The following is a 60,948-nucleotide window of genomic DNA, read 5'->3' on the forward strand; positions in this document are numbered from 1 at the left end:
AGTTACTGGATGCTTCTGCTGGAGGAAAAATTAAGTTGAAGACCCCTGAAGAAAAAGTGGAACTTATTGAAAATATGGCTGCTAGTGATCGTGCTATTTGCGTGATCGGATTCATGTACCCACAAAGAAAAGCCTGCTAGAGCTTTCTTCACAAGATGCACTATTGGCGTAGAACAAGCTGCTAACTAAGCAGCTAGAATCATTGACGGAGACACTTAGTAAGCTGCCAACCCAATTGCAAGCAACTCAACCTTCACATTTAGCAGTTATGTAAGTTGGAGGTTGTAGCATATGTGGAGGAGCACATGAGTCTGGCTGCTGTATAGCTCTTGATGATGTTGCAAAGGAAGTAAATTATATGGGAAATTAGCATAAACTAGGATTTAATCCAGGTGGATTTGCAGGTTACCAGCAAGGTGCTAATTTTAATCAGAATCAAGGGCAGTGGAGGTCTCATCCTGGGAATCAATTCAACAAGGACCAAGGAGGACCATCCAACTTGCCTCAAAATCAAGCGCCTAGCCTTTATGAGAGGACAACCAAGCTGGAGGAGACTTTGGCTCAATTCATGCAAGTTTCAATGTCCAATCACAAGAGCACAGAATCTACTATAAAAAACCTGGAGATTTGAGTAGGACAGCTAGCTAAGCAGATAGCTGAAAATTCTTCTGGAAGTTTTGGGGCGAATACTGAAAAAAAATCCCAAAGAAGAATGCAAGGTTGTCATAACTGGAAGCAAGAGGGAAACTAGAAGATGAAGGGAGGAATAGTGATGAAAAAGAGTTACTAGCTGAAGGAGAAAAAGAAAAAGAAGAAAATCAAATGAGGGAGAAAAAAAATAAATGATGAAGAGAAAGAAGAAAATAATGAAAAAAAGAGAGAAGAAAGGAAGAAAAGAAGACAAAGAGTGAGTTGGCCAGAGAAAAGAAGAAGGAGGTTGTCTCATGTTCAGGGAAGGAAGCACCATATCCTTTGGTGTCGTCCAAGAAAGACAAGGAATGACACTTTACCCGTTTCCTTGATATCTTCAAGAAATTGGAGATAACTATCCCCTTTGTAGAAGCCTTGAAACAAATGCCACTCTACTCCAAGTTTCTGAAAGATCTACTAACTAAAAAGGGCAAATATATCCATAGCGATAATATTATGGTGGAAGGAAATTGCAATGCTATTATTCAGAGAATCCTTCCACCTAAATACAAGGATCCAGGGAGTGTCACAATCCTTTGCTCTATTAGTGCGTTGTCTGTTCGAAAATCCCTTATTAACTTAGGAGCCAACATATATTTGATGCCTCTCTCCATGTGCAAAAGGATTGGAGAGCTGGAAATCATGCCAACAAGAATGACATTACAACTAGCAAATCGGTCTATTACAAGGCCTTATGGCGTGGTAGAAGATGTTTTGGTCAAGGTGCGGCAATTTACCTTTCCTGCAGACTTTGTGATCATGGATATTGAAGAGGATGCTAAAATCCCGCTGATTTTAGGTCGTTCCTTCATGTTAACTGCCAATTGTGTGGTAGATATAGGGAAAGGTAATCTGAAAATGGGAATAGATGATCAGAAGATCACATTTGACTTGTTTGATGCAGAAAAACACTCACTTGACCGAAATGTTTGTTCTAAGATGGATGAAGTTGAGAATGAAATGGTTCTGATGGCTAGAGCCAAGATTACTCCAGACCCTTGAGGTAACATGCATCAAGCTAATGACGTTAAAGAAGCGCTCACTGGGAGGCAACCCATCTCTTTTTCCTTATTTTTCTTTTTCTTTGTTTTCTTAATCATTGCATATAGTTAGATTTCAACTCGCTTGTGATTGTTAGAGTAAGACATCAACATGTTTTGTATGAGAAAAGGGGTTGCTAAAGCTTCTCTGAAGATGTGGATGTGGAAATAACTTAGAAAACGTTTTAGTCATCCACTTGCTCAGCGCGCCATGTGCGCTAAGCGAATCAGTCTTCATGCGTTGAGTGAGTAACCACTCGCACTAAGCGTGCCAACCCCTACCCATTGGCTGAAAGGGTCTCGCTAAGCGAGACAGTTGCGCTAAGCCCAAAAAATTCTTTGGAATTGGGCTAAGCGAGCCAACTCGCTAAGCGCATCACATAGTCTCACTAAGCGCACTTGTGCGCTAAGCGCTAATCACTCTCTGCCATGACCCTCATGTCAATTGGGTTAAGCGGGTCATACCCGCTAAGCCCAATTATCTCTCTGGAATGACATTGTGCTGAGCGAGATCATCTCGCTAAGTGCAATCCGCTACTGCATCTTGAGGCATTTAATTCGCTAAGCTGGCCACGTCCGCTTAGCTCAAGTTGTAGACCAATCAGAGCTGCAGAACTCGCTAAGCGCGTATTTGTTCCCTAAGCCCAAAACCATCTCGGGTTTTCTAATTTTCAAATTGGGCTAAGTGAGTCTGTCTTGCTAAGCGCATGAATTTAAAATATGAAAATTCAAACATCACTGAGTGCTCGCTTAGCGAGTCACTCACGCAAAGCGAGACAGTCGAAACTGCCAAAAATAAGACATAATTGCCCTAGGCAGTTACTTTTGCACAATTTATCCATCATTGGCATTCACCATCTACACTATACTCATATTTTCTTGCTACCCTCTGCTTCTTTTTGCCCTTATCCCTACTCACTTAGTTCATCCTCAGCAATCCAAGTAAGTAATTCTTACTTTACTTTTTTTTATTTTGTTTTTGAACCTAGGGTAGAAGACAATGTTGCTTGCTCTGTGATTTTGATTGTTTGTTGATATTGTTGTCCATTGCTTAATTGTTTGATTATATGTTGTTAGGGCTTTAGTTTTGTAGGTAATGTAGGTTCATTTGATGTGTTTTGATTAGAGTTCTTAGGCCTGAAAGTGGCTGGAAAGTAGGGGCTTCAAAGCCCCATATTTTTTGGAAATTTTGATGTACTCGCTAAGCGAGTTCATCAATTTTGGATGAATTTCTAGGTTTTCTTATGAACTCGCTAAGTCGTCCCTGTCCCGCTAAGCGTGTTCATCATTTATGTTTAAATTTATGCTTATGTGCATGAACTCGCTAAGCCATTGCACTTCGGCTTAGCGTGCATTTAAATTCCTAGTTTTTAATTTTTGAGTTCGTAAGAACTCGCTAAGCCGGCATGTCGTGCTAAGCGATTTAGTTTACTTAGGTTAGAATTTATGAGGCTTTTGGAATTCTGTTGGCAGCTAAGCGAGCCATGCTCACTAAGCACCCATGCCTCTGAAAGTTTGAATAAACCTAGGCTAAGCAAGTCAGTCTCGCTAAGCCCAAGTCAATTTAGTATTCTGAAATTTTGTTCGTGCGCTAAGCGAGTCTGTCTCGCTAAGCGTAACTTCTTCTCTATTTTTGAATAAGGTTTAGTGAGCCTACTCGCTAAGCCAATTATGTTTCAATGGTCAAGTTTGGCTAAGCGCCTACTGGCGCTATGCTTGTTTAGTGTGTCACACTAAGCGAGTCGTTCTCTCTAAGTGCAATTAGCTCTGTGTTGGAGAATAAGGCTTAGCGAGCCATGCTCACTTAGCCATTGTGTTGTGTCAGCTAAGCGAGTGTGTCTCGCTTGGCCAAAGTGTTTATTTTTATGTAATCGCGCTAAGCGCGCCCTGTGTGCTAAGCATACCCTGTTATTTTCTGAAGGCGCACTAAGCGAGCCAGTCTCGCTAAGTGTCTAATCCATTTTTCTGTTTTATTTTTCTGCTTTTAGTTTTGAATAAAACCTGTCTAATTTTATTTCCTATGATTCTTTTGATGTAGATGGCCTCGAGGAAGAGAAAGACAACTGCCTCCCGACCTCAGGAGCCCTACGACATGACGAGATTCATCTCTGAGGTCGCTTGGGAGCGCTATGAGTAGAACATTCACTCCCAGAACATCATTCCGAAGAGGAACGCTAATTTATTTATCACGGAGTATGATGAGTTCCGTTGGGAGCTCAAGAGGCACAGATGGCATAAAGCCTTGACCAGGCAGCCTAATGGTCGCATTGATGTGGCCCCGGTCAAGGAGTTTTATGCAAACTTATTTGATCCGAAAGACAAGTCTCCCAGGCAGGTTCGAGTTCAAGGGAGGTTGATTAAGTTTTATAGGGAGACGGTTAACGCATTTCTGGAGACCCCCGTGGTTTTGGAGCCAGGGGAGTGTTACACTGCTTACTCCAGATTCTGCAGCACACACCCAGATCCTTAGGAGCTTGCTTCCAAGCTCTGTATTCCAGGGTGCGGTTTTATTCTAAATGCTAAGGGAGCGCCCTGAAAGCTCTTGAGGAAGGATCTTACTACATTGGCGCAAACCTGGAGCATCTTGTCTTACTCCAACCTCGCCCCCACCTCTCACACGTCTGATCTTAACATGGATAGGGTGAGGTTAGTTTATGGTCTACTAACGAAGATGGACATGGATGTGGGCTCGTTCATCTCTGGACAAATCTCACAGATGGCCCAGTCCAACTCCTCTCGGCTAGGATTCCCTGCACTTATTACAACACTATGCATCGCTAGAGGAGTGGTCCCTGACTCACTTAATTTTGAGTCCTTGAGCCCTGCCATTAATTTGGCATATATTAGGGAGAACTGTTGGAACCCGGATGATCCCATGATCACATTTCCGAGGACCCACAAGACTCGGGCTAGGGGACCTGACGCTTCTGCTCCTTCTTCTTCTGCTCCCCTTGCTCCAACACCACCACCACCAGCTCTAGTACCAGCACCCTCCAGCTCCTCTACTCAAAGCACAGATATTCTTGTGCCAATGCTGCAAAGCTTTCACCATGGCTTATGCCTGGTGATGTAGAGTATACATGATTTGGCTCAGCATCGACCCATCATCAGCATGGAGGACTTTATGGCCCAGTTGGCCTGGCCAGGAGTCCAGCCTTCTCCTTTGGGGGGGGGGGGAGTGAGGCAACACCAGAGGCCGAGGAAGAGGCTGAGGAGACTCCAGACGTTACTTTTGTTGCCACACCCATCGAGGATATAGATTATGCAGTTGATATGGCGGCGACATAGAGCACCTGGGATCCCTGGCCCACTCCAGCACCAGATACATCTTTGCCGGCCCAAGATGCTCCATCCTCACCTCATGATGAGCCCACTCCAGTACAGGATGATTAAAGACAGGGCTTTATTTATTTTTTTGTTATTTAGATTCAGTTTTTAAATTTTAGTTTTAGTTTCAGTTTATTTAATTATTTAGCACATTTCACAACTTTTTGAACAGTTTACATTTATATGCACGATGGTTTGATTGGGGCATTTCAATAGAAGCTAGGAATAAAAAAGAGTTGATCTAAGGATGAATGCTTTCCTAGAACCTAAGTTTGCATCCTAGAAAAACCATGAATTGTTTGTAGCCCAGCCTCATTACAAGCCAAGAAAGTTCTTCAGATTTAATTTGTGTGTTTGTGATTGTATGGCATGAGATGAAATGCAAAAGTTGAGACTTGTGTTGGTTGTTGATTTGAAGAATTACCTTAAACACTTGTGCTTATAAGAGAAATAGTGACCGTGAGAATTAGGCTTGATGAACCTTCCTTGATACCTGTCTTGCTTGCTAGCTTATTTCACTTGTGCTGCTTAATGATCATGTTCATATCTTTGAAATTCTACATATCTTTATGAAGAGCTATTGGTTGAAGTATTGCTTGCCACTTATGTCATGTGATTGAATGCTTTAGAACAAACACATTTCTTTTGAGTAACCACTGTGAATTCTGCCACTTGAGGACAAGCAAAACTGTAAATTTGGGGGAGTTTGTTAGTCGTTATTTATGACTAACTTTTGTATTGAATAGTGACGTGAAATTAGCATCGTTCCTCCAATTTATGGTTCTTTTTGTAGGAATTGTACATATTTTCATGTTTAGTTTGATGTTATATAGTAGATACTCTCATTTTGTGAATTAATGTTGAAACCACTTCAATTTCAGGCTAAAAGAATAGAAGGTTCAAGTAACTGGTGTCTTGCTAAGCGAGGCTTATGCGCTTAGCGAGTGACATCCGCTAAGCGAGGCATGCAGCTCACTTAGCATGATAGGAAACCCTATAAGAGGATCAGTTAGAGATGTGCTTGCCCAGCACACCGTAAGCTCGCCCAGTGAGTCATTTGTCTCTTCTCGCGCTCAGCTCGCTAAGCCAAAATTCACTTACTCTCGCTTAGCGAGCCAATCTCGCTAAGCGAGCCTTCAGAAGCTGAAATGTCCAAGTAGCCTGTAAAACACTGAAGTTGGCGGAAATCAAGGGAGGATTCGAAAAATAGAGCCAAGGGAGAAGCTAGAGCGACAGAAACAAAGCCACCAAGAAAGTTTAGGTTATAGGAGTGAGATTAGGATTCTAAAGGTTGAAGGAGACATTCTCAACCCTTCTTAGCTATTTTTCTTCACTCAAAATATGCTTTTTTTGTATTGAAAGCTCATTACTTGTAATGGAAGGCTAAACCTCTTGGTTGGGAAGTTATGCTGAACCCTTGATGTAATATTCTTTCACTATCTATTTAATGTTGTTTTTATGTGTTCATTGCTTCCATCTATGCTTAATTTTACATGTTTGTGGCTTGATCACCCATTTGTATGTATAGTTAGGATTTTTAGCATTGGAAAGTGCTTTAAAGCCTTAGAACTTGATAGAGCAAGCTAGAAAACTGTATGTCTAGGAATTGAGTGCAGCGATCTAGTCTATATTATGCTGTAGACTTAATGCAACTCTTTTAGGCTGAGTTTGTTGAGGGATCAAGGACGAGGTTTAAAGAGAGTTAGGCCATTCACTCGAGGGATCTTGGTTTGGGTAATTTCTTAGCATAAGAACACTAGGATAACATTAAATAGAGAAAAACATATAACAACATCAAGGAAAATTCAGTAGAACGGCCCAACGCTTTTCACTTGACTGTTTTTACTTCTCAAATCGTAGATATTTAGTTTATAGTTAACTAGATTTCCACACAAAAACCCAACTTGATATTTACTTGCTTTCGATTTATACAAATGTCTGCTCACTGAATATACATTTTCTGAGTGAAACAAATTCCCTGTGGATACGATACTCAGTCTTACCGTTTTATATATTACTTGTGGACTCGGTACACTTTCCAAATAGTAGAGAGCGTAATAAACACCCAAGTCCATTTGCTAAGTTTATTCATAAATGTGACATTTGTGCGCAATACACAATGCCTGGTACACCACAAAAAAATGGTGCATCAGAAAGGTGTAATAGAACTTTAATGGATACGGTTAGGAGTATGTTAATCAATTCAACTTTACCCGTATCTTTGTGGATGTATGCCTTGAAAACTGCCATGTATTTGTTGAATAGGGTTCCTAGTAAGGCAGTTCCAAAGACAACTTTTGAACTGTGGACAAATAGGACACCTGGTATAAGGCACTAGCATGTTTGGGGTTGTCAGGCAGAAATAAGGATTTATAATCCGCAAGAAAGAAAATTGGATGCAAGAACAATCAGTGGATATTTCATTGGTCATCTAGAAAAGTCAAAGGGGTATATGTTTTATTGTCCTAATCATAGTATGAGAATTTTCAAAACTGGAAATGCAAGGTTCCTTTGAAAATGGTGAAATCGGTAGGAGTACAGTTCCACGAGAAGTGGAAATTAAAGAAGTTAGAGTGCAAGTCCCTTTAGCTTGTGCCTCTAGTAGTTAGGTGATTGCTCCTTTAATTATTGTTACAAACAATAATGAAGAAGCACAACACAATAATGAGCCCATGATACACAATGAACCTATTGGTGAAGAACCGCAAGAAGTAACATTAAGGAGGTCTCAAAGAGAAAGGAGATAAGCTATTTCGAATGACTATGTGGTATACCTACATGAAACAGAAACGGACTTAAGCATTAATGATAATGATCCAGTTTTGTTTTCACAAGCTGTAAGTTGTAATAATTCTGAGAAGTGGTTAAATGCCATGAAAGAAGAGATAAATTCCATGGAACATAATGGTGTTTGGGACCTTGTAGAATTACCAAAGGGTTGTAAAAGAGTTGGTTGTAAGTGGGTCTTCAAGACTAAACGTGACTCTCATGGAAACCTTGAACATTACAAGGCTAGACTTGTTACTAAGGGATTTACTCATAAAGATGACATTGATTATAAAGAGACATTTTCTCCGGTTTGACAAAAGGATTCTTTCAGAATTATCATGGCATTAGTAGCCCATTATGATGTAAGCTCCATTGGAGCTTGTAGGCCTAGGATCTTCTTCATCAATGGATTCCTTTGCTTCTTGGAAGATGAATAAAAACGCAATGGAGAAGGAAGAGAGAGAGGAGACGCCAATTCAAGGAGAAGATGAGTCTAGAAGAAGCTCACCACCATATGAGGCCATGGATAAGAGCTTGGAGGAAGAAGGAGATGAATGAAGGGAGAGGAAGAGAAGAGCACGAAATTTTGTGCTCTAATAGAGCTTTGAAATCTGAAGTTTAATTTTCAAATCATCAAAGTTGAAAAAAATGCACACACATGACCTCTATTTATAGTCTAAGTGTCACACAAAATTGGAGGGAAATTTGAATTTCTATTCAAATTTCACTTGAATTTGAAATTGAATTTGCGGAGCCAAATTTTGGAGCCAAAATTTCACTAATTATGATTAGTGAATTTTAGCTATGGTTCAGCCCACTAATCCAAGATCAAGTCCAAGATCAAGTCCAAGATTCTCCACTAAGTGTGCTTAGGTGTCATGAGGCATGTAAAGCATGAAAGACATGCACAAAATGTGACTATATGATGGGGCAATGGGGTCTAGCAAGCAAATGCTCACCTCCCCCTCTAAAATTTAATTGGATTGGGCTTCTCCCAATTCAATTAAATTTATTTCCAACCACACACATCAAATATTCACTTAATGCATGTGAAATTACAAAACTACCCCTAATACAAAAACTAGTCTAGGTGCCCTAAAATACAAGGGCTGAAAAATCCTACATTTCTAAGGTACCTTACCTATATTATGGAGCCCTAAATAAAAGGCCTAAAAATAATGAAACCTTAATCTAATATGTACAAAGATAAGCGGTCTCATACTTAGCCCATGGGCCTGAAATCTACCCTAAGGCTTATGAGAACCCTAAGGCCTTCTCTTGCATCTCTAGCCCAATCTTCTTGGAGTCTTCTATCCAATGCCCTTGCGGGGTAGGATTGCATCATCCCCCCCCCCCTTGAAAAGGATTTGACCTTAAATCTCGAGATTTTAGAAACTCTAGGCTTTTTTCCTTAACACCTGTAAAAAGAACAAAAACATATGTATTAGTGGTGTTTGGTATGTTGAAGTAAAGTAAGGTCTGAAAACCCATTTCCTGGGCATCTTCCCATGAAGGAACATGGTTCCTAACCAACTCAATGAGTGGTGCTACAAGTATAGAAAAATATGGGACAAACCTTTTGTAAAAGTTTGTTAAGTCATGGAAGCCCCAAATTTTTCTTATACTTGGTGGAGTGGGCCACTCAGGAATGACCTTTATTCTCTTAGGGTTCATGGGAACCCCTTGATCACTATTTAAAAAATTAAGAAAAGTAATGCAATAAAACATACCTTTTTCTGTATTTTCATATTGATTATTCCTACCAAAAAGTATGACAAACCTAAGGTGTCCCATATGAGTACCTAAGTTTGTATTGAAACTAAAAATAAGAACAAACCTATCTAATGAGTCCCTATGTACACAAATCATGAAGATGTTGGGTGCACGAGTGATTTGACAATAGAGGGTTGCACCACTCAAAACATTCATCATACCACCTATTTTAGGGATTTGATGCCTAATAATACCTATTTTGGGCACCAACAAACCCTCATCCAACAACTTCTTTACTTGAGGAATAAACTCAAGCCTAAGAGGTGTGGCAATGCTAACAAGTGTCTTTTTACAAAGGGGAAAATGTGGAGGTTGTCTAAGAGGGTAATTTTCTTTAATAATTGCCTTTATTTCAAAATGACTTTCCTTCTTAGCTAACCTCTTGGAGGAGACACTTACCTCCTTACACTCCTCCTTAACTATTAAAGGTTGTCCTTCTTCTTGGGGGTAGATTTCTTCACTAGATTCTTCCCCTTTTGTTTCTTCACTTTCACTATAAGAAGGTGAAGTAGTAACCTCATCTTGGCTACTATAAATGTCTTGGCCCCTCATAATCATGGTTTTCTTGGTGGGGCATTGAGAAGTAATGTGTTCTATTCCAAGACATTTAAAGCACTTCATGGAGCTAGTCTTCTCTTGCATACTAGCCTTAAGGGGTTGTTTTTCTATTGTCTTGCCCTTATCATCTTTGGGCTTAGAAGGTGTCACCCCTAAGATGCCTTGACCTTGGTCTTTCTTTGGATAAGAGTGAGAGCCATAAAATTTTGAAGTAGACTTCCTTTTAAGTTGTTGCTCTACCCTTATTTCCCAATCTAAGTTAGCCTCTACATTGTCCTTCCCATGGAAGTATGAGAGGTTAATGTTAGCCTCTTGAGGCTTTCTTTCCTTTTCTCTCCCATGGGAGTGAGGTCTAAGATCTGACCTATGCCTTCCTTCATAATAGTCACGAAGTTCTTCACTTAGGCTCTTGCAAGAGTTATGACTACTAGAGGAAGCATGTTTTTCTTTTCATAACTCTTTTAGTATTTTCCCTCTTTCTTCTTCCCTTATTTTCTCTTTTTCATCTTGACTTATTTCTTCCACTCTTTTTTTTCCTTTTTCTTTTCTCTCTTGTTTTTCTTTCCACAACTTAAGGGATCTCAACTCATCTAATATCTTATATAAGGGGTCCTTAGGAGTAGAACCCTCAGCATTAAGACTAGATGAAGCATGAAGACTCGTGTTGGTTCCTAAGTTGTGGTTCTTTCTTGTTGGGGGTTTGAAAACAAAAGGTAAAATAAACTATGGTTGAAACTAGCCAAAATAAACACTAAAAGAGGTGTGAAAGATAAGGTAAAAACTAATTGGTAAAAGGCAAGCTATCTAGGCGGTTTGACAATGGAGGGTAAAGGAAATAAGCTATGAAAGTAAGCAAGAAATTAAAGTGCAAGAAATGCAAACTAGGCAGATCCTAAGAGTGTTTGGATGACCTCATTTAAGGTTCCCAACAAAACACTCACTATCCTAAGGGAAAATTGCCTAAAATTATTACACACAAATGGATGTAGGGTGACCTTTTGGAGGCTCCTAACTTACTTCCAATAAAAGGCCTTTTTGTTACAAAATTTGAAAGCAAAGAAAATTGCCAATTACAAAATTACAAAAAAAAAAAAAGTCCTCAATTGTGGTGGCTATTCTCTCTTTGGTGTTTCACCCAATTTGGAGTGCTTCTTAGTCCAATAACTCTTAAGGTGGTTGGCCCCTTGCTTCTTGACTCAAATTCTTCAAGGTATGACACCAATCCTCCTTTTCAATTCCCTATATGGCAACTCACAAGGAAGGAAACAAAGAGACAAGCAATAACCAAAGACCAAAAAAAAATGAAATGAAAGCTAAACCAATAGAGTTTTAACAAGACAAATTTTTAGGTATTTTTCAACAATTAAAGCAATGAAAAGTACATAAAAGCAAACTAGGACTCAAAGAGAAACTTAGAATGGTTCTAGAGTAGAGTAAAAAAACCAAAATAAAAAGACTCAAGAAACCTCTAGTTTTGGAACTTTTATTTTTCACACTAATTTTCATTTGAAATTTTAGAACAAGGATTGATATAAAATAGGCACCAATTATAGAACAAATTTTGAGCCAAAACAACAAGCACACTTCCCTTTAACTTTTTTTTCCTGGACACTGATTTTTCTGCCAACTTGTGTGATTTTTATTATTTTTTCCTTTAATCCAAATCGTTTGGTTCTTTTTGCATAATTTTTGTCCAGATGTCTAGAAAATTCAGTAAACATTTCAGCTCAAAAACCGTAGTGACCAATTCCCAGTAATTTATACAAGTTCGTATGTTCAAGCTGCCAGCACCAGCGATTTCAACCTAGAAATCAAGAGTAGTGTTTATGTTGCTTAAGGCTTGGATAGTTACAATTTGTGTTTGCTTATTGATGTGTCATCATTTTCTCATATTTCTTAACCCTTTTTGTCACCATTTTAATTACTGATTAGCCTTAATTGTCAAATTAATTATGCAATTTTATCATTTGGGCCTATTGGATTAATTTTGTGTTTTTAATTTATTTCAGGAGAATTATAAGTAATTGGACTTGACTCCGGAATTGGGCTTGGACTTGAAGAGAGCAGACAATTTTATTCTACCAAATCTTATCTTATCTATATTTTATCTCATTTAGATATTATTTCATCTAGATTTTATCTTATCATATCTAGATTTTATCTCATCAAGATATTATTTTATCTAGATCTTATCTTATCTTATCTAGATTTTATCTAGATTTTGTCTTATCTTATCTACATTTTATTTTATTTATGGGCTTGGACTTAAAACAGATTTGTAAGCTTTGGGGTTGAGAAATATATAACAGCACCAAGGTTCTAGTTTTAGTCTTTCTCTCTCTCTTTTGTTTTAGCTTTTTTTTTGTTTTGGAGAATAATTCTAGTTTTCTTCATTTTCTACTACAATTTCGTTTGCTATTGATTAATGGAAGGCTAAGTCTCCAGCGTTGTTTTCACTTGAGGATCAAGCACAACTCTCTTTGAGGTTTTATTATTACTATTGCATTCTGCTCAGTTTTTCCTCTTCACCAATTACTCTGTATTTGTTGCTATTAATCCATGCATGCTTAGTGCTTGATTAATTGTCTCTACGCTTAATTTACGTTCATGTTTAATGATCAGTTTCGTTCATGATTAATTGGTGTATGTGTTGCTTAATCACATAATGAATGTCTTATGTTAAATTTCGCTTAGTAATTTAATTTAGGGTTGGATTAAGTGGTTGAACTGATAAAGGATAAATCCTCGTAACCTAGGATAAGAGACTTGCTTGTGAATCAAGGGCAAACAACGTGTTTTAATTTTGATATTTTCTAATTCAAATTTACTTGTTGTTTAATTTAAAAAAACAAACAACCCCCCCATTCGTTAATGTTTTATTACAATTTATTATGAACGTTTGGTTGACCATTTCTCGTTGGGAGGCGACCTAGGATCACTTCCTAGATACTGTATTTTTAATTTTAATTTGATTCGGGTACGGCCTCGATCAAATTTGGTGTCGTTGCTGGGGAGCAATGGGCCAAAGGTTCATAATAGTGTTTAGTTATCTTATTTTGTGTAGCGTTCTATTTTGCATTTCAGTTGCATTCCCTGTTTAGCGACTGATTCAGCCTTTTGTTTTGCTATGAACAGTGTTGAACAGTGATTAGCAATTGGGAATTAGCGACAGATTTTGCAATTTAATTAACAATTTTTGTTTTGATAGTTAGAGTTGTTATTTTTGGCTAAATTTTTGTGTGGTAGCTTCTTTTGATCCATATTTCGTGTGAAAAATACCAGGAGCACTTAGTGTGGCAGTATTTGACAGAGACAAAAATTTTGGGAACTTGTTTTTAGCAAAACTTCAAACCGCCATAACTTTTGCTCCGGGTATCAGAATAACTATTATTATATATGCATTTGGGGTAGAAAAAACTTTCCCATGTTGTGGCAACCCACTGAAGCCGGTTAGGGTCTTCCAAACTCCAAAATTCAGCCGTTTACTAAGTTTTTTTATTTTTCAAGTATTATTGTCATATTTTTCTAAACTTTGCTTAGGTACTTTTCATAGTTAGACTTTGAATTTTTGTTTGAAAATTTTTGTGCTATCTTTCATGATTTTAGGGTGTTCCTCACAAAATTTCAGCTTATTTTGATATCGTTTGAGTATAGTTGTAGTTTTACCCCCTTGTTAGGTGCTTGTTGAGAAACACATTATTTGCTACATATAGTGCATGACTAGGGGTAATCCAGGTGATTTACAACCCTTTGATCCTAAAATAGATAGAACCTTTCATAGATTAGTTAGGCATAGTGTGCATCCTGGTCATTCTGTGCATTTTGAACATTTTGAGTATTCTGAGTATTCTGTTGCTAGTGATTCTGAATATTCTGATTTTGAGCATTCAATTACTAATTTTCATACTGAGAACATGGCTCAACCTCCACCTCGTGAGAGGACTCTTAGGGAGACGGCTGCACCTGATTTCACTTATGAAAGCTTATGCATTCAATATCCTGATGAGGGTGTTCCATATGTTCTCAAGATTGGACTAATACATTTGTTGCCCAAGTTTCATGGTCTTGCAAGTGAAGATCCTCATAAGCATCTTAAGGAGTTCCATATTGTTTGTTCCACCATGAAGCCCCCTGATGTCCAAGAAGATCATATCTTTCTAAAGGCTTTTCCTCATTCTCTGGAGGGAGTGGCAAAAGATTGGTTCTACTACCTTGCTCCCAGGTCCATTTTCAGCTGGGATGACCTTAAGAGGGTGTTCTTGGAGAAATTCTTCCCTGCATCTAGGACCATTGCCATCAGAAAAGACATTTCAGGCATCAGACAACTTAGTGGAGAGAGCTTGTATGAGTACTGGGAAAGATTCAAGAAATTGTGTGCAAGCTGTCCTCACCACCAGATTTTTGAGAAACTCCTTCTTCAATATTTCTATGAGGGACTTAGCAACATGGAGAGGAGTATGATTGATGCTGCCAATGGTGGAGCTCTTGGTGATATGACCCCTGTTGAGGCTAGGAATTTGATTGAGAAGATGGCTTCCAACTCCCAACAATTTAGTGCAAGAAATGATGTTATTATCCTTAGAGGAGTCCATGAGGTGTCCACGGATTCATCTTCATCTACTGAAAATAAAAAGCTTGAGGGAAAACTTGATGCCTTGGTCAACCTAGTAACTCACCTTGCCTTGAATCAGAAATCTGCACCTGTTGCAAGAGTCTGTGGTCTATGTTCTTCTACAGATCACCATACAGATCTTTGTCCTTCTTTGCAGCAATTTGGAGTCAATGAGCAACCTAAAGCTTATGCTGCAAACATTTATAATAGACCCCCTCAGCAGCAAAATCAACAACAGCAGAATAATTATGATCTTTCAAGCAACATATACAATCCAGGTTGGAGAAATAATCCAAATTTGAGATGGGCAAGTCCTCCACAACAACAACAGTCTGTCCCTCCTTTCCAAAATATTGCTGGTCCAAGCAAGCCATATGTTCCTCCTCCAATACAGCAGCAGTCACAACAAAGACAGCAAGCAACTACGGCTCCTCCTCAACCTTCCTTAGAAGAGTTAGTGAGGCAAATGACCATCCAGAATATGCAATTTCAGCAAGAGACAAGAGCCTCCATTCAGAGTCTGACAAATCAGATGGGACAGATGGCTACTCAGTTGAACCAAGCTCAGTCCCAAAATTCTGACAAATTGCCTTCACAAACTGTGCAGAATCCAAAAAATGTGAGTGCCATCACCTTGAGGTCTGGCAACCAAATTCAAGTGCCTCCACCAGTAGCAGCACCTGCACCTGAACCTGTCAAGCTTCATTCTACACCTGAAAAAGAGGATGAGATAGTTGCACAAAAGAGAAAGCTTCCTAACAAAAAATTTCATGCAGGTGGACCTTCTTCTAGTAGTTCTGACTTGCAACAGCCTCCTATCCCTCTTCCATTCCCACCTAGAGCAATTCCAAACAAAAAAATGGAAGAAGTGGAAAAGGAGATCTTGGAGACCTTCAGGAAAGTAGAGATGAACATACCTCTGCTAGATGCCATTAAGCAGATTCCAAGATATGCCAAGTTTCTAAAGGAGTTGTGCACCCACAAAAGGAAGCTCAAAGGCAACAAAAGGATTAGCATGGGCAGAAATGTGTCAACATTGATAGGTAAATTTGTTCCTCACATTCCTGAGAAATGTAAGGACCGAGGTACTTTCTGTATACCTTACATTATTGGGAACAGTAAATTTGAGAATGCTATGCTAGATCTAGGAGCATCAGTTAGTGTCATGCCTCTGTCCATTTTCAATTCTTTATCTCTTGGACCTTTGCAATCTACAGATGTGGTGATTCATTTGACAAATAGAAGTGTTGCTTACCCCGTAGGTTTCATAGAGGACGTGCAGGTTTGGGTTGGTGAACTTATTTTTCCTGTTGATTTTTATGTTCTTAATATGGAAGAGGGATTTTCCCATGGTTCAGTTCCAATTATTTTAGGCAGACCATTTATGAAAACAGCCCAAACCAAGATAGATGTTTATGCTGACACATTGTCTATGGAATTTGGTGATATTATTGTTCATTTTAACATTCTTGATGCCATGAAACATCCATTTGAGGATCATTCTATTTTTCGTGCTAAGATAATTGATCAGATTGTTGATGATTATATGTTTGATTTTGATTCTGTTCTTCATGGTAGGAAACATCCATTTTTATCTGATTTGCATACTTGTCATTCCTTATGCATTGAATTTGAATCTAAGTTTGAATTTGATCTTGTATCTGATTTTTATGTTGAGAATGAATTTGAATTTGAGTCTGGTTCTAATTTTTTGGGTGTTGTACCTCTTGATGTTGATTTTTTAGAGTCAGAATGCACTAACCATGTTGCAGGAAGTGCATATACTTCTGACTTGCTTTATGAGGTACAGGCTGAGGAACCTTCTTCTTCTCCTTCCCTGGTTCCTCCCATTGTTCAGTCACCACCCACACTAAAGTTGAAGCCCTTACCAGCAACCCTCAAATATGCTTACTTGGAGGACAAGGAAAATTTTCCAGTGATCATCTCTGCCTCCCTTGATGCTGAGCAAGAGGAGAAGTTGTTGCTAGTGCTCAAGAAGCACAAGAAGGCCATTGGATGGACTTTAGCAGACATTCCTGGTATTAGCCCATCTACCTGCATGCATAGGATACTTTTAGAGGATGGAGCTAAGCCAGTAAGGCAGCCACAACGACGACTCAACCCCATCATTCTAGATGTGGTGAAAAAGGAAGTGACCAAGCTCTTACAAGCTGGAATCATCTACCCCATTTCTGACAGCCAGTGGGTGAGTCCAGTCCAAGTGGTTCCTAAGAAGACAGGCCTCATAGTGATTAAGAATGAAAGGGATGAGCTTATCCCCACAGGAGTGCAGAACAGTTGGCGAGTCTGCATTGATTATAGGAGGCTAAACCAGGTAACCAGAAAAGATCATTTTCCCCTGCCTTTCATTGATCAAATGCTTGAGTGCTTGGTAGGTAAGTCCCATTACTGTTTTCTTGATGGTTTTTCTGGTTATTTACAAATTCATATTGCTCCTGAGGATCAAGAAAAGACCACATTCACCTGTCCTTTTGGCACTTTTTGCCTATAGGAGGATGTCATTTGGCCTATGCAACGCCCCTGGTACCTTCCAGCGTTGTATGCTTAGCATTCTCAGTGATTTTTTAGAGAGTTGCATAGAGGTGTTTATGGATGATTTTACTGTTTATTGATCTTCTTTTGATGCATGTTTGGATAGTCTGGATAGAGTTCTTAGTAGATGCATTGAAACTAACCTTGTGCTGAATTTTGAAAAATGTCACTTCATGGTAGAACAAGGTATAGTTTTAGGACATATCATTTCCAGTAGGGGCATAGAGGTAGACCCTGCAAAAATAGTTGTTATTTCACAATTGCCTTACCCCTCTTGCGTGTGAGAGGTTCGTTCTTTTCTTGGTCATGCATGGTTTTATAGGCGCTTTATCAAGGATTTTAGCAAAGTGGCCCTTCCACTATCCAATCTGCTGCAAAAGGAGGTGGAGTTTGATTTTGATGACCGGTGCAAAGAGGCTTTTGATTGCCTCAAGTGTGCGGTGACTACCACCCCTATCATTCAGGCACCTGATTGGACAGCCCCATTTGAGCTAATGTGTGATGCATCCAATTACGCATTGGGGGTTGTCCTTGCTCAAAAGATTGATAAGTTGTCTCGGGTGATCTACTACGCCTCCATAACTTTGGATCCTGCTCAAGCAAATTACACTACCACGGAGAATGAGCTATTAGCGATAGTTTTTGCTCTTGAAAAATTTCGTTCATATTTGCTTGGTACTCGTGTTATTGTTTATACTGACCATGTAGCTCTGAAGTACCTATTGAAGAAGGCTGAATCAAAGCCTAGATTGATCAGGTGGATGATTTGGCTCCAAGAGTTTGATTTGGAGATCCGTGATTGAAGTGGTGCACAAAACCTCGTGGCTGACCATCTGAGTAGGATTGAGTGCGTGTCTAAGGACACACCCATTCGGGATGATTTTCTGAATGACCATTTGTACATTCTGTATAGTATTTCTGATTCCTTCCCCACTCCCTGGTTTGCTAATATTGTGAATTATTTGGTTGTTTCTGTTTTTCCTCCCTTAGCATCTAATGCTCAAAATGATAAAATTAAGAGCGATGCTAAGCATTATATTTGGGATGACCCCTATTTGTGGAAGTTGTGCAGTGACTAGGTTATTAGGAGATGCATTCCAGACCATGAGATTGACTCGATCCTGCAATTCTGTCATTCTTCCGTACCAGGTGGTAATCTTGGCATACAGAGGACATCTCGCAAGGTGCTTGACTGCGGTTTCTATTGGCCCACCATCTTCAAAGATGTGTGGAGAATCTATAGCACTTGTGAGCCTTGTCAAAGAGCAGGCAGCTCACCTGCATGGAGACAGCAAATGCCTCAACAACCCATGTTATTCTGTGAGGTGTTTGATGTCTGGGGTATAGATTTTATAGGGCCTTTCCCTGTCTCTTTTGGTTTTGTTTATATTATGCTTGCTTTTGATTATGTTTCAAAATGGGTGGAAGCCAAACCCACCAGAACTAACGATGCTAAAGTTGTTGTGGATTTTGTTAGATCTAATCTGTTTTGCAGGTTTGGAGTTCCTAGAGCCATCGTTAGTGATCAAGGCACCCATTTTTGTAATAGATCCATGTATGCCTTGCTCAAAAAGTATGGGGTCGTGCACAAAATTTCCACACCTTGCCACCCCAAACTAATGGGCAGGCTGAGATTTCAAATAGGGAGATAAAAAGGATCTTGGAGAAGATTGTGCAGTCGAATAGAAAAGATTGGAGCACCAAGCTAGATGGTGCTCTTTGGGCGCATAGGACTGCCTACAAAGCACCCATAGGAATGTCTCCTCATTGGGTTGTCTTTGGCAAGGCATGTCATCTTCTTGTAGAGATAGAGCACAAAACCTATTGGGTTGTAAAGACCTGCAACTTCTCCATTGATCAAGCTGGAGAGGAAAGGAAGTTGCAACTAAGTGAGCTAGATGAAATCTGTTTAGAAGCCTAAGAGAATTTCAAATTCTTCAAGGAGAAGACCAAGAAGTTCCATGATAGTTTCATAGCTAAGAAGGACTTCGTGGTTGGACAACAAGTTTTATTGTATAACTCTAGGCTCGGACTCATGAGTGGTAAGTTGAGGTCAAAGTGGATTGGTCCTTTTGTGGTGACTAATTTTTTTCCTTATGGTACAGTGGAGATCAAAAGTGAATCCACAGATAAGGGCTTCAAGGTCAATGGACACCGGCTGAAACCATTCCTCACAAATCCCTCCTTAGTGGATGTAGTGGTGGAGGAGACCTCCTTACTTCACCCTACTTCTCTTCCGCCATGACTTAGGGAGTTTTCTTTTTTTGTCTCCTTCTTTACTTTTATTGCACTTGTCCAAATTTATTGATTACTTTGATTGTTCTTGATCTTATGATTGTGCTACATTAAGGATAATGTGTTGCTTAAGTGTGAGGGGGGGGGGGGGAGAAGATTGTTCTTTAATTTTGTTGGGTATTCTAGTTTAATTTTGTTAGGTTTTCTAGGTTAATTTTGTTATTTTGGTTTTATGTTTTGTGTACAACATTGCATGTTCTCTTTGAATTATAGGTTATGTACAGGTAATGGGTAATTGTTTTTGAAATAGGAGTTTCTTGGCATTTTGTGAATTGAATCCTTGTTTTTCTCTACATGTCAAGTTAGTTTTGAAAGCTCGAATTGAAAGTGATAGATTTACCCTTGTGAGAATTTGAGCCATCATTATCTATTTTATTCGGTGTGTTTTGCCCCATTGATTGCTTGCACAATAGCCTTGGCTTTACTCTTGTTGATACTTCTTGCTTCACATGCATGTTGGGAGATGATTTAGGCATTTTGTTCTTATAAGCCTCTAGCCAAATGAGCCTACCTTGAATTAATTCCTTTGATAGCCCCTTTGAGCCTATGTTTCCCTTTCTTTGTTTTGAAGCTCATTACAAGCCTTAAGTGAAAAACCATGATTTCACTCTACCCTTAAGGAATTTTGGAGCTTTGGAATTATTTTGGAAATAAGTGTGAAGGGGGGGGGGGGTATGTTTCATTGGATAATATGTTTTTGTTGGGCATGCTTGATGATGTATTTTGGCCATGCTTGATGTATATACATATATTACCTAATTGTTGCTTTATTTTTCAAATGCTTTCAATTGCTACTGTTCACATTCAAAAAATAAAAATAAAAATAAAAATAAAAAAAATGATGAAATTGAATAAATGAGGTCTTGGTTTGAAGACTTGGTTGATTTTGTTTTGGATTTACTTTTTAATTTTGGTTTTAGGGTTTACTACTTGTTCTTACTTCCCACTTATTCCCCATTGCTCCTCTATTTCTTTGGGTTTTAGCTACCATCCCATACTTTCATCTACCTTGTCCTTGGCCCCATTACAACCTTAAAAGACCTTTTGATCCTCATGTGCATGTGCTTATGATGTGGTTGTCAATTTTAGAGTCTTGCCAAGTCTATGTGGTGTTTGTTTTCATGGATGCTCTGAGAGTAAACAGTAGCCTAGACACTTGAGAGATAGAGTGCATATCTTGTGAGGCTTTATCACTTTTCATTCTTGAGCTGATTTACTATCTTGCCATGTTTGAGATGCTTGGATGATTTTCATGACGGCCTTGACTCTTTAACTCTTTAGGTGTTGCATGTTACCCATTCTTTTCATTCCTTGAGATTCATTGAGAAATATGTAATTGTTGTTATGTCTGTTTGCTTCTCTTTAATGTCTCTGGATTTGTCCCTTGCTTTGTTTTTTGATTTTGCCCAGGAATGCAAAAGGCTAAGTGTGAGGGGATTTGATGTGTCATCATTTTCTCATATTTCTTAACCCTTTTTGTCACCATTTTAATTACTGATTAACCTTAATTGTAAAATTAATTATGCAGTTTTATCATTTGGGCCTATTGGATTAATTTTGTGTTTTAATTTAATTTTAGGAGAATTATAAGTAATTGGATTTGAATCCGGAATTGGGCTTAGACTTGAAGAGAGCAGACAATTTTATTCTACCAAATCTTATCTTATCTAGATTTTATCTCATCTAGATATTATTTCATCTAGATTTTATCTTATCATATTTAGATTTTATCTCATCAAGATATTATTTCATCTAGATCTTATCTTATCTTATCTTATCTAGATTTTGTCTTATCTTATCTTATCTAGATTTTATTTTATTTATGGGCTTGGACTTAAAATAGATTTGTAAACTTTGGGGCTGAGAACTATATAACAGCACCAAGGTTCTAGTTTTAGTCTCTCTCTCTTTCGTTTTAGCTTTTTTTGTTTTGGAGAATAATTCTAGTTTTCTTTATTTTCTACTACAATTTTGTTTGCTATTGATTAATGGAAGGCTAAGTCTCCAGTGTTGTTTTCTCTTGAGGATCAAGCACAACTCTCTTTGAGGTTTTATTATTACTATTGCATTATGCTCAGTTTTTCCTCTTCACCAATTACTCTGTATTTGTTGCTATTAATCCATGCATGCTTAGTGCTTGATTAATTGTCTCTGCGCTTAATTTACGTTCATGTTTAATGATCAGTTTCGTTCATGATTAATTGGTGTATGTGTTGCTTAATCACATAATGAATGCCTTCTGTTAAATTTCGCTTAGTAATTTAATTTAGGGTTGGATTAAGTGGTTGAACTGATAAAGGATAAATCCTCGTAACCTAGGATAAGAGACTTGCTTGTGAATCAAGGGCAAACAACGTGTTTTAATTCTGATATTTTCTAATTCAAATTTACTTGCTGTTTAATTAAAAAAAAACAAACAACCCCCCCATTCGTTACTATTTTATTACAATCTGTTATGAATGTTTGATTGACCATTGCTCGTTGGGAGACGACCTATGATCACTTCCTAGATACTGCATTTTTAATGTTTATCTGATTTGGGTACGGCCTCAATCACTTATGCTCAATTATCTTGAATAACACAATTCAAGAGAGCTTAAGACTTATTTTGATTCACAAATCCAGCCACAACTCAGCACCATAACTCAACTTCATCATAGGCATCATGTAGGAAACTTAGAAAACAAAAAAAAAAAAAAGAGTTCAACAACAAGACTACTTCTAAGAATTGATTTAGAACATGTTATGAACTAAATAACATGCATAAATTAGACTCAAAATTCAAAAGATAGGCTAAGAATGACAAGAATACATGAAAAAATGTATCTAGAATTCAATCAACAAAATAAAAATTCAACACAAACTTAGAACATAATGTGACAATTACTATGACTAAACATGACTCTAAGGCAACATGGATTAAGTGATTTACACTTAGATTTTTGTGTTTTTTTTTCTAATCAATATTTTGGAAGAAAATTTAGATCTAAAGCTTCAGCACAAGAATATTATGAATGAAAAATGATAGAACCTAAAATCAACACAAAAACATGATTCAAGAGTAGATCTATAAAATTAGAACCATAGAAATGCAAGAACAAGTGTAGATCTAAGATTTAATCAGTTTATTTTTTTTGAATCTACTCTAAACAACACCAAACCACAAGACAATGTAGCGTATACATGGAGAATAAGATGAAGAACAAGGAATTAAAGAGAATTCACCGAACAAAAAGATAGAGGAAACAAAAGAACATCACCTAGATGAAGATGCTCTTGATACCACATGATGTAAGCTCCATTGGAGCTTGTAGGCCTAGGATCTTCTTCATCAATGGATTCCTTTGCTTCTTGGAAGATGAATGGTAGTGCAATAGAGAAGGAAGAGAGACAGGAGACGCCACTTCAAGGAGAAGATGAGTCTAGAAGAAGCTCACCACCATAAGAGGCCATGGATAAGAGCTTGGAGGAAGAAGGAGATGAATGAAGGGAGAGGAAGAGAAGAGCACGAAATTTTGTGCTCTAAAAAAGCTTTGAAATCTGAAGTTTAATTTTCAAATCATCAAAGTTGAAAAAAATGCGCACACATGACCTCTATTTATAGCCTAAGTGTCACACAAAATTGGAAGGAAATTTGAATTTCTATTTAAATTTCACTTGAATTTGAAATTGAATTTGTGGAGCCAAAATTTCACTAATTATGATTAGTGAATTTTTGCTATGGTTCAGCCCACTAATCCAAGATCAAGTCCAAGATTTTCCACTAAGTGTGCTTAGGTGTCATGAGGCATGTAAAACATGAAAGACATGCACAAAATGTGACTATATGATGTGGCAATAGGGTGTAGCAAGCAAATGCTCACCCCCCCCCCTCTAAAATTTAATTGGATTGAGCTTCTCCCAATTTAATTAAATTTATTTCCAACCACACACATCAAATATTCACTTAATGCATGTGAAATTATAAAACTACCCATAATACAAAAACTAGTCTAGGTGCCCTAAAATACAAGGGCTGAAAAATCCTACATTTCTAGGGTACCTTACTTATATTATGGAGCCCTAAATACAAGGCCCAAAAATAATGAAACCTTAATCTAATATGTACAAAGATAAGTGGGCTCATACTTAGCTCATGAGCCCAAAATCTACTCTAAGGCTCATGAGAACCTTAAGGCCTTCTCTTGCATCTCTAGCCCAATTTTCTTGGAGTCTTCTATCCAATGCTCTTGCGGGGTAGGATTGCATCACATTATGACTTGGAGCTATATCAGATGGATGTGAAAATTGTCTTTCTTAATGGAGATTTAGAGGAAAATATTTATATAGACCAACCAATGAGGGTCTCAATTGAAGGAAAGGAACACATGGTGTGCAAATTAAAGAAATCAATATACAGTCTTAAGCCAGCTTCCCGCCAATGGTATTTAAAGTTTAATGATACCATTGTTTCCTTTGGATTTAAGGAAAATATTGTTGATCGATGTATATATCTACAGGTCAGTGGGAGTAAGGTTATTTTTCTAATCCTATATGTTGATGATATATTGCTTGCGACTAATGATCTTGGTCTTCTTCATGAGACTAAGAAGTTTCTTTCTAGTAACTTTAAAATAAAGGATATAGGTGAGGCAAGCTATGTGATAGGGATAGAAATATTCTGAAATAGATCACAAGGATTGTTAGGCTTGTTTCAAAAAGCATATATCAATAAATTACTAGAGAGATTTAGGATGGAAAAGTGCTCAGCATCACCCGTTCCAATTCAGAAAGGAGACAAATTTAGTCTCGCACAATGTCCCAGAAATGATCTGGAATGAAACAGATGGAAGCAAATACATATGCAAATCACGTCTCATAAAAATACCTCTAAATCGTTCAAGAGCCCATACAACATTGTCTATACGTTCTCCCTTCAAATAGGCAAATGCAGCTGAAAATGTCATCCCAGTAGATGTAACACCAACAATGTCAAGTAAAGGTAGTTTGTATATGTTTGTTTTGTATGCACTATCTATGAGGAATGCCAAACGACATGCATTGCTTAATTTTACTGCATCCGGATGTGTCCAAAATATATCACGTACAACATCTTCAGCCTTCAGTCTATGTTAATGAATATACTAATCGCGTTCAAGTAGCTTCATTAATTGTTGCATTTCACTATTATTGCCTCTTATATAAGAATGATATGCATATCTTACATTGTAGACTTGCTTCATTGTTGTACAATTGTTGGCATTATGCTCCTTCAAAGTGAGAAGAATATTCTTTGGTTTGATCATTGACTTTATCATATCACCAATAATAATCTTCTCATCCTCAGTTAGTCGACCAACATATGGATGTCCAGTAAATGACTTAGCCAATGCATGATTATGAGTCCAACATATTAAGTTCACCATCCACCCTTCACCTCCCAACACTGGTTTTGCTCCCAGCTTCAAGGGACATCCACATTTTCTACTGACAGTTACCATTCATACTAAATATTTCTTGTATTTCTTTATTTTTCACTCGTCTCAGAACCAATTAAAACAAATGAGGTCCTTCCTCTCTTTCCAGTTGATGTGTCTGACCTTATTATCACAACCACAAAATCAATATCATATGCAATAGTACGAGTCTATTGCAATACGTTCTCATGGATAGCAAACACCTACAAAAGGAATAATGCATGTTTAGTCTTCTTAGGACATTCATTTACTTACTTTAACAAAATACAAAATCATATCAATATCTGAGAAGTATTGAAGGCATCAGAACAATCAATATTTCCAAACACACCAAGTTATTCTCCATTGTCTTCATTCATATTAATTTCTTTAGATATTATACTTTCATATATCCGTTAATCTTCATCCATCTTAATAAAACATTAAAAAAATTTAATGACAAACTAATGAAATTTCATACATATAGCCTATATGGATTGACATATAATTCATACCTCTATATGCATATGATAATAATTTATCTCTTAATAAAATATATGAATTGTTATCATTTTAAATTAATTTTAATCATTTATAAATAAGTATTTATTTTAAAAAACTTCAATGTTGAACTTTATTTTAAAATCTTCTACACTAGACAAAAATATTTATGTAGATATATCAATAAATATGTTTTTTTTAAGATATGCTATGACACAATTTAATTATTTTTTTTACTACATATACTAATATATTACATTGAAATTGATAAGCATATTTATAATAATTTATATCTAAATTTTCATATTTTATACACTTGAATAAACTATTTAATGTAATAATATTTATACAAATATATTAAAATAATATAACTAAATTTATAAAAAAAATACATTACAACCAAATTTTTATTATTTTTTTAATTTATATGGATTGACAATCCGTATGATTCATACAGATTGACAATTCATAAGAACTATACAAATTGACAATCCTTATGAACCAAATCTGTACATTTCTTGCGAATTACTAATCCATATGACACATATGATAGATGTAAAAAACTAAATACAACACGAAACGAGGAACTCAACCAACAAAAAAACAATAGTGAATGTTGTAAGAAGAAAACAAAAAGGAAGGAACAAAGAAAAAAAAGTAAAAAAGGATAAACTTGAAATTTTAAAAAATGTTAGGTGTTGAAGAAATGTAAATGGTGTAGAAAGAATATTGGTTTAGTTAAAACTCCACTAATAGGTTGAGTCAATTGGAAGGAAGTTAGTCTTTCAGAATGTAGTAAACTATATTCATTTTTACAGGAAAAAATATTTATATTTAATGTTTGATCATGTCTCAAAGTCAAGGGGAAGAGAGTTAATCTTTCCATATGTGATAAACCATGTTATAAATCATGTTTATTTTTACTAAAAGAAATGTATATTTAATGCTTGATCATGTCTAAAATAAGATTATCTTAGAAGAAGATGTCCCAAAAAAAAAACTCCAAACCCCTAATCCCTCTTTGAAAGTGCCACGACGGATTTGATAGTGGTTTTAAACCCTAGCTAGGGTTTTAGTGTACTAGAGATACAAAACGAGAACGACGAGTGACTTATACAGATCAAGGATGAGTTTGGTAGCGGGTTCATACGAGAAATTCATCTGGGGCTTCACCCTTCTCTCCAATTCCCAAACCCTAAACCCTCTTTTTTCTTACCCTTCCCATCTCTCCTCCATCAAGTCCGTCGCCGTCTCCGGCCCCGTCGTGGCCTCCGGCGGCGAGGACGACACCATCCAGCTTTATGACCTCGCCGCCGCCGCCTCCCTCGGCTCCCTCCACACCCACTCAGCCACCGTCACCGCCCTCTCCTTCTACGCCCCTCCCCACCTCCCCTTCCCCCGCAACCTCGTCTCCGCCGACGCCAGCGGCAACCTCTCCATCTTCGACGCCGACGGCTTTGTCCACCTCACGACGCTCTCCGTCCACCGCAATTCCGCCATCAATGACCTCGCCCTCCACCCCTCCGGCGAGCGGGCCCTCACTGTCGGCCGCGACGAGTGCCTCGCCGTGGTGAACCTCGTCCGGGGGCGCCGGAACTGCTGCCTGCGCCTAGGCAAGGAGGCGAGTCTGGTCAAGTTTGATGCCTCTGGGGATCAGTTCTTCATGGCGGTGAAGGAGAAGGTCTCCGTCCACCAGACCGAGGATGCGAGGATTCTGTTCGAATTGGAATGCCCAAAGCCTGTTCTCTGTGCTACACCTGCTAAGGTTTGTGCTTCTTCACTGTGTTTTTCGAATTATCAAGTAGAGTTGTGGACTTATCGAACACCAAGTAACCAAACTATTTTTTTTTTGAAAGACCATTATTAGTTGTTAATTTGTTAGTTTTTGTGAGTGGGAGGATTCGAACCCACGATTTCTCTCCTTCTCCCTTTAACCAATAAAACTGACAACTAACAGTTGTCGATAAAAAAACTCCATTGAGGTTTTGAGAAATTTCTCTCAATCCAACTCATTGTTTCTATCCCTACACTAGCCATATTAATTGTTTGAAAAACATTACATTTAGATCGCCTGGTACATTATACTAACCCCTTGATTGTTTGAAAATCGTTGCCTTGTGTACTCCTATAAGAGATGTTGTAAATGTTAAAATGCTGGGTTTGTGTGCAATCTCAGGAAACCTCGAGGGTTGTTAACCTCAAAGGGGTGTCAGTCTTATTATTTTTTTTTATGTTCTCTGTTTCTTTGTTGTGATTTGTGTTAACTGTTAATAATGTATTTGGTTTATGTTGTAGAAAAAAAAGTTAGGCTCATAATTAGTTTCGGATGAGGAATTGATAACCGTTGATTTTGATGAAAAAGGATGATGGAAAAGATTGGTGCTGACATTTCTGATTGATGTTAGTTGTTACGTTATGTAGGTGTGCTTGTTGCATCTTAAACTACAATCAAATGCTTTGTTGTATGGATTAATGATGAGTCAATGACCTGGATATTTATAATATAGACACCACTGGTATTAAGGAAGTTTTGGATTTGAGATAACATGTGTTATATATGCAATGCCTATACAATATTTCCTCACATTGCCATCAAAAAAGGATGATCAGTGTTGTGTTGTTGCTTGCATTTTTTTTTTTTTTTGGAAGGCAAAAATATAATATTATTAATAAAACAGATCAGTACCAGAGGTACTGAAAGATCAAATACAAGACACCTAGGGTGCCACCTTCCAAAAACAGAACCCAACAAAGCATAAACCCAACAGACCCCACCACAAAAGGAAGACACAATAAATTAACCAAAGGACTCCGAAAGATTGGTTGACCAATGGTTAAATTGAGTATTGAATCCTTTCTCTCTAGCTTTTAACCAAGACCAAGCAAGAAATAAAGCATCATCCATCACTTTGTGAGGGTCAAAAGGGGTGCCCTTAAAAAGCAAGGAGTTCCTGTGCTGCCAAATGGTAAGAGTTAAGGCAATCCACCACCCACACCACCTACTGTGCTTTCTCCCTGCACCAAAACCATCACAGAATTGGATAAAGTGACTAGCAGTGTCAGCTGAAAGAGCACCAATAACCTGAATCCATTTCATGGATTCCCACCACAAACCCCTAGTCATATTGCAGTGGAAGAAAAGATGTCCAGCCTCCTCCTGATGACTACCACATAGAGGACATAAAGTATCCTGAATAGGCACATTTCTCCTGAGCAAATTGGCCCTGGTGGGGAGCCTATCCAAAAGCAACCTCCAAGAGAAGACCCTAGCCCTTGGGGGGATTTTCAGCTTCCATAAACTCTGGAAAATCCTCCTATGTGGAACAAGGCTGATGAAGGACATCAAGAGCCTATAAGCTGACTTAGTAGAGTAGAGACCATTAGGTTCAACTTTCCAAAACATGGTGTCCTGCGAATGATGCTGAATAGATATAGCAGAGATGTCATCCATGAAGGCTATTGCTAACTCATTCTCATGGTCAAACAGATTCCTTCTCCACTTAAGATCCCAATTCCATAAATTCTGAGAAAACTTCCCCATTTTAGAAATGGGGAGATTCTGTTGTCTGCTGATTAGGAAGAGAGGATTATACTTTTGCTGAAGGTTACAACCCTCACCCAGCCAAGTATCCTGCCAAAACTTTATTTTATCCCCACAGCCAACCTTCCAAACCATGTTCTGCTGGATGATGTTGAAGTCAGGCTGATGATAGAGCTTTCTAAGATCCTTCCACCATTGGGAATGCCACCCTTTATCTCTGCCCCACTGCAAGTCTGACCACCCTCCATATTTGGAGATTAAAACTCTGCCCCAAAGCTGATTGTGGTTAGAGGCTAGGTCCCAAATCCACCTACCCCTCAAGGCTGCATTGAATTTGGACAGATCCTTAATCCCCAAGCCCCCCTCACTCTTTGGGAGGCAAACCACATCCCACTTTACCCATGAAATTCTCTTATGGTGATGGTTACCCCCCCACATGAAGTTCCTTTGGAGAGACACCAGCTTATCAACAATTCTTTGGGGTATCTTGAAGAAAGATAAGAGGTAAATAGGGAGTGCATTCAGAACAGACTTTATCAAGGTGACCTTGCCACCCATTGATAAGTTTTTCTGATTCCACTTGGAGAGTTTAGCTTCAAACTTGGTAATCATAGGCTCCCAGACCATCCTGCTCGAAGGTTTAACTCCAATAGGCATACCCAAGTAATGAAAAGGGGTGTCCATCTGCCTACAATTCAGAAAATCAGCTGCTGCCTGGACCCAATTGGCCTGCACCCCAACAACCCCAAATTGACTTTTGGCAAAATTAATCTTCAAACCTGAAGCCATTTCAAAGCCTCTAAGCATGGACTTCAAGACAAGAATATTCTCCCAAGAAGCCTCACCAACAAAGACTGTATCATCAGCATATTGCAAGATATTTATAGGCACATTCTGTTTCCCAACCAAAAAGCTTCTATAGAGGTTTTTGTTAAGTGCCTCTCTCATCATACCAGTAAGTCCCTCAGCCACTATATTAAAAAGCAAAGGGGCTAGAGGATCCCCTTGCCTTTGTAGGACTCCCATTTACTAAGACTAAGATGGTAGCTGAGTGAAGGCAGGCAGAAATCCAGTTTCTCCATTTAAGGCAAAATCCTAATCTTTCCAGCATGTAGTCCAAAAAAGACCAAGATACTGAATCATAGGCTTTTTCAAAGTCCACTTTAAAGATCATAGGAGGCTTCTTTCTCTTAATAGTTTCATCCACCACTTCATTGAGGATCAGAATTCCATGAAGAATATGCCTATTCTTTATGAAAGCTGACTGCCTTTCATCAATTAATCCGGGCAGCACTAGTCTCAGCCTGTTTGCCAAGAGTTTAGCTATTATTTATACATGCAGCCAATGAGAGAAATGGGCCTGTACTCATTTAAGGACTGAGGTTGGGATATCTTAGGAATAAGGGCCACAAAAGAGGCATTGCTTCCTCTAGGGAAACTTGCATGAGCATGGAATTCATCCACAAATCTTTTGAAATCAGGTTTGAGCAGCCCCCAAAACTCCTTAATAAAGTTAAAATTAAAGTCATCTGGCCCCGGGCATTTATCTCCACCACAACTCCAAACAGCCTCTTTGAGTTCTAGATCAGAAAAAGGAGCAGTCAACTCCAGTGTTTGGTTCTGATCAATTGTGGGAAAGTATACCCCATCCAAGGTAGGTCTAGAAGGATTCTGTTCAGTGAACCTCTCAAGAAAGAAGTTAATAGCTTCATTCTTAACAAGATTAGGCTGCTGCACCCAAGCACCATCAATAAGAATTCCATGGACAGCATTTGAGCTTCTTCTGAAATTTATCATCTTGTGAAAGTAGGCTGAGTTGCTATCACCTTCCTTGATCCACTTAGCCCTAGACTTCTGCCTCAGCAAGGATTCATAAGCAATAGAAGTATCCCACAGCTCTTGTTGCAAGGCTCTCTTGGCCTTAACTTCATTATCAGATAGAGTTCTATGGGAAGCTAAGGTCTCCAAATCACTTAATTTCTGCTTCAGGTTCTGAATCCTGATGGCTTTAATATCCCCCTTATCCTTACACCACTGTTTTATAGAGAATCTTAAATTCCTCAACTTGTTTTTAAGGGCAATGCCTCCCCACCCACCCTGCTGATCTGCACTCCAGGCCTCTTTGACCATTGAATGGTAACCTTTATGCTTAAGCCACCAATCCACAACCCGGAAAGGCTTAGGACCCCAGTCCACCATCTTTGTCTTCAAGATGATTGGACAGTGGTCAGAGAAGTCCCTTTGGAGGACATGCTGAGAGGTATCAGGCCACATACATAACCACGGATCAGACACCAAAAATCTGTCAAGCCTACTTTTGGCACTGTCATTGGGCCTGAACCAAGTAAAGCTGCTACCATAGCATCTGATATCTTGAAGCTCCATCTCAGATATCCAATCATTGAACTCTGAGATATCTGAGGTGGCAGCATTCCTTTGAGATGAGCTAATTCTCATGCTGGCTCTTGATGGTGTTAAAGTCCCCAAGGAAACACCATAAGCCGTTAGGATCAGAAACCTTGAGGTGCCTCAACTCATCCCACAAGGTTCTTTTCCCAGCTAGGTCACAAGGGGCATAGACATTAACAATGTGCAGCCACTGATTATCTTTTGCCCACTTCCCTTCCAGCATTAGGAAATTCCTCCCTTTGACCCTCCTCTCTACCTGAAATGCAGAATTATTCCACAGACACAGCAAGCCCCCTGATGCTTGGATTGAAGGAACAAAATCCCATGATACAGAGGAATCTCCCCACATAGATTGACAGATAAGTTTATCAAAAGAATCCTTTTTTGTTTCTTGAATACACACGAGATCCACCTTATGCTTCATATTGAGACTCCTAATGGCAGCCCACTTAATTCCCCTGCCCAAACCTCTAGAATTATAGGAGAGAATGATCATGATTGAACATATTTAATTCCCAACTCAGCTGCTACCTTGTTATCCCTCTTTTCCATATCAAGCATCATTCTTTGAATATCCTCCCCATGGGTCAGACTCATTTCTTTTGCTAAAGCACACTGTTTTTCCAGGGTATGAGAGTTGGGTTGGCCGAGATTATTGTCCTGATAGTTACTATTTTGGACCAGGTTAGAGGCTTTAGTGGTATGGCCATTGTTGAGGTTCCCCTTGTAAAAAGGAGTCACTTTAGGATGTGTTAGAGGGTCCACGTCTGGTTTTAGATTGGTTTGGGCCTGCCCTGTATACCCCACACGTTCCTTTCTTCTAACATAGTATCTAGTAGCAACATCAGGGTTTGGGCCTAGAGGTCTGAGGCCCACATCCTCTTTTTCCAAGCACAGATCAGATTGGCATAGGGATATAACACCCATGTTTTCGACCTGGCCAGAGAGAGGTGGCACACTTGCTACTTTCGGGTTCTACTTCTCCTGCTGCCCTTCTGAGACTCGAGCTACACCTACGCAAGTTTCCTCAAGAGGGTAACTCTGCTGACCCTCCTGTGTTCCAAGGGGCCTGCTTGGTGGTTTTTCATCTAAAAGGATAATATCTCTCCTGTCCCCTTGAAACATAACATTTAAAGCATTCCTCTTTAACAACGTTTGACCATTGTTGATTTTGTTGGGCACAACAGCTTCAACGGTCGTGTAGTTGTTCGAGAAAGTGTTGTCGTCCTGTGGGTGGTCCACGTCAGCAATGTCGGTGAAGGACCGGTCCAAGCATCGTCAACCATTGGTTTGTATCCATTGGTCCCTGCGCGTTTGGAAGGATTGGGGTTGCTTCCCGTTGATGGAGTAGCCTCCGTCACCGTCGTTGGGAATGCCGTCCGAGAAATCGCACGTAGAATCAACCCCGAGGGTCTCAACTCTGGCAGTGGCAGGGCTGTTTGGCTCCGTCGAGAACGGAGATGGTGGAAGCCAGGTGGCCGTTTGCTTTATACGCTGCATCTCTCCCACTCCACTCATGTCTTCGACCACGTGAAGGAGGCTTTCAACTCCATCAATGACCACCATCAACTCTGTTTGAATCCCCGGCCTCATCTTCGTCCTGATGAGGATTTTTGCCACGTCGATACGCCGCCGCTGTTCCACCATTTCGTGGACCTCCACCATGTCACCAATTTTCGCCACCACCTTTCCCATATACTCCGGCTCCCAAGCAGTCAGCGGTAAGCCCCACAGGAGGACCCACGCCAACCTGTGCGTTGGTCGGATATCCTTGGACCATTTTTGAAGGTCCAGGATGGGTGTGGACCCATTCCTCGTCTCCTCGTACAGAAGCTGGCTGGCCTTAGAATCTTCCAGGTCATGGAGAATGACCCAATCATCACCCCAATAACAAGGGGTAACATCAGAGTCAATCACCCATTTCAATTCCTCCTCGACCCTCTCAAACATGCCTCTGTTTTTTAAGCGCCCCACCCAAGCCGTCTGTAGTCATTCCTTCTGCTCCATGTTTGTGTTGAAGGCCATTGGTCTCCTCACGTCCTTTGGTGCTTGAGGAAAGACTGACTTCTGGTTGCATAGGATACTAACTTCTAGTGACGCCACTCTAACCACCTCGGCATAAGACCGAAGTCTTCCACCATTAACGTTTGTTTTAAAAGCTCCTTGGCTGCGTCTGTCCACACCTTGTATATTGGCATTGCCATGTATAGAATTATCGTTATGGTTCTTGGTAGCCACCCTACCCCTTTGGAATTTGGGCCGATTAACGAACATTTTCGTCCTTCCAAAGAAAATGTTGTTATCAAGCTGTCTTTCCTGTCCCAGTTCATCTTCAACCTCCTTAAACCTGACAAAGCCGAATCTATGGCCCTCCTTGTTTTTGGATTTAGGGATGAACACCTCCCACACCTTGCCCCATCTTTGGAAGGTCTGCCCTAAATCCTTCTCACTTACCCATGCAGGGAATCTACAGAAGTAGAAAGTTGTTACATCTGCCTTGTTTCTCCAAGTTACTGTTCTATCGGGCCGTTGATGGTTTTTGGGTCTTGATTGGATTCTGCTAGCTGCCTTGGTCTTGTTCCTCCTATGGGTTACTTCAACCCATTCTCCTTCGTTGATAATGGGCCTACTGTCTTCCTCGTGGCCCGCGTCCCCTTTCTCTGCAAAGCTCCTGTGTTGACTGTGATCTCCATGGGCACTGCTCCAGCTCCTTACACGTCCTGGTCTCTCACACTCCCAGTGTCTCCCTCGAAGTCGCCCTCTCACACTCACACTACCTCTCCCTCTCTCTCGCTGTCTACCCTCTCTCATTTTCTGGTTTAATCAAATTTGTATCCAATTTTCTTCCACAGTATTATCATTGACTCCCTGTAGGTTATTAACTGAGTTCAGCTGAATCCTGTCAGTTTTGTTGCTTGCATACATGTGAAGGTCATTGTAATATTAATCTTCTATTTATGAAAATATTTGTTGGGAGGTATATTATATTGGTGATGGAACTGGTAATGGTATGAACATGGTTTTTCCACCAGTATACATTTTTTTTCCAGCTAGCCAGTTTCACTCGTATGATCAGATATTACTAGAATTTGTTTATTTAAGGAAGTTAGGGCTTATAGTTGGAATATTACTAATTCAACGACTACACAGGGGACTCAGTATTTTTGTTGTTATGAATCAATTAATACTGATTTTGTTTTACAATTATAATTTTTCTATGTTGCAGAATGGACTTCTTTATACTGGTGGGGAGGACCGAAATATCACAGCATGGGACATTAAGACTGGAAAAATTGCATATTGCTTGGAAGAAGCACATACTGCCCGTGTGAAAGGTATTGTTGCACTCACAGAGAGTGATGGTGCTACAGGGGATGATGACCCTTACCTAGTGGCATCTGCGTCATCTGATGGCATTATACGAGTCTGGGATGTTCGAATGGCTGCTAGAGAGAAGCCACTAACTGAACATAACACGCGGTCAAGACTGACGTGCCTTGCTGGATCATCTTTGAAATGTAAGTTGAAAATACTAAATAGAGAACTGTAACATCTGTTCTTTATTTACAATTTCCCATCAAAGTGCCCTACACTGCATTTTTTGTCTACATGATAGTTTGACTTAATGTTTTTCACTTTAGAAAACCAATAAATTATAGATTTTTTTTTCAAGTAACAACCTTGTTTATTGGTTCCTCACATTCTCACCTAAATACTTAAATGATTCACAACTAAATTCACAGAAAATCATTTTATCACAGTAGTTCATGTAATTAATAATTTTGTTAAAAAATGTGCATTTCCTTACTGTGCACCAGAAATTAAAATTGCTGGCTTGTGCTTATAACGAATATTAAGTATGAAAATATATCTAATCTATGAGGTTACCTTGAGCCTAAGCTATGAACTTTGCTGTTGTAATATATAATCTTAACATGTGCTTTTGAATGTCTTCACTAAAAGGGCTGGGGACATCTTCAGCTTTGGGGCAGAATGGTGCTGTTAGTACCTTGGTGTTACTAGAGAGTAGGCAAAAGATGAAGCTTTTTTAGAGTATCATTCCATTCTTACATAAATTAGAGGAATAATGATAACAGGAGGGAAACCCTCTCAAGAGGGATCCAAACCTTTGAAATCTTTGAGAAAGTTTGTCTAAAATAGCTGCTAAATATAATATAACTTAACAAACAGGCCAATATGTTATATTTTACAAAAATGTAGCATTGGTTTGACTTTGAAGTTTAGAGAATTCTCTTCCCTATTCATTTCATTTTATCCCAACTTCGATGATCAGATTTTAGTTTATGGAACAATTTTACTAGTGGCTAGTTGTAGTTCTATGCTTATTGGTCCTTTACTTTGATATTATATTTATTAATTTTCTTTCTACAGTCAAACGACAACGACCCCAGGATGGAAAAAGTAAATCGAAGGTGGTCAAACAACAGCGTGCCCTGTCTGGAAAGAGTAAATCAAAGGTAGAGGATCAAACAATTGAAGTTTAATAGCTTTCTAGATGGCATTCTTGAGAAAACCATTTTGCTTATTGACAAAAGTGGTTTTGACACCCTTTGGAGGCCTTGACTAACTTCCCATTGTGTTGAGAAATCAATTCGATTGCTGGTTTGACCAAGTTGATTCTATCCATCAGTTGCAGGATTATGATACTGATAACCCTCCCTATCCTTTGCTCCCCTCATTACACCCAACTACTATATGTTGCTGTGAGTCTTTATCGTGTTGTTACCCTCGCAAATTTTGTCCATACTTCAGTTTGGCATGTGGCCTATTTTTGAACAAGTATTATAAAAGTTTGAAACAGGAAAAGTTCATGCACTTATAATTTTTCATCTATACAATATCTTATTCTCGTTTGGTCCATTATTATTATATACGATGAATTTTCATTTCATGTGGAAATCACATTAATTTATCAAGGTCCCAGAGTAAGAGTTTGCCTTTGTTTTAGTAGGCCTTTGACCTACATTAAGATGCTTAAGTGAAAATTTTACATTACGTTATTCACATAGTATATGAAGTGTAGTGCGATTTATTTAGTGCAAATTAGCCATCATGGAAGTTCAAGCCTTTAAGAAAGGAAATGGTGCAGAACATTTTCTTCTACATTTTAAAGTTTAATTTTGCTGTGTTTTATTCTTTGCAAGTGGCTTGGGATACCAACACAAAACTTGCAAGCCCATCAGCTCTCATACTTAGTTTTGCAAGCCTTGACATGCCAAAATCCTTCCAAACTTGTGTCTACCTTAATGGTACTTCCATTCAGCTTCATTTGGTGTCTTGGCAAGTGTGAAATATACGTTTTTAATATGATTGATATGTTTTAATTGTATAGCTAAAATTAGGGATTTCGTTCTTTATTATTCATTATCAAGTTTCCTGTTTATGTATCAATTATGGTCAGCATTGTGTGTGGTGAATAACCTAGAACACAGTAAATTCCTTTACTTACATGGTATTAGTAGTTTAGGTTTTTTTCTCCCCCTCCTTTTTTTTTTCTCTAGTCGTAACCCTTGCCTTTTGTCGTGTGGATAGTATCGCAACTGGTATGAGTCCTTCCCCATTGTTAGTGCGACCTCCTTTCGTCGCTGTGATCACACCACTAGGATTGTCTTCCTATGGCAAACCCAACACTACAAGTCCCTTCGTCGTTTATTGCCCCACATGCCATTGCATTCCCTGCACGTGATGCTTATGCGTCTTCACTAGATCGACACGTGATGCCGATTTCGACATACACATTAGCAATCCTCCTCGCCACCCTTCCTATACTCCGGTGCACCTGTTTGGTCCATGTTTTGTTCTTGTTTGGCTCATTTTGCTCTCGTTTGGTTCTGTTTGACCCTATTTGGCCATGACTAGTGTTGATTGGCCACCTTTTCTATTTTTGTTTAGCCTTGTTTGGTTCCTACTTTTATCATGGATGCTTCCAATCTTGCTTCCACTTCCTCCATTATGACTTTCACTTATGTATCGTTGATTCCATGTGAAAAATTAACCGAGACAACCAACTACAATACATGGGCCGTCGTTGTTGAGCTTTGGTTCCAAGGCTAAGGTTGTGCTGGTCACTTGACAACTTAGGTGAAGGATATTCCCACCTCAGAACAATCCCATGGGAAGCAATTGATACTTCATTGTGTAATTTTCTCTGGTTCACTCTTGGTCCTAATCTTCAACAACAATTTCAGGCTTTTCTTACTTGTTATGAGATATGGAATAAGGCTAAGAAGGTCCATTCCAATGATGCCCATTGCCTCTACAATGTCACAACCTCCTTGATGAACATGGATATGCAACCTACCTTGATAAGCTTGAATATTTGATTGCGGAACACTCTCATGCCCTTTATGAGTGATGCAGATACGTTTGACAAGTAGCGCAACCAGTTCCTTCTTATGATACAGTTAGTGAACAACTACTTTGCTTCTCCACTCTGCGCGCCTTTGAATCATCCTTTGCACAAACTGGAGATTCCTTTACTCTTGTCTCCCATTCTTCTAATCGTGGTGGATGAGACAAAGGTTGTGGTGGTCAACGACATTCTATTCGTTGCAATTATTGCAACATTTATGGTCATATTGAAGCCGAATGTCACAACAAGGCTTGTGATCAAGTGAAGTCAATGAATGTGGCTCAAGTCACCTCTCCTGACTTAATTGCAAATGTTACTATTTTTGTTTTTGTGTACAATGAATTGGTTCAACTTCAAATAGCCCAACCACCTGTTACTGTTGTGGCTTAGTTTGGTAATCATGTAGCCTCCATCTTAGTCCATTTGTCTCACATCCTAGATCCTTGACTATAGTGCCTCCAATCATATGAATGGTAATCGAACCCTTTTCTCTTATTTGTCCTTTTCAAATTCTCTGCCCTTTGTTACACTGGCAAATGGCTCTCGGATCGCAGTTTGTGGCATCAGACAAACCCACCTACTTCTTAACTTATCCCTAAATTCTATCTTATTTGTTCTTAGTCGTCCTTTTAATTTAATCTCAATTAGCAAACTCATTTTCACTCTTGACTATTTTGTTTTGTTTGTTAATTGTTTCCTTCTTGTACAGGATAGGCGCATTGGATAGATGATTGGTGCAGGACATAAGTCAAGGGGATTGTACTAACTTTCACCACTGGTGGCCTGCGTCTCCACTATCTCTCTAGAACTTGCTCATTAGCATCTCAACCATCCTAGTCTTAACAAACTACACCTTTTAGTTCCCAGTGTTTCTATCATTAAGTCCCTTCAGTGTGAGTCGTATTTGTTAGGCAAACATGTCTGTCATACTTGTAGTCCTCATGTCAATAAACATGTTGCGTCACCTTTTGCTTTAGTTCACTCTGATATTTGGGGTCTTAGTTGTGTTTATTTAACCTTGGGCTATTTCTATTTTGTTACCTTTATTGATGATTTTTTTTTAAAATGTACCTGGGTTTTCTTAATGAAAAGATGTGATGTGTTTTTCATTTTTCAAGATTTTGCACATGAAATTCAAAATCAATTTGGTGTTTTGATAATGCCTGTGAATATTTTTCCTCCCATTTTTGCTCTGTTCTAACCTCAGGGAATTCTTTGTGAGACCTCATGTGCCCACACACGTTAAAAGAAAAAATCGTCATTTAGTTGAAACAACTCGAACTCTTATCCTTCACTATAATATCTAACATTGTTTTTGGGGTGATGCACTTCTTACAACATTTTACTTGATCAACCACATGCCTTCATTTGTTCTTGGAAATCAAGTCCCTTATTCCATCTTGTACCTTAAATAGCCTTTATACACTGTCCATTTGTCCCTCTATCTCTCTGTGTCTTTGGTTGCACTTGTTATGTCCCTGATCTTACACTAGGTAAAGATAAGCTTTTTGTTAGGTCCATAAAGTGTCTTTTCTTTTATTACTCTCATCTTCAAAAAGGTTATTGTTGTTGTTGTCCTTAACTTCAAAAGTATATTGTGTCTGTTGATATTACCTTCTTTGAGATTATGCATTTTTCCCTCTCTAGTTCCACTGTTGAAGATATTCCTTTGGAGGTTCACCCTAGTGTTCCACCTATTGTGCCAACCCAATTGTTGCTCCTGGTACACCTCCGCTAACCACAAACGTCCACAACTTCCACTAGTGGTGCCATCTCCTAATTCTCTAGAATCATATTCTGCTCCAACTGTCCCTTCATCAGTGTCACATATACTTGACATTCCCATTGCTCTTAGAAAAGGTATTCAACCTTATTGCAACCCTAATCCTTTATATGCCTTTTCTCTTGATTATAATTGTTTATCTCCCTCCTATTTCTCTTTTGTTTATTCTTTGGATTATGTGTTTATCCCTAAGTCTATAGGTGAAGTCATGGCTGATCCACGCATGTACCAGACAATGTTGGAGGAAATGACTTCTTTAGACACCAGCGACACTTAGGAACTTGTCCCATTACCTACTGGCAAGACCATTGTGCATTGTCGTTGGGTTTGTATAGTGAACATCAAACTAGATAGCAGTATTGATTGCTATAAGGCTCACTTGGTGGCCAAAAGATACACTCAATTTTTTGGTCTTGACTACAGGAACACATTTTCTCCTATGGCCAAAATCGCTTATGTGCATCTCTTTCTTGCTATGGCTGCCATTCAACATTGGCAATTTCACTACCTGGACATCAAAATGCCTTCTTACATGGTGAGTTGCAAGAAGTTTATATGGATCAACCTCCTGATTTTAATGCTTTAGGTGACTATCGATTGGTTTACCGATTTCGTTGTTCTCTTTATGGTTTGAAGTCAGCTTCTCGTGCATGGTTTGACCATTTTAGCTTTGCCTTGCTTCAGTTTAGAATGACATGTTGTGAGGCTGATCACTCGGTGTTTTTCATCCATTCTCTATCTAGTCGTTGCATATACTTTATTGTCTATGTTGATGATATTGCCATTACTGGCAATGATTCTGAGGGTATTCTTCGCCTCAAATCTCATCTCCGTAGTCAATTTCAGACTAAAGACACGGGTCTGCTCAATTACTTCTTAGGGATTGAAGTTGTTGGATCGTCCTCTAGCATTGCCATTTCCCAACAAAAGTATGCTCTGATATCTTAACCAAGATCAGCATGCTTGATTGTCATCCTGGTGATACTCCTATGGATCCTAATGTGAAGCTTCTCTTGGGTCAAAGAGAGTCATTGAAAGACCTAGGATGTAAGTTAAAACATATTTGTGTCTTAAGACGAATTAGGACCCCTTATTGTTTTGATTAGATACAAATAAATACAAAGGTTAAAATCTGTGTGATGGTAAAAATAATACTCATACAAGGGTAAGTATACCCTGTGCAGTAGAAACAGTGGACTAAAAGTTCAGATATTGAACCCTAAGGACCAATTGGGTTCTCAGTTAGTTAAAATTATTAAACTAAATAGTTGAATTAATCAAAAGAGGAACTGGAATATTTTTGTGGTTTTGGTTTTAAAAGAAAACAAATAAAATATGAAAAACATAGAGTGGAATGATATTAAAAGTGATCCAGGATTATGATTCACTAGAACCAATTTTTCCCCAATTCAAGTTCCTATGAAATTCCTATTATAGTTAATTATCGATTCCCAAAATCAACTAAAGTCTATGATCAAGGTTAAAAGACATTCTTTTCCTTAAATCAATACTTTAATGATCATGGATATATCAATTTAAGTCAAAGGATATAAGCAATTTCAAGGATGATCAATTAAAGATTAATCAATCTATTGGAGATTACTCAAAAAGTTTGATTATGCAATTTGGTGTAAAATATTCTCTACCTAGGTGTACCCAACATATGCAGATGATCACCACAACACATTCGATTAAGCATAGGACTGATCAGTTTCCAAACAAACAATAAGGATAAGGAAGAGAATGAATTAACATAAAACATCAAGGAATTCCATTAAGAATAAAGAAAGAGATATAATTGGACAGTTACATCATAGTCCCCAGGCTAGGGTGACTAACTGCTTATGGTCGAAGCAAAACTAGAAAGCCTATAAGAAATCAGCTTAGACATACCAATAAGGTCGGAATGATGATCATGACCCGTCCTCATGGTGTTGCTCACGCTTCACAGCTCTCAAAAACCCTCAAGGTTTTCTCAAAATTAGTAAGAGATAAAAGTGATCAAAAGATAACTTTTTACAAAGTTTAGACCCCTATTCATAGCTTCCTAAAAATCTACCTTCGTTGTGGTCAGAAAATAGTGACACTGAAGCTCTAGGACATTGTGGATTGACTATGCTCCTTATGATTTACCACGGTTGTAGTGGAATTTACTAGGAAAGTTGTTGAATGCTTGGCACTATTCTGGAGGTAGGGGTGGGCATGGATTGGATTTTTAAGAATCGAATCCATATCCAATCCATATCTACTTAAATGGATTGAATCTTAAATCTATATTCATATTTTTTTAAAAATAATAATTTGGATTTAAGATCCAATCCATTTAAGTGGATATGAATTTAGTCATATCCAATCTATATCTATTTAAATGTTATATGAATTTTTTTTTTCAGATTTTAGCAATTAAATGCTAAAAAGTGAAAACTTAACACCTATTCACTTGAACTTGATAAAAATTACTTCAAATATCATATTTTAGTAATTAAACACTAAATATCTATAATTTATAATATACTCTTTCTAATTTATTTCTATATCTATATCTATATTTATAAACTATAATATATACAAATTAGATAACTTTTTCAAAGTTAAATAATAGATTATTGATCAATAACTATTGACATACATAATAACAACTTGTGTTCTTTAATCAAGTAGTTTAGATTTGAATCTGGTTGGTCCTTGTTTATGAAATAAATCATACTGGAAATGGAATATCCACCTAGGATACACGTAGTGCTCGACAAAGATTTATCATAGCTTTTGACTAGACTATTTCGTACCATTATCATGATCAATAAAAAAAATATTATAGATTATAAATAATTTAATAATATTTTTTTAATTAAATGTGTATTATTTAATAACTTAAAAATATACTTTTAATGAAAAGCAAATTATAAATTATATATAATAGTTTTAATTAATTACCTTTAATTATATATGTATTTAATAATTACATTTATTTTCCAATTAAATATTTTCAAAAATATATTTTCCTTAATTTAAATTAATCTTACCTTTTATATTTTTAAAAAAATAATTATCCCTTATTTACCTTGATTAGCTCAAGAGAGTTGTCCTTAATTAGTAAATACCATAAAAAATATAATTGTTGATTTCTATCAATAAAAATTCCAATGACATTTAGTAAAAATTAAATTAAATTTATTTAATGGAATATCAAATAGTTTAAAAATTTATAAAAAAAATTGTAAACTCCATATATTATATTTAATAAGAACTTCTAATTTAATAGTTAAATTATATATATATATATATATATATAATTTGTCAACTTTACTAGCACATTTTACATAATTTTTTCAGTATGTATTACTCAAAAACATAAATTTTGAACTAAAAATCCTTTTTTTTGTATTCATTCATCTCAGGCTAATTTAATACTTACCATGCCATTTCTATCCGCATTAATAGTTTCAGTTTGATCTTGTTCCGCAAGGGGCGTGCAAACATGCGCATGCTGAAGGTTCCGGCGCAACCCTTCTCTACCGCATCTATGGCCCAAAGCCAATACAAAGGATTTCGGTTCCATCTTGCTCGAATCTTACTGTACCCCAGAGGAAAAGGGGATTTTGTGCTGTGAAGGTGGGATCGGTACACACGGATAAGGACTATCATGAGGCTCATGAGGCTCTATGTACTTCATTCCGTTTACCCCGCCTTCCTAATTTGACATTTCCCATTTTCCATGGAATAAGTAGGATTCAGGTGATAACGGGGATAACCATTACTGTGGGTGAGGGATAGATCCAAAATTGGCTACTCTAGGTTTAGGTGATCCTTCCAAATCATAAGCCTTCTCCAGTGTTTCTCTACTGCAGGCTTTTCCGATCCCTTACTTTTGGCTGCAACCTTCTCAAGTCCCTCCCTATTCACATACCCCATTAAATTCTCACCCTTTCCGATGTAGTGAAGCCTTCAAAAACCATGTTCACCAGCGACCACACCATCGTTGTCATGCAAGTCAGCATTTCCATTTTTTATTTAAAATAATTTATCTATTTTTGTCCATCAGGGGATGCATCTCGCGTGGTTACATGTCGATCATGACCATCATCGATGTAGAGTCTTCAAAATTTCATAAAATCGTGTAATTTCTCTTTCACTTGATTGAACAACTATACTTCTAAAATACAAAATTAATTTTCAAAACACAAGTTTTGCTAAGAAAATACATGTAAAAATGACACAAAAATCCACACAAAATATCACTCAAAGTGTAGTTTATCGTGGCATTTTATGCAATATCAAACTATGTCTCATGCATATGCGTCTGTCTTTTCAAACGATAGTAAAAATATGCCATGATTTGATACGCCATCAATGCATTTAAGAACTTCATTTAATACTTTGTGTGTGAGATTTTTTTTGCAAAGACATACACTAGGATCTATTGAATCCTGTGAAGAATAAATGAAAACACAAAGTATGGAAGTTGCCAAAAATATCTAAGATGTGCTCTACGGACAGACATTAAATGTTCCAACGGTCACATACGCAAGCTCCAATGAAGAAACTATCTACTTAGAGACAAGACACTTGAAGATGAAGACCTATAAATACCATAAGCTTTGAAAACATGGACATGAACCTATGCACTATCATTCAAATTCTTTATGTAAAAAGCTTTCAGTAAATTTCTATATCGTTCAGAAAAAACTCTCAAAATACCTTGAGAGAAAAGACTAAGTGGTGAAATTGTATACCCGTTTGTAAGATGGAAGATGGTTAACAGTTAGTGATTGTGCAACCAAACCAACAAATCCTGTTATTTGTGTAGAGCCAATAGTGGCGTCATAGTACTAATAATGGTTGTATCTAGCTTGGGTTAGAGCTTGAGTTGTAGAGTCAAAAGTGACAATGATGACTACTTGTAATCTATTGAAGTTAGTGAAACTTGTGATTAGTCAAGAACTGAACATAGTCTCAATGGTTGAGACAAACTAGGATAAATCTCTGTGTCTTATATACCTTTACTTGGTGATTAATACTTTCTTCAGTTTTAACACTGACCCAGATTTGAATTTGATTTTGTTTTTTAAAAACCTTTATGTTTTGCAAAATCTGTTATCTATATTCTAAAGTTTTATTTTAAAAGATGATATTATTTTCTGGAGTGTTAAAAAATTTTAAAATCACAATTTAACTTCTTCTATACTTGCTTTTACACGGAAGATATCATTGTGTGTTGGACAAACTTAATTACCTATCACTAGACCAAGCATCATTTTTGTAGATGGTGTGCTTGGTTAGTTTCTAAGATACCGATAGTCATTGAATTGCTACATTGCACACACATACTTTGATGTATCAAGAATGCACCAAGCATTGTATTGCTATTTGAAGACAAAGGCAATGGCAGAGTTATTTTACTTTGATGCTAATTGGGAAGGATTGACATCAAATATGAGGTCAAAATTGTTTGTTACTTTGACGTGCATACTTTGATATATCAAAGAAAAAATACACCAGGTAATGAATGGATTGCTTTTTGAACACAAAAGCAATGTCAAGGTTGTTTGTTACTTTGATGATAATTGGAAAGGTTCCACATCAGATAATTATGTCCTTATCGGAGGGAACTTGATCTCATGGAGAAACAAGAAGTAGCAGAAAAACAATTGCTAGACCAAGTGATGAAGCTTACCTGCCATAACAACATATGCATCTGAGATCACATGGGCTTAAGAAATCCAACAGGTAAAAATTTGGAGACGCATAGCAATACAAAGAAGCTACTTCCCGCATGGCTTCAAACACCGTCTTTTCGTAAGTGGAGTTTGTCAGCTCCAAAGATAGCATACATGCTCACAAAATCCCTCAAGGGCTCTCATATTGACTATATGAGTAGTAATTTATATGACATATATGATGGAACTTGAGGGGAGGGTGAAATATACCTTTTTGATTGATATGATTTAAGGTATGGCTGAAATTAGGAATTCCCTTTTTTATTATTCATTATTAGGTTTTCCTTTTTATCTATCAATTTTGATTATAAACAAAGGTACTGTGTGTGGTGAATACCACACTAACACAATAAATTCCTACGCTCAAGAATAAAACAAACCTGAAAGCTAAATGATTTAACTCTTTCCAAAAATAATTAAGTGATAGATTAAATCTGAGGTGTTTGAGTAAAACTGATTAAAATACTAAGAATAATTTTTTTTCATGGTAAGACGTCTTTCTTATTCGGAAGCACATATTTAGACTTATAGATTATGCAATATACCCTAATCTTTCCAAGCCAACTGTGTTTCTTTTATATAAGTACTATAAAAGCAATTGTTTTAGTCTTCTAGGAAATCCAAATGAGATGTACTTCACGAAATCTCAAATCGTAGTTGCTCAAAAACATAAAGCCAAAACTTACCCAGCAGCCATAATGCAAAAGCACACAGTAGAGATAGTTACAACATTAAAATTCAACTTGAGAACTCCACACCTACCCCCACAAATGTGTTGACAATAACCACTATCATGCGATATTAGTATCAACCAACTCTGTCATGTAAAAAGCTCCATCCATGATCATACCAAAGGCGCAGCTTTTATAAAAAACATGACTTAATTTGGGTCATTAACCAACATGAGAAAGCATATGAAAGACAAGAGCGGTTCCTGACCCATTTCTAATTTTTTTAACCATCTCTAAACTCTCCGAAGTATCATTCTTCTTTGCCGCAAAAACAAATCCTTTTTATTTAGAAGTTTTTCAAGAACATTTTTTAACTTGGTTTCATATTAATGGAACCTTGTAAAAGGTTAATTATTTTTTGTCCTTAGATTTATTTATGGGTTTTGTTAACCAGTGCCCTCAACTAATAAATTAAAAGAAAAAAAATATTTATTGTAAAAAAAAGTTATGAGCAATACAATTTTGTACATCCCAGTCAAATGTTTTTTCCTTTTAGTTCCTTAACCGTGGAAGGGTAGTCCCTTATCTTTTTAAAATGAGTTCAATGAACCTTTTAAAATAAAAGGGACAAATTGAACTTACGAAAGTAAATTAAGGAGAAAAAAAATAATTTAACCTTTATAAAATTAAATATAAATCACATCGAGTTTGAGTTAACTAACTTATGTACAACAACATTTCATTTAAAAAGAAATTTTAATAAAATAATTTGTTTTCAAATAGTATTTAAGAAGTTACTGAATGTATAGTTATAAAAGATGCTTTTACTTATTTGAATATTATCAAGATAACATTGTTATCAACACATTAAAATTTGTTGACGATGCAAAAAATATAGGGAAGTGTAGTTTGGAATGACGGGAACCATGAAGTATTTTGAGAAAAATAATCCCTATTGGAATATGTTGATATATGCTTGTAGTGTTGTTAGATAGTTTGTTAGTTAAGTTCTTCTCATTCATGCCAAATATCTATCTCAAACTTGTTCCCATGGATCAAAGGTATTACGGAATATTTAAATGTAATAAATGATCTTAGATCTAAATAGGACCATAGGTGTGATCTTGGAAGAATCACTGAAGAAGTTTAATTTGATCATCAAGATGATTTATGGACGTGTTGATCCTCCTTCCTCAGTTGTTCTTGTATAATGATGTCATAGTTGTTCTTGTATAATGATGTCATAGGTGAAGTGTAAATGTTCTTTTACTTCAAAAGGATTTCAATCAGTGGTTTTGTCTAGGAGACATGATGTGTAACCAATGTTCTTTTGATATATGGTTTTTGCAACACTTGTAGTCGATCATTATTCAATTAATTTACATACTGAATTTAATATGACAAATTCATCAAAAGTACCATGAAATCAAATTTTTACCCTTTTATATATAATCAGTCCACCAAATCTTTTTTTTTTTAAAAAAAAAAACTATTTCCAGATAAAGTTATCTATTTATTGTTTTGGTTTATCATAATATTCTTACCCGATGAGAAATTCTAGATTTAGTCATGCAAAAAGTGATTACATAGTATTAATAATATTTCACTTAGCCTTACAAAAAAAAAAGTAACACATGGCCATAATGACAGACACGCAAAGGTAATCAAATAAAACAAAGCATTAACCAATCAAGTATGAATGGATAATTGATAGTAACTACACAACGTAAACGTTCCACAGATTTTCAAACGAGCCATATCATCGGTATGAAGCACTAAGATAATCTATACGAGAATACTTACAAAATTGAAAATTAAACCTTCCTTTTGGAACAACATCCAATGGGTGTCCGTCACAATTCAAGAAAAATACTGTGCAAAGGAAATTGATGCATTTCCAAACCCTTATTTGCATTTGATTTTTAAGGGAAAAAATGCAAAAACTGAAATTGTCCTTTTGAGAAAGCTCATTTTGAAGACCTGACATTACCAAATTATAGACACTAGAAACTCTCATCCTCACCATTAAAGTATTTCTATTACAGAAACAAAATTTAAAACCTCATGCTCCTCATCTTTATCTCCCTTCAAAAGCAGTAACAGTATCAAAGTAACACAGTGAGTATACAATGTGATGCATAGCATAAACAGTTAAACATATTCAGCTAACCTTTTGGACAGGTGAATGAAAATAAACCCACATGTACACCAAGAACATGAAGCTACCTGCTATGGCACATTCATCCCATTGACACATACATTACACAACTAAGATACTTAGGAGAGGGGGCAGGGGGGAGGTAATTTATAATAATGTTTAAGGACAGTTATTACAGAAAAAACAATGGTTCTGAGAACCAGACCCATGAAAACACTGGTTCCATGTTTGCACGTAACCCATGATTCAACCGTATAATGCACGCCATGGCTCCTTGCTTTCCCCTGATGCCTTTTTCGGATTCCAGACCACTCTATCTTCTGAAAACTGCAGACCTGTAGTGCTAGCCAAAATCTCACCTATTGCATGAAGTATCTGGCACAAACCATCATAAATTAGCTCTTAAAGATGCACCCATTTATAGAAGGGAAAAAAGGATGCCAAAAGAAATGTTTGTTTAGGTTGTTGAAGAATGAAAATGGTAGAATTAACCAACAGTCCCCCTGTTGCACATGGTACACTATCCACTGAGGCCAACCATTCTCAACATAATAGACATTTTTTTTTATAAAAATCAAAATAGATCACATGCTTTAAAAGTGATAAGGAAAATTAATACCTCATGCTGCTTGGTGGATTTATTGTCCAAATATTGACTAGCTTGTCCAATTAGAAAAAAGGTTGGTAACTGCATTACATGAACAAAGTGAAGAAAACATGCAAAAGTTTCATGTTGAACCCCCAAAGAAGATGGTGGCTCCTGGGTTTTGTTGAGTAAGGCCTGCATTATGTCTGTATTTTGACCAATCTTTGTACCAAATATTAAAGGTTTGCTTTCATCTGATCTTAGGGATTTACTGTGCCCTTTAACCTTGGATGATTCCACCAAAAATGGTACCAAAAGTGTAGGTATCAAGGAAGATTTATCTTCAGTAATTTTATTAAGAACCTCATTAAGAGCACAAGCTAGTACTGGTGGCTCATAATGCTCCATAGCCACAATTGTCACCTGAATATGAAGAGTTTAACAGAATCAAATGTATTTCTAGAAGGAAATTAAAGCACAAGTATAACAAATTATCACAGGATCAGATGTATTTCTAGAAAGCACAAGGATAAATTGTCACAGAAGATAATTTGTAAGGTTTAAGTTTTAACCATTAGTATATTTAAATCTAATTGATCAGAGTAGGAACTCCAATTTTACAGAATCAAGGAGCAGCTGGTAAATATTTTCAGAAAGCCAATCCCAGTAGAGAAATTTATCCCATTTAAAGAAAAACTAGAGTTCATAGTTGTCTAAGTTGAAGCATCAAATGTAATATAGAAACACCTTGAACAAAGATCTAAAAAATCAGATCCTCAAGTAAGAGTATGAGATATAACCCCAAGATTCTAGACGGATGAATAAATCAATAATAAGTGATAAATTCTATCTCCAGAAAGGAAAAACAAAGCTGCTGTTTGAAGAGAATATCCGATTTATAAGCATTGGAATCTATTCGTTAATTTTATTTAATGCTGGAACCAGAGCAGTCTAGTCCAGCCACCATAAAACTATGCAACCATTCAACAGACAAACACCTCAATTTATACCCAAATTTCAGATCCAATCTAACATTTTAAGATGAATCAAACAGCCTTAGGAGCCCCACCTGATTGAAAAGTGATTATACATGGTAGACTAATGCAATTTCTCACAGTGCATATCAAATAAAACCTACCCTTTTTGTAAGAATCTCAAAATTTTAATAGCCAGAAGAATAACTCACATTCCTCCCAAGGTTCCAACTACCTTTTCAGATGACTCATCAGGATTCAGTACTTACATGAAAGTTTCATTCAATCTCTTTAACCCTAATACTGACATAGTGAGATTCAACAATTGAAGCATAGGTCACACTCGTTATCATTTAACTATTTCAGCCAAAAGGGTATCTTATTTTTATGCTTATATGAATTAATCACCATCATATAGCAATATCTGCGAAAATTAGAGAAAAAGGGTAAAAGGGTGGTTGAGGAGGTTGACCTTGTAAGCACCGTGATCATCAACGAAGTGAGAAACGCTCCCAGATGTTTTGAGATGTTTGATTCCATAAGCCTCCAATGAGAGCTCGAAGAAGTCCTCTCTGCAACGCCAAAAGGCATCAATGAACAATGAACGAGACCGTTGAGTTGAGTGACCAAAAAGTGAATGAGAAGAAGTTACTGGCGGGTGAAGGAGGAGGAAGGGTTGGCATGGAGAGCTTGTGAGATGGCGGAGGCGAAACCCTCTGTGTCTCTGAACAAGAAAACCACGATGGGAGCTACCTTCATTTCAACCTCTCTTCTATGCTCTTACTACTAAGGTGGAAAATAGAATGCTAAGGTGTGTCATTTCGCTTATTTAAAAGTTGTCACTAAATGAAATGATAAATAATTAAATAGATTTCATCTCGCTTTTATCTAAGAAAAATTATTTTTGTTTTCTTTCCTAATATTTATATTATTTTTATTTATTCTGATTTTAACTCTCTTATTCATTTACCAACATGTGATCCAAGTATAATTAGATTTAGATGTCTTATGTGTGAGATCTCGTGTTTTATCCTTATGGAAGAAAAAATGTTAAATTCAATGAAAATTCGTTATCGATAAAGTTGGTGGATATTTTATTAATTTAATCAGGATTTATTTGTTTTAATAAGAAAATATGTGTTTATTAATCATATATAATTGATAATTAATTGAGTAATTAAGAAAATAATGAAAAATAATTAAAATGAGCATTTCTTAAAAATAACAAAGTAGGGACATTGAAAGTTTATGGAGGATAGCTCAAAATTTAAAAAGTCAAATGATCAATTGATCAAAGGGAAAGAAATATGATGAAATCAGAGATTGATAGGTCAATAAATGTAAAGCAATAGTATCAAAGACGTTTTCAAATAAATATTTGGCAAGAAAATGATGATAAAATAAGCTAAGAGGATACTTAATAAAACCTTTAAGAAAGATGTAGAAACACTTGGTTTCTATCGATTCACTCCAACAGAACTACATTCAATTCTCCTTTACACAACTACAAAGGGTTCCATTAATTAAAATTTTTTATTACAAAACAAGTATTATATTCTGTTACTCCTAACTATACAAGTATTCTTCTAGCCACTTTTGACACACCTTAAACTCCCCCTGAATCTAAGAACACTCAAGTATTGTTTAATACTAAGTCACTCCTGACTTTCAAAACAAAAGTTTGAATGGATACAATGATTCAATAACACTCAAAGAATGAATAAGAAATATAAGCTTAAATACAAATAACTTTTCTTAGCAAAGGATAAACAATATGAACTCAAGAGTATCATCTAGAGATTTACTAGAGTTTCGCTTTAGAGATTTTGCTCATTTGTTCTATGTTTTTCCGTCTTTTGCTTTTGAGTAGAGACTATCTTTTATAGATTTTAGTGAAAGATCCGTTATGGGATTAGCGTTGAGTCTTTAAAGATAGTTGACTATTTGCGCACCTATCTCAATTTTGAGATACATGGGTCACAATTTAGTCTATTATATTAGCATATAGTCGATTATAAATTGATGCAGAATTGAAACTTTGAGATTTTAAAAACTAAGTCATGAAAGTTTCAATTATCAAATGCTAATAATCATGAATCAATGCAATGGTAATCAATTAAAGCATGTTAAATTACATATCCTAGTCTAGGATGCATGTATTCATGACTTCACACACAATCAAGCCTTAAAGCAATAACAATCATTCTAATAAAGATTAGTATTTATCAATTATAACTCATCATCAACAACATAAAAGAATATACATAATGGCATCTTCATGTTTATAGGCGTGAATTAGTTGAAAATATCATATGATTAGGAACAGAATACACCACATTTGGTCCTCAAGCACTATATAACCCACTTTTCATTCATTTATAAAGTGCTATCTAAATCACTTAAAGAACCAAAAGTGGTGTATCTTAAACTTAAAGGATGAAAACAGACAATTTTTTAAAAGAAAGAAAATCAAATTTTAAAAAAGTCAACCTATACAATTTTGATTAAGTTGGATAATGGGTTTAGGCTTTAACCCAACCCTACCTAACTCATTCATGATCACCCTTACTAAGTAGTGGTAGAAACAGACTTGATGACCTATTAGAAACTAATTATGAGCAAATTTCTTACCCTTCTATCCATGACTAGATTTGTCCATAGGACTTTTATTATACATTAATAGTTTGTCAAGGTTGTTAGATCCTCCAAAATATTTGGCTAGACTCTTTTTTAGAGTGTCGGTTTCTTCATGAAGCTTTATTACATCATGTAGTTGACCCTTTAAAGAATCATCTTTTAAAAGCTTATCGTTTAAGGTTCTCGATGACCTTTTGTGTGTCTCACATTCTTTTCAAAGATTATGTTTACTCCTTTGCAAGGCCTCATATTCTTTATGTAGAAGTCCATTAGTCACCCAGATATAATATTTAGTATAAATAAAAATAAGATTGATCTTCAAGTCTCAGTATCTTTTGGTCAGTCTTTGTAATCTTTGATATAACTTAAATAGCAACATAGCTTGATCAATGTCCATTATCGTCATCTTCGTGTATCAATCCCGCAAGTACTTACATATAAAGAAAAAATAGAGGACTCGGGATCTCATTTCAAACTTATCTAATTATCAAGACTTAGGCATTCTAATCTTCAATGAATAAAGGTTCAATATCATAGTACACAAATTCAACATTGCAGTATGAACGATATATTAAGTAATATGGTATCATATTTAAAACATATCGCACAGAAGAGTTACACGAGAAATTTTGTCTAAGTTTCTAACATGGAGGCAAAGTATACTTGAAAGACTTTGTACTTATTCTTATACCATTTGTGATAGTATTAAAAAATCTTTTATTTATATTACTTTATTAATCTTCTTATAAATATATATAAAAATCATTTACTATGTAAGTGTTCATTTATACTTAGTCAAATTATGAGCATGTTTAACCTTATTCTAGGCTTTCATATACTATATATACTAAGCACATTACTTACAGGATTATTTAAATGTATTAATAATTCGTGATTTATTTATTAATTAAAGATTTATAAGGCATAAAATGGGATTAAAACGTCTTTTATTTATTTATTTAGTCTTTTAAGCAGCATTTTTTAGATTTAAGCTTTTTAAGCAACTAAGTAAATTCTAGAAACTTGATAATTTTCATATTCAAGAGGCACAAAGCAATGTTAATTAAAAATAATAAATGATTTTTAAAATTTATAATCTATACATGGTTAGAAAGGATTTTGAGTCTTTTTTTTTTGTAAAGGTAACCCATGTTCATAGAATCTTTTCTTATAAAAAAATACTTAAAATCAAATAATGGCCAAAAGTCAGTTTGCTTTCATTTTAGCTAGTGTTATTAAACCTGGACCATTTGATTGGTTTAACCGAAAACTGGACCTCTAGTTGGTCCGATCAAGCTATTGGATAGGAAATGTCATTTGTCGGGTGATGGCGTAATCAACTTAATATAAACTAGTCAATTCGTAAAACCCTAAAATCTGGGTTTACAAATACACTTCAAATACCTTTGGTTAATCTTTATAAATAAATGAGTTTAAATTTTTTTTAAAAATGTCATAATAGACAACAAAAAGATAAGGCAAATTTTTCACTAAAATAAAATTTTTCACGAAGACTCTTTGTGATGACCTGCCTTGCTGTTACGATATTATTACTCTAAATCGCGTAAATTTCAATTTTTAAATGAAAACTACGTTAATTTGTTTATGGAAAATGAGAGTAAATTTTTTATGACATGCGTTCACCAAATAGCATACAATTACTTAAATGAATATATATATATATATATATATAAACTCAGTACACATCATTCACATAACGGAAAGTAAATTAGTTCACACATATAATTACATTGATTTACATCCTCGATTCAAAAAGAATTATAGAACCAGCTACGAAGGTGTTGATTAACAAAACACAACTCTCTTCCAAAATAATCCTAACATCATCATGTCGACTTGACGGCTCCACAAAACAATTTCACTTCACGTACTCTACTGTTATCCATATGCTCCCATGAACGAAGGTTCACGATCATCACAAGTATCACACGGTACAAAAATTACAAGAGTGAATTTATTATAAAAGAAATCAACACAAAAATCAAAATGACCATGAATAGTAAGAAGACATTAACAAATACCATAATCATACAAAAACATCCATTAGGCCAACATACACTTAACAAGTAGTCATTAGCCTTTCACAATTTCAATCAATCATGTTCAATATGATGCATGCACCTGACCTCAAATCTCAAATGCAATGTGGTACCATTTATCGAGAAATTGCCTAAGCGTGTCCACGCGACACTCTCACTTAGGAAAACTAGGTAGCAAGTGTCGAGGTCACCCTGTCGTATACAAGCAACTCCCCCCCACCCCATGGTGATCAACTTAAGTCACAAGGGAGTTCCAAACCAAGTGGCATGCCCCTAATTACAAGCCTTCCCCCTCATGAAAAACTACAAGTACTTACTGATAAAGTTTATACTATTTTCGAGCAATATGAAGTATGAAACATTGACATCATCAATGCACTGACCATGGATAATTAAAGATTCTAAGTTATCCCCTTCCAGAGATGCTTAAAACTTTTTAACCACTCTATTTTCCCTATCAGGGATATCTATCATGGTCACTGCACCCTCCATGTACATACACAACATACATCATCATAATGACATTTTCAACATCAACAACATCTCATCTCAATGTCATTCTCAACATCAACATCATCTCATCTCAACGTCATTCTTAACATCAACATCATCTCATCTCAATGAAATTATCAACATCAACATCATCTAATCTTAATGACATTATCAACATCATATCATCTTAATGACATTATCAACAACAACAACATCATCTCATATCAACATAATCATCAATAACAACATAATCTCATATAAATTATTATCAATATCATCTTCAATAACAACATCATACTCTATCAACATTATCATAAACATCAACGTCACCTCATATCAATTAATATCATCAATAACAATATCATTAGTAAATCACATTCCACACATACATACATATATAGTTCATGCCAGAGATTCACATTCCCTAGGTCTTCAAACAACACAAGTCTAATAAAAACAATAATTTCATTTATCAATAACAGGTGTATCACATCCCATTAGTAGAAAACATTGTTTTTCTTGAAAACCAACATACACAGGGACAAACATACATTCTCATAATTGGGTTCCATGACCCCAATTGTGGTATCAAAACCACAAAATTATAATAAACTCCCCTCACCCATCGTGAGCTCTTCGTTTACTCCTCCCTACGTTGCTTATAGACCTCTCTCGTTCACATTCGTCAATCGAAAATCAAGTTTCTATGTACCAAATCGAAGGGAATTTAGTATAGATTTCAAAAACAAGGTTAATAATAACATTCGGGGTCAATTATCCTTGTCAAAACAAAAAGGGGCCAAGAGGTGTTTTGGGTTCTACTACAAAGAGATGTCATTTTGAAATTCCAACCATGCCAATGTGACTGGGTTTCAACGAAGGTAACAAAAACAACATCAATTTTATAAAAAAGATAACTTTTACAGCTTCTCATTTTCAAGGGTTTTTCAAATGAAGTATAAAAATACCCCCTATTACAGTATCCAAAACACAAGAGACACTAAGAGAAGTTCAAACTAACTAAGAGAAACGCTTAGAAGTCAAGATTACCTCAGAGAAGCTACAAAAGAAAGGATTGAGAGCTTGTTATCCACTGAATCCTTGAGGTGGATTATGAGGATTCCACTTTGATTAAAATGTTTCTCTCTGTGTGGTGGTTCGGTGGCAAACAATGGCGGCTCATGGTGGCCACCGGTGGTCGTGGGGGGTGGAGGAGGAGTTTCTAGGGTGGTTTGGACGGATTTTTGAGAGGGAGATGCGTGAAATCGTATTTTTCACGCTAAAGAACATATTTATAATCTACAGCTTTCACTTAGCGAGCTCGTCTCGCTAAGCGAGAATGCATTTTTGGCGCTAAGTGCAAACCCCTCTCGGGTTTAGATTTTCACTGAGCACGACAATTCGTGTTAAGCGCAATTCCTCTTGCGTTAAGTGCGACAATTTGCGCTCAACACAATTCCCTATCGAGTTGGAATTACGCTTAACGCGTTTATCGTGCTAAGAAAGATGTAAATAAAAATGTTAATTTGCAAATCCCAACGGTCACAATCTGAATACTTGGGTTGTGAACCTATAGTACAAATTTGAAGGTGATCCAACGGTTAACAAATCCAGGATGGAGGTTTTACTGGAATAGGTTTAGGTAAATTTTGAAATCTCATAATTTCAACTTAGGCCAATAAAACTCCACATAACTCAACATACATATCAAACAAATAACACATGGATAATTCAAACCATACCCCAACTCATCCAAGTCATTCATATAATTAAATAACATGATAAATACATTTAAACATCGATTTACAATTAGGAAAATTTCAGGGCATTACACTCTTCAACCCTTTTCTTTCTAATGAAACCTATCAACTTGAAAAGAAAGCAATCTATTTTTGAAATCATATGCAACATACGTATTTATAAAATATTGTTTCATTTAAAGTCACAAGTTGATATACATAATAAATAGTTAAACTTTAAATATAGCACCTTACATCTTTGAAATAACGCCATCTATATGTATATATATATATATAAAGATTTGGGATAAGCCTCCATGACCACCAAACATAAGTAAATAAGTATCAAAAGTAAATAGTAAGTAAATAAGATGATTGAACACATACAAAAGTTCTTAAAACCTAGGTCTATTCAAATCAATACCCCAAAGTGGAAAATCTAAGTCTCAGAGAAATCATCTATTCAAGCCTGTAGAATACTTGTGCCATCAAGAAGGTACATGTCAAACAAAAGAGAACCCACCAATGAGAACTCGACGAAGAACTCTCAGAGGGATCCTCCTACAATCAAAAGCTCCTAACCCACAAGTAGATATCCATCCTAATGCTCATCATCCGAACCTAAAAATGTTGGTGTAAGGAGTTAGTCCTCCGCTTCCTTAGAAGCCACAAATAAAGAATTATCACACAACAACCTACACAACCACCACATGTGGTTCACTGGCAAACAACGCTCATGGTAGCCTAGTCTGCACATTTATTTCACGCATTATCACATCTTGGGCCCATATTTCCATTAAGCCCCACTGGCGTTAATGGTCTTACACAAACAATGCCACCAAGCCTCCTATGCCTTAATGGTTTTACGCAACATATAGATGATGATTGGGAGGACATGTCTCATGTTGGTACATGACATGATGCTCCCACCAACCATGGATACAATTCCATTCTAGTTAGGAATGCCAAGTGAGGTTTACGAGTCCCCCAAACTAACCGAAAATGCCCTTAGTTAGGTTATCACCACTCAAAGTCCCCCCAGGTTCCTTTGAACCGTTTGGACCCTCCCCTAGTGTACCTACTATATGTCATCCATCCTCTCTTAACGAATCATGACTCATTCTTCATGATGAGAAGTATCGATCCTCAAACGATAGTCATGTTGGTACATGTGAATAGATATTATAGAGTGTATTTCCATTGAGTATATGGTCATGGCTTAATTCTCGACACAACAATCCCTCTAATTCTAATACAATCTCATTACCTCATTCATCCATTCCTTCCTCGTAATGTGTTCTGATCCTCATGAAGCTTCAGACAACAAGTATTCTCCATCATGCACACACACACAAACATATCAAGAGAGAAAGGACATTAATCCTTTTCCCTCCCTAGGGTCACAATCAACATGGCCCTTCAAGTGGAATAATCCACTTTACAAAATCACACACCACCACATATCCAATCACCAAATCATTACAAGACATTCAAAGTAAATTTTTTCTGAGGGTTGGACACCCTTGGACCTAACCCTAAAGTGCGACGATTCTTAATTAATATCATTAATAAACTCATATACATAACACACAACATCCTTTACCAAGTGGTCACACTCAATTGGTCTTAAAACATATACAATAGCAATTCTTATAATTTCATATTATAAAGTCTCCATCAAAGTAAACAATACATTCTACAATTCACATCATTAATTTCATGCATTTCATATACATTCATGACTAATTCCCATTTGGAGTCACACGTCATTGCCCACTTAAAAAATCATTTTTCACATTGATGTATAAATTCATTTAGGACAAAACATATATGAATCTAAAGGTTTTAAAATGCAAGGAACTGAGTTTTAAACACAAAATTTCCTAAACCCACACCTATTTGGCCTTAAACCAAACTTCCCTACACCTAGTAATAAAATTTCACAAAACTTGTTTTCTAATTTCCAAGAGTTGTAGAAATCCATTGTATGCAAACTTTATATCAAACCCTATGTTTTTAAACATGAGAAATTTATTTCCATGATCAAAATCTACAAAAACCAAGCCCACAAGTGCAGTTCATGCAAAATAGAGTAGAATTTACTGAGAAAGAACAAAACTTGAAATTGGGATTCCATGAGCTATACTAACTCAAATGGGGTGTATTTTATGTCTAACCCTGGTTTTTTTGACCCAGTGAGTTTAATTTTGAGGTCTATAATCACTTATTCTAGTCCCAACTTCAAAATTTTCGAAAACAAAGGTATATGCATTCATAACTTGCTCTAACTTGAAATTTTATTTCCAAATGCTATACAACTCCAAATGAGACATATCATATATGCTTTCCTAGGTTTTGGGGGAGGGGGGGGGAGTCAAGGAACTCATTTTTTTCAGTCCAAATCATCATATTCTAACAGAATAAATAGTAGTTCACCAAACAAAACCAAATATAAAATTTATCACAAACTAACAACACCATTTGAGAATCTTAGCTTCGCCCATTCAACGAATAGGTTCTAAGAGTAAGGAAAGACTCCCCCATACCTTGTAGGCTTCTATGAAAATGAGATCTAAAATTAAAATGAAAACCATCCCCATATAGCTCTTGATAACACTAATTTTAACACTATCTTAAAGATCACTTTCTTTCTGGACCTTCCTAAAACTAAAAATATCTAACTTCAAGTTATAGTTAACAAATTTTATAGTTAACACAATATTTCTTTCTTGAAATTTTATTTTAAAATAGTAACCAAAGTAAGAAATAAATAAATTAAAACACATGGTTTGAAACATATTATGTCTAGTTCAAGGATATAAAAAACTTTGTGTTAAAGATCAACAAGGAGTTACAATTTTTTATAAATCTACATACTGTCAGGCTTACCAAAATGTATCAACTTAAATTTTACACAACTCTCTTGTTTTAGCCTTTTTTTTTTAGTGATTACAAGAGCAAAGTTTTAGATTTTTTAACTCTAGTTTCATTTAAAATTGGTTTCACACAATTTCATTTAGTGTAGCTTGAGATTTTCACAAAAGAATGACATGTGTCTAGGTCAAAATTAGGAGTGGGCTAGTAAATGCCACTCATTCAAAATCTGACAAACCCATTAAAAAATATGCATTTTGTGAAATTAAGTTTGAATTTGAGGTTAAGTGAAAGAAAAATATCAGTTTCATAATGATAGTTTCAAGCAAGTACGGGTTAAAAATAGTAATCCATTAGAACCTGTACTTTGTCAGACAACAAAAGGTGTGCAATTGTTTCACACATTATTGTTTCCCTCAATTTACAAGAAGTTGGAAGTTTTAGGTCTTAAAAGTTACGCCACTCTCAAAAGTCACGTTGGCATGACTTTCCATTTTACTATCCATTATTCACAGGGTACAATTTATCTTCCATGCATGTTCAACATTGTCTACAAAGTAGATAACTCTTCTCATATTCTTCATGCCTTCTCATCCAAACTTCAATCTTCATGAAAATAAGCATATAGTCATCTTCATAATTTAATTTGTAGTTGTTGTGTCGATACTTCACACCACCTTCACCTTCACTAACAAATTCCCCTCAACTCCTATCACAAACTGCAACAACAAATGGTGTAGTTTCTCTGCAAACCCCTAACTCCCAAACATAACCCTTAACTCCCTCTCCACCCTTTGCCATTTTGCAATAACCCTAATCACGAAACCTTTCTCTGATGACCATTTCCTACTATGATGACCTCACTGCCATTGCCAGAAGTTCCAACGATTTCCATGTGCTTCGCGACTTAATGAAAAGCATTATTTTTGGGTGATTTCTTGGATCATTCTATATCTGGAAAGAATAAAAAATAGCAAAACCTTTTTTCTCTTTGCTTCTAAGCCTGTAAAACCTTTCTTTCCATATATAAAATACTTTTTGTTCATTTTCAAAATTATTGAGTAAATTTAAAACTTGGTTATCGAAAACTTCCTTTGAGTATATAAAAATATGTTTCCTTTTTTAACACTTGTATATAAAGCCACCTTGTATGAAATTTCCTAAAGAATTTTATTTTCATTAACTCCTCGTATATGAAACAAAATCCCCATCAACGGAAAATGGTTCTTAAAGAATCATCTTAGGTTATCACATTCTCAACTTCCTTTAGGCAAATGAATCACAAAAGATTTCATTTAAACAACCTCAAATTCTATCATTAAACAACTTTACTCTCCAAATATACATACACTTTTACATCTTTAAAATGAATACAAAATAC

General features: G+C 36.6%; 2 protein-coding genes and 1 non-coding gene across 5 annotated transcripts; 1 reads left to right on the forward strand and 2 right to left on the reverse strand.

Moving 5' to 3' along the window:
• Positions 1-14,449: 14,449 nt before the first annotated feature.
• Positions 14,450-14,556, reverse strand: LOC114388757. Its single transcript, XR_003661554.1, has one exon. It is a non-coding gene; the product is annotated as a small nucleolar RNA R71 (small nucleolar RNA).
• Positions 14,557-26,564: 12,008 nt separating this feature from the next.
• LOC114388493 (p21-activated protein kinase-interacting protein 1-like) lies at positions 26,565-38,961 on the forward strand. Of its 3 annotated transcripts, none has more exons than XM_028349003.1 (4): positions 26,565-27,318; positions 34,730-35,021; positions 35,896-35,981; positions 38,591-38,961. In XM_028349003.1, the coding sequence occupies exons 1-4, from the start codon at positions 26,680-26,682 to the stop codon at positions 38,621-38,623; spliced, it is 1,050 nt and encodes a 349-aa protein (XP_028204804.1). In that variant the 5' UTR covers positions 26,565-26,679; the 3' UTR covers positions 38,624-38,961. The 3 variants fall into 3 exon arrangements, with proteins under 3 accessions (XP_028204804.1, XP_028204806.1, XP_028204805.1); XM_028349005.1 differs by having other exon boundaries at positions 26,566-27,318; positions 38,586-38,961; XM_028349004.1 differs by lacking the exon at positions 38,591-38,961 and having other exon boundaries at positions 26,568-27,318; positions 35,896-36,384.
• Positions 38,962-48,100: 9,139 nt separating this feature from the next.
• LOC114386789 lies at positions 48,101-50,585 on the reverse strand. The gene is made up of 4 exons (XM_028346834.1): positions 50,418-50,585; positions 50,238-50,337; positions 48,825-49,214; positions 48,101-48,580 (listed from the first exon to the last, which is right to left on the reverse strand). The coding sequence occupies exons 1-4, from the start codon at positions 50,522-50,524 to the stop codon at positions 48,452-48,454; spliced, it is 726 nt and encodes a 241-aa protein (XP_028202635.1). The 5' UTR covers positions 50,525-50,585; the 3' UTR covers positions 48,101-48,451.
• Positions 50,586-60,948: the final 10,363 nt, after the last annotated feature.

This window comes from Glycine soja, chromosome 15 (assembly GCF_004193775.1).
Source record: "Glycine soja cultivar W05 chromosome 15, ASM419377v2, whole genome shotgun sequence".
Lineage (NCBI taxonomy): Eukaryota > Viridiplantae > Streptophyta > Magnoliopsida > Fabales > Fabaceae > Glycine > Glycine soja.

What these genes read in the sequence shown, in the direction of transcription:
- LOC114388493 (XM_028349003.1), top strand. Translation starts at nt 26,680, where the DNA reads ATGAGTTTGGTAGCGGGTTCATACGAGAAATTCATCTGGGGCTTCACC. An exon ending in TGCTGGATCATCTTTGAAAT is followed by an intron (nt 35,022 to 35,895) that starts GTAAGTTGAAAA and finishes TTCTTTCTACAG; the next exon opens with TCAAACGACAACGACCCCAG. An exon ending in CTGGAAAGAGTAAATCAAAG is followed by an intron (nt 35,982 to 38,590) that starts GTAGAGGATCAA and finishes TGTACAGGATAG; the next exon opens with GCGCATTGGATAGATGATTG.
- LOC114386789 (XM_028346834.1), bottom strand. Translation starts at nt 50,524, where the DNA reads ATGAAGGTAGCTCCCATCGTGGTTTTCTTGTTCAGAGACACAGAGGGT. An exon ending in ATGATCACGGTGCTTACAAG is followed by an intron (nt 49,215 to 50,237) that starts GTCAACCTCCTC and finishes CTTCATATTCAG; the next exon opens with GTGACAATTGTGGCTATGGA. An exon ending in AATCCACCAAGCAGCATGAG is followed by an intron (nt 48,581 to 48,824) that starts GTATTAATTTTC and finishes GGTTTGTGCCAG; the next exon opens with ATACTTCATGCAATAGGTGA.